Raw genomic sequence first — 72,089 nt, 5'->3', positions numbered from 1 at the left:
AGCACCATTAAGGGGCAGATATCAGCGTTGGCTGTCTTTTTTTATTTTTTTTATTTCTTTATTTATAAACAAGGGAAGGGGTCCACAGGAACCACCATGACATTACAATCATCAGCATAAAAAGAATACAAAGTAAAACAGAAAACAGCAATGCATACACAGCACATTCAAACTAGCTTAGTCCATACATTGCAAATCGTACGACGCATCAACTAGGTGGGGACAGTTGGCGTAAATGGCCCACCTCCCTCCGGGGTGCAGCTGCCGGCACACAGCCAGCAGTGTATTTTCCCCACCCTCCTGTGCGTCACAATCTTAGTTCACAGGGTTAGTCAGGCCGCCATGGTCCCATGGGCCCAGACCCCATACCTTTTTTTTTTTTCCCCTTCATAGAGAATAGTAGCAAATAGAAAAGATAGAGCAAGAGATAGAGAGCGTGATGCCCTCAGCAGAAACAGAGGGAGGCGCCCAGAGGGGCGACCGGTAGGCTGTCTTTTTTCAGCGACTCTTGGCGAATCTTTCTTTGGTGAGTACGTTTGTGCAAGGGGTTCGACATGTGGCCCCTCCGGTTCAGCCACCGTTGCCAACGTGGGATTTGAATCTGGTGCTCTCGGTTCTTCAGAAACCACTGTTTGAAAACATTAGGGAGATTCCCTTATTAACACTCTCTCAGAAGGTAGCCTAGTGGCTATTACTTCCACCAGGAGGGTTTCTGAGTTGGCGGCCTTGTCTTGCAAGTCTCCCTACTTGATCCTCCACAAGGATAAGGCGGTGCTACGCCCGCAGCCTTCTTTTCTTCCTAAGGTTGTTTCGGTCTTATTTCATCTCAATGAGGACATCGTGCTTCCGTCCTTGTGTCCTCGGCCTTCACATCCTAAGGAAGAAAGAGGAAAGGTCTGGTGTCCCCAGTGACACACTTTCATCCCTGTTACATAAAGTCAAAACAAAAAGATTCGCCCTGGGACTTTAAATGAAGTGGGCAACGTTTCCGCCAGTAAAAATAAAAGTAATTGTATAGTATATAATTTATTCAAGTAAAATTGTTTACATGCGTAGAGTAAAAATGTTACATACATAACACCAACAATTGCCAATTGAAACAATACATAGACAGTAAATATTAATACACAAGTATAGTAGTGGACAGAGTACACAGGCATCATACTACCCGACTAGCCTAGTTTCGCAAGATCCAGCTCGCTCTTCAGGGGTGTGTAACACTGTACCTAGGATGAAAAAGTATATGTTTGGCAATCTGGCATAGTATTCGTTGTAAAGGCACAGGGCAGGAGGGGTTGTAAGTCCCCATACTCACTACTGAGCTTGACCATGGCTACAAATATGCGGCCCCAAGACGGCAGCAGCAGGTGCCTCATGGGGGCGGAGTCAAAACGGGGACCCCTCCAGGGGCCAAACGGAGAGCAGGCATGGCATAGATATAGTGATGTATCCATAGAGACCTCATAGTCCATAAAAAGTATAGGCTGTGAACATAAGTATGTTTTGTCAGATATCTAAAGTAATAACGTAGTATCAAGAGGTGAACTGTGAGTGTGTGTGTAGTGATGTGTCGCTAGAAACCTTTGTTAATCCATACAAGAGTATAGGCTATAAATGTTTGTCAGATATCTAAAATAGTAAAGTAAAATTAATGAATATTGGCATAAGGATGTATATGTCTCAGTAAAGGGCCTGGGTCCAGGATGGTGGAGACCTGGAAATTATGAAAAACATAGGATAACAAAAGGGTAATAGCAAGTGATAAGATGAAAGAGAGGGAAGAAGAGAGAAGAAAGGGGTGAACTTAGTGTGGAGGAATCCAAGATATGAAAAAGTAAAACAAACCAAAAAGATAAAAATAATAAATAAGTTCAAGGAATGAGCTATGTGTATGAGATGCAAGTGTGCCTAAATATAATGAAGTGGATATAGCAAGTACCTGAGTATGGTGAATATCCCAAGTATAAAAAGTAAGACAGCAGGCAATCTCCACAGCTGTGTGTGTCCTCAGTGAAGAGTGAAATGAAATGAAATCCAAGCCATGTCTGACCTCCAATTTAACCCCGGAAGGACCCAGAGGGCTCCGTCCCCAACACCATGTGTGGATGGCTGATATGTGAGTGCAGGAGGCACCCAACATCAAGGGGAGGCACACATACATGAATGCACCCCCATGCCATCAGATGGTAAAGTGCGTCCAGCTGCGCTTATGTCTGCGAAAACGCAGACATAAGTATAAATTGTATATACTGTTATTTTTACTGGCGGAAACGTTGCCCACTTAATTTAAAGTCCTTTTGTTTTGTTTTCACATCCTAAGGAGGTTGCTTTGCATTCCTTGGACGTGGTCCGTTCTCTACGGGTGTACCTGACTGCTACAGCTCCGTTTCGGAGGTCGGACTTAATCTTTGTGTCGGTGTCTGGTCTCAAGATGGGCCTGTCGGTCTTGTCGGCCACCATTTCTCAGTGGATTAGACAGATCGTAATCCAGGTTTATGCCTTGAAAGGGCGGGCACCTCCCTTTCCTATCACGGCACATTCGACCATGGCAATTGGTGCCTTCTGGGCTTTCCAACATGAAGTGTCCGTTTCCCAGGTGTGTAAGGCAGTGACCTGGTCGTCCGTTCACACTTTCACTAAATTTTACAAGGTTCATGTGAGTGCATCTGCGGATGCTTCCTTCGGCCGCAAGGTTTTGCAGGCGGCTATTTAAGGTCGCAACTCCTCTGTTGAGGAGCTCTGGTTGTTATGGGTGGAGTTGTTTGTTTGCTGTTCCCACACCTCGTTTTTTTACACTGCTTGGGGACATCCCTAAGGTCAAGATTAGGGATGAGCCGAACGTTCGAAGAGACCGTCCGTTCGCGCAAACATTTAGAACCCCATTGAAGTCTATGGGACTCGAACGTTCGAATTCAAAAGTACTCATTTTAAAGCCCAATATGCAAGTTATTGATGGAAAACGTCTTTGAGAACCCGGGTCTTGCCCCAGGGAACATGTATCAATGGAAAAAAAAGTTTTAAAAACTGTAGTTTTTTCTTGAGCAGCGATTTTAATGATGCTTAAAGTGAAAAAAAAAAAATCCTTTAAATATGGTACCTGCTGGGTGTCTATAGTAGTGGCACGTGTTTAGAAATGTCCCTGCACAACATGAGATTACTCTCAGAAAAAAGTAATTTAATACTGCTTGCGGCTTTAATGTAATGTTTGGTCCCTGCAATATGGATAAAAATCATTGAAAAAAATAGCATGAGTTTCCCCGCCACCACTCCCCCCAGGTCATTACAAGACTCAGTGCCGATCCTGACCTCCCTGGGGCCCTAAGCAAAATGACATGGCACATTAAAAATGAGAATCGGGGGGGGGGGGGGGGCGCTGATTACAGTGACATGTCACATTAAAGAAAGTTGAGAAGCGGGGGTGTTCTGCTGTCGGAAATGACTCAGCCAGCGAGTTTAGAAGCGGGGTGAGGGGGGCGAAAATGACTTCTTACCAGGCGGAGCCTCTAGTAGTTTGGGGGGCCCTTTGCAGCTTTGCGGGGCCCTAAGCGGCTTGCATAGTGAGCCTATAGCGAGGATCGGCCCTGACAAGACCTTTTGGCCCTATATACTTTGAACAGCATTATACAGGCGTTGCAAACAAGATAAGGACTGTAGGTTTCTTAAGTAGAATCAGAACCATGTCATACTTTGCTCCTGCATATTGCACAATTTCCTAAAGAGACCCTCAACAAACTACATGACACTTGTGCCTGATGAGGCCACTGATGTTCTAGTGGTGGTGGCCTGTGAGACTGTCCATACAGGCTTGGCCCCCCAAAGTGCACGTGCTGTGTGGCAACAATATGTCGATTATTTTAGGGGTGGGGCCATTACAATGCCAGATCTTGGCTCAATAAATTATTTTTTGGGGAAAGTAAAATTCTTGAAAAAAGAGGGGTTGCCATCCGGGCCCCCTTTGAAAAAATTCTGTGAAGAACTCCTGTTCTCTGAAGGCCTCCATTATTTCTGCAAGTCAAAATTTAGCAAAAAAAAATCCACTGATCATAAAGTCCAAAAATCAAGTTTCGTATCGTCGTACTGCACGATCGTTTTTCTGACGTTTTCTACCGACTGTGAACGACGTTCTCATTCACGCAATATCCCTTTATACACTGCGCATGTGAGAAGCTCTGCTCGTTGCCACGCCCATGACGATTGTTCTAGTGATTGACACGCCCCTTTTCAGTCGTTCAATTAAAGAGTCAGAAGAAATTATGGAGGGAAGACAGCAAGCTTCAACCAGGCAGGAGAGAGGCCAGGCACACACCAGGAGGAGCAGGAGGTACAAAGCCACCAATATGAGCTTCAAAGAGATGGTAGAGATGGTGGCTGTTCTTAAAAAGGAGGACTACGACGGCAAAAAAGGGCCTTACAAGAACCCCAATAAACTGAAGGCCCAGATAATAGAGAAGGTGCGGAGGACTCTCCATGCAAAATTCGGGGTGCAGAGGTCCAGGGAGCAGCTGCGGAAGCGATGGTCTGATTTGAAAATCAGAGAGCCGGACCAGATGGAGAGAATTAGAAGCGTTCTCAGAAGACGTAAGTAAATTTCATGTGTACTCTGAATATTTGTTTTAATTATTTTGCGTCATTTGGTTTTCTTTCAGGTTGTGTATATAGACAGTCCAAGAATAGATGTTTCAAGGTTCCTGTTTGTGGGCATAATAATTGGTTGTTCATTGTATTTAAGATCTTTTTATGTGAGACCAATTGTTTATTTAATGTAGATGTGTTATTAACTAGATTTAAATAATCCAACTTAAAGCGGGGGTTCACCCTATATAAAAAAAAAAATATATATATTTTTCCTCTAGCATTAAATTCGGCATAGTAGCGCGAGCTACAGTATGCCTATCTGTATTTTTTTATCCCCGTAATCACTGTGCTTTTGTACATTGAAGATTCCGGGGAATGGGCGTTCCTATGGAGAGAGAAGGTGATTGACGGCCGGCCCTGGCACCTCACGCTTCTCCGGAAATAGCCAAAATAGGCTTGGCTCTTCACGGCGCCTGCGCATAGCCTGTGCGCAGGCGCCGTGAAGAGCCGAGACCTACTCCGGCTGTCTTCGGGGAGCGTGACGTGCCAGAGCCGGCCGTCAATCATCCTCCCTCTCCATAGGCACGCCCATTCCCCGCGGGAGTCGGAATCTTCAATGTGCAATAGCACAGTGAGTACGGGGATAGAAAAATACAGATAGGCATACTGTAGCTCGCGCTACTATGCCGAATGTAATGCTAGACTGATGTTAAGGAGGGTGAACCACCACTTTAAGTCATTATACAGTAAAAGGAGAGTATGCTCAGCACAGCAGTTGATTACACATATGGACTCAGTAGCACAATGGTTGGCATGGCCGATCCGCCCTATAGGCTCGCTATGCAAGCCACTTAGGGCCCCGCAAAGCTGCGAAGGGCCCCCTAAATAACTAGAGGCCCCGCCTAGTAAGAAGTCATTTTCGCCCCCTCACCCTGCTTCTCAACTCGCTGACTGCATGGGAGAAGAGGCAAGAAGTCAGCACCCCTTGCTTCTCAATTTAATGTAAGATGTCATTTCCGACAGCACAACACCCCCTCCCCCCACTTCTCAACTTTCTTTAATGTGACATGTCACTGTCGTCAGCGCCCCCCGCTTGTCATTTTTAATGTGCCATGTCATTTTGCTTCGAGCCCCAGGGAGGTCAGGATCGGCACTGAGTGTTGGTCACAAGAACAACCTAGTTAGCATGTCACACAGAGGTGATCCAGTGTATACTTGTTGTTTTTCCATGTAGGAAACTTGTCCAAAGATAGAGAAATGCAGCAGCTTTGGTAATGGATAAAATCCAGTGTTAAGCTTAGAAGGATTGTAAAAGCAGACAATTGTACCACACTTTTTAAAAAGAATGATTGATATTCCTCTTTCAGGCCTCTAATCTTTTTGATTCATCTATCCCTTTTTTTACAATCTCATAGGCCGCAATCAAGCTGCGGAAATGGAGCCGACCAACCCCACACAGTGCCAAGCCCCACCCTCGCCGGATGTACAGGAAGTGCAAAATGCCACCACATCAGGTCAGTGTCATACAGCACAGCTTCAGGTAATACATGTAGGCCTGCATAATTTTAATACATGTTTTTTCACAAATTTCAGGTGTACGAGCTGTTGGTGGCGGCTTAGACACTTACAGTGCCCAGGTGCTAATTGGGGAGATAATGTCCTGCAGGGCACAAATAGAGAACACAAACATCGCCCTGGAGAAGATCATAAGGAACAATAGAAAGGTGGACCAAAGCCTCAAGAATATTATTGATGTTCTGGGGAGGGTTTAAAAAAAAAAGAAAAAAATATATATAAAAATATATAAATACAAAAAAAATAGATGTAGAATAATATTAAAAAAAAAAAAAAATTCATAGGAGCACAACGGAAGGTCACCTATGGAGCACGCCCCCCAAACATAGGTTGACGCTCAAATACCGTTAATACGGTGAGTGTTTACACTCTTATTAGCAGGATAGCTAATATTAGGAAAGGAGAATATCTCCTTTTTTTTTCTCTCTTTTTCTGTCCCTTTTTTTTTGTTTTTTTTCTGTTTTGTTCTTTTCACCCACTTTTACCAATCCCACCCCTCCCCCTCCCCCCCTCGTTAATTGTCTGCCCTCTAGGTTTATGCTCTAAACTGATACGGGGAATATAGGAAGATAGATGGAGAAATTAAATGTGCTTAAATGTACTATCAATAAATGCGAAGGGGTTGAACTAGGTATTGAAGTTGCGTATATACAGGAAACACATTTCAGAGAAGACAAAACTCCGACATTAAAGAATAGGAAATACCCAATAGCATACCATGCGACAAATCAAGAGGCAAAGTCAAGGGGGGTGTCTATTCTGATAGCAGGGAGAATCCAATGGACATATGTAGACTCCATGAGAGACCAGAAAGGGAGATATTTATTCATGAAGGGTAAAATAGGAGGAATAGGGGTAACAGACAGTCAGTCAGTCAGTCAGTCAGTCAGTGTCAGCGGTGGAGTAGGGTGCTTCGGACCTTCCGCTTACGAGCCTGCTCTCACCCAGACCTGGCAGTCAGAAGCTAGGCAGACTCTCCATACCTGCGCTGCACAAGAAACAGCTCCTTGGAACCAGGAACCAGCTCCTTTCTCTCCTCGTGGACTCCTCTTTCCTCCGCAGGTAAGACCCTCTCTCAGGGCCTGACATCCTGGGGAACCACTGACGGCCGTCCTTATCAGGGCAGCCGTCACACAGACCCCACACTGCGGCTCTCTGCCCCATCTTTCGCCCGGCATCGCCGCCCGCACGGCCACCCACGTTTGTGGTGGTCCCAAGTCACCCCCCCTGGGTGTAATCTCGGCGTTTTTCGGCGTTTCTACACGCCCGCGCCAGCCTGCTCCTTTTCGCGGCCGCCGCACCTTAGGAAAGTCTGCGGCTTCAGCCGCGGCCTACCGGCGCGCCGACCGTTCTCCCTGCATTTACTTCCAATAGGGCAGATCGCTCGGGATTTTCGCCCCCGCACCCCTAGAAGTCCCCTCCACCCCCTGTTCAGCAACCTCATTGGTAAAATTACTGTTTTTACCAAGCTGACAGCCCTCCCCAGCCTGGGTCCTGTGCTTTGCCTGGCGGCCATTTTTGGTACACCCCAGCAGCAGTGACACCCAGCATCCCTCCCTTTTCCCCTCCATAGCCTTCAGTCTTTGATCCAGGGTTTGATCCGATCGCCTTCAGGGATCAGGAAGGAATTTTTTTCCCTGCCGCAGCACATTGGCCAGCTTGCCCAGGGTTTTTTTGCCTTCCTCTGGACCAAAAAAATTCCCTCGAGCAAGGATTCTGCGAATCCTCTCTCACCCAACACCCGCACCCCCGCCCACGGTGACTGGCAACAATGGTTAAATTGCGATACTCTGCGGAAACCATTTGGGGTCTGAGACAATTCGCAACAATATTACCTGCCGTCACCACAAAAGCTTTAAAATCAGATCAACTTTTGAGATTCGACCGTCGATCGATCATCAAAAATTTCAACCATTCAACACAGCTCAAGCACATATCATGTGCGTTGCTTAACACTAGATCGGCAGTTAAACACCGATCAGAAATCCATGATTTCTTACTACAAAACGATCTAGACTGCCTCTTTATTACAGAACGTTGGCTGTCAGACGACTGCAACACCATTCTCGGAGAACTGGTACCAGCAAATTATCGCATCTTAACGGAAAACAGAATAGGGCAAAGAGGAGGAGGCCTGGCGGTGATTCATAAGTCTCATATTGCAATCACTAAACCGGTCCTTCAAAATCCTCTACCTTTTATGGAAACCCTTACGCTTCAACTTCAAGCTCACTCCCAGGAGACCGTTCACATTCTCCTCTGCTATAGGCCCCCTGGGCCCAAATCGCAGTTGCTTCCAGCATTAACGGAGTTCATATCCACTTACTCCCTTAACAGCAATCATCTTTTGCTGCTCGGGGATTTCAATCTGTGGGCCAACTCCTCACAGGATCCCATTGCGGATGCCTGCATCGATCACCTGGAAGGATTAGGACTTCAGCAACTTATATGCGGACCCACGCATGCTTCAGGTCACACACTCGACCTAATTTTCAGACAAAATCTGAAAATAAACATTTTGGGTAATGAACCTTTGCCATGGACAGACCACCATGCAATTAGCTTCATAATTCCCAGAATTCCACTAGTTATGAAAGTACCCAAGCCGGTGACAATACACTGGGCTAGATCTCAGAAGAAGCTCCACTCGGAACTCTTCAGATCTACCCTGGGAAACCGAATTGGGGTTATTCCTCCTCAGCTAGCAGCCTCAGATACATTGGATGCCATAAATGCAGCTCTGCTACAGTCAGCCGACTTAGCAGCACCAAAGCGCAAAGTCCGCAGCCGGGCAAAAAAGTCCAGCTGGTTCAATAACCAGCTGTCGCTATTGAAGCAAGAGCGCAGAAGGGCGGAAGCCGCCTGGAAAAGAAGTCCTTCAGAAGACCGCCTCAACTTCTACAAAGCAGTAACAACACGATATCACAAGGAAATTTTCAAAGCGAAAAAACTTCACTTTTCCATGGTGATTAACAGCGCAATGAATCGCCCACGCGAACTCTTCAGGATGGTCACCCAGACCATGAATCCGGGATGTCTTGAAGTCCCCACTTCAGACACCCAAGAGTTCTGCAATGAACTATCGGATTTCTTCATCAACAAAATTGAAAAAATTCGGGTAAGTATTCAGCAAAACAATACTCCACTCAGCCCCCTCTTCAATCAACTACAAAACACAGACAGAAAGCCTCTACAATCAACTAAGTTCTCTCTGGAACCCATCTCCATCGATACCACCAAAAAATTCATTGGTGCGTTGCGGAACAGCACAGCACCCAATGACATCATTCCCACCAAGCTACTGAAGGAATGTGCCGACATCCTGGCGCCTCCAATCACACAGCTTATAAATCAGTCATTTAAGGAAGGCATAGTGCCTTCCCTGCTGAAAGAGGGCACAATCCTGCCGATCTTGAAAAAACCTAATTTGGATCCTATGGACCCAACTCACCGCCGTCCCATAACAGGTCTAAATGCTCTGTCCAAGATAATGGAGAAAGTGGTGGTAAATCAGCTGCAACAGCATCTGGATACCCACAACCTACTTGATCCATTTCAATCCGGGTTCCGTCCCGGTCACGGGACAGAAACGGCCTTACTGAAAATATGGGACGACGCGCTCGAGGCCGCAGACGAAGGAGAATCGTGTCTCCTGGTTCTGCTGGACCTAAGCGCAGCCTTCGACACAGTAGACCATAAATTGCTACTGAGACGACTCATAGAAGTCGCCGGAGTCACAGAAGATGCCTTACCATGGTTCTCCTCTTTTCTCGGAAACCGATCACAAACAGTGAAACTGGGATCTTTCACGTCAGAAAAACGCACGGTGCCATGTGGGGTCCCCCAAGGATCCCCCCTATCACCGGTGCTGTTTAATATCTATCTTCGTCCTCTCTTTGATATTATCAGTAGCCAAGAACTACTCTATCACTCTTATGCAGACGACACGCAGCTGTATTTTCGCATCTGCCACAAAAAGGATCATCATCTCAGATTAGAGAAATGTCTCTCTTCAATAGAAAACTGGATGACTAAGAGTTATCTCAAACTCAATAGCGCTAAAACAGAACTCTTTATGTTCGATGCCAGTCGGAAGAGACAACCGGCAACAAACTGGACACCATCGCCCATTCTGGGACAAATCATCGCCCCTAGCTCCAAAGTCAAAAGTCTAGGAGTCACGTTTGACACCTTCATGACAATGGACGCACAAATAGGGTCAGTAGTCAGCGGGGCGCACCATCTGCTGCGCCTACTACGCAGACTTATTCCATTTATCCCCAAAGAAGACGTAGCAGTCGTGGTGGGAACAATCGTGAATTCCAGACTGGACTATGCAAATGCCCTTTACCTCGGGCTCCCCAAGTACCAAATCGCTCGTCTTCAAGTCGTACAGAATACGGCCGCTAGACTGGTGACTGGGAAAAAATCTTGGGAATCAATCTCACCTTCACTGAGAACCCTTCACTGGTTGCCAGTGAAAGACAGAATTGCATTCAAAGCACTCTGCCTGACACATAAGTGCATCCATGGGAAGGCTCCTAGATATCTATGCGACAAGATAGAACCTCACAATTGCAACCGCATTCTGCGATCCACCGACCAAAATCTGGTCAAGGTTCCTAAAACCAAATACAAGTCCAAAGGAGAAAGAAGGTTTGCTTTCCAGGGCCCCAGGCTTTGGAATGCTTTACCAACCAGCATTCGGTTGGAGCAAAACCACCTGTCTTTCAGAAGACGGATCAAAACCCTGCTTTTCTGAAGGCATGAGACACAAACAACCAGCGCCCAGAAGCGATTCAGTTTGCATGTGCCGCGCTATATACATTTTTCATTCATTCATTCATTCAACATTCGCCACAGTATATGTTCTAAATGAACATCAAGGAACCTTCCTAGACAAAACAATTAAACGCCTATTAGAATTCACAGAAGGACATTTGATTATGGGAGGAGACTTGAATATTCCCTTAGATCCCACAGAGGATACCTCATCGGGAAAGTCATCCACATCTTTCAGTGTGAGAAATCATATTATGCAAGCTCTGTATAAAAGTCAACTGATTGATATATGGAGGCTGCTACACAATAAAGAAAGAGACTACACGTTCTACTCTGCTCCACATAAAATATACTCCCGGATAGATCTTACACTCTGTACAGTCGACTAAAATTGGATCAATTACATGGTCGGACCATGCCCCCGATCTTCCTGGTATATGAGTTAAAAGATTTAAGACAGTCCAGACCAAACCAGTGGAGACTAAATGAAAGCCTGTTGGAAGATAAGGAGGTCCTAAAAGATGTAATTAAAGAATTAAGGTTTTATTTCAATTCTAATGACACACCAGAGTGCGACCCTGGAATTATATGGGAAGCACACAAGGCGGTTATTAGAGGTGTGTTAATTAAACATGGATCTAGGATCAAAAGGAAACATACTGAAAAGTTAAACAGGCTATTAAAGGAGCTAGCCATCTTGGAAGGCAAACATAAGAAAACATGGTCAACAAATGTAGAGAAATAACTAGCTAGTAAAAGAACTGAAATCACAGATCTCCTGTACTATAAAGTAAAAGCGGCAATGCAGAGATGTAAAAAGGCTGAATACGAGTCAGGGAAAAAGTGTGGGAAAAGACTGGCGAGACTACTACGAGAACAGAAGCTGAGTAACTATATTCCACATATTAACTCACCCAAGAAACAGAGGGTTACAAAACCAAATGATATAACGAAGGAGTTCCAGGAATACTATCACTCTCTTTACAATATACAGAGCAAGCCCCCGACTAGAGAACAAATTGATTTGTATCTAACAGAATCTGCAATACCAAGACTATCAGAAGAGGATAGACAGAAATTAGATGACGTTATAACCGAGGAGGAAATTAAAGTAACAGTAAGCATAATGAAAAGGGGGAAAGCCCCGGGACCCAATGGTTTTACAGGTCAATATTATAAAATTCTGTTTCCCTCGATATCAGGATATATGGTTAAACTATTTGTCTTAGCAAACAGGATACAACAACATATCCCAGACTTAATAAACCTGGACCAGGTGGGATTTGTCCCTACCAGGGAAGCACGAGACAATACAATCAAGGCAACCGGGCCAACGGAATTCTGTCTGAGCCCCTCACAATCTCAAATGGGACAAGACAGGGCTGCCCTCTGTCTCCACTTCTATTTGCCCTGTCACTAGAGCCCTTTTTGTGTACGCTACGAGCAAACTCTAATATTTCAGGCATACAAATAGGGAAGAACCACTGTAAAATTACAGCCTATGCAGACGATATGTTGTTCAGTCTTACAAACCCGTTGATTACAATTCCAGAATTAATGAAGGCATTTGAGAGATACGGATCTTTATCGAACCTACGTATCAATTTTAATAAATTGGAAGCGATCGGGGTAAACGTCCCACATATAGCGATAAACTATCTAAAACAAAAATTTAAGTTTAAATGGACTGATAATGCTCTGACATACCTCGGTATACAACTAGCAGGGAAGGTGGAGAAGATCTTTGAGCTGAATTTCCCACCCCTCTTACAGAAAGTAAAGATCTTATTGGATAAGTGGAACCAGGGTTTTCATAGCTGGCTAGGACGCTGCAATATTATTAAGATGAACATACTCCCGAAAATCTTGTATTTATTACAAACATTACCAATACATATTCCATCAAAGTATTTTAACCACTTCCATACCAGGCACTTACGCAGCTTCCCGCCCAAGCCAATTTTCAGCTTTCAGCACTGTCGCACTTTGAATGGCAATTGCGCGGTCATGCTACTCTGTACCCAAACAAAATTGGTGTCCTTTTTTCCCCACAAATAGAGCTTTCTTTTGGTGGTATTTGATCACCTCTGCGATTTTTTTTTTTTTGCGCAACAACTAAAAAAAGGCTGAAAATTTGGAAAAAAATTAAGTTTTTATTTTTTTCTGTTAATTTTTTTGTAAATAAGTTTTCTCTTTCAATTACGGGCACTGATATGGCGGCACTAATGGGCACCGATGAGATGGCACTGATGGACATCGATGAGGTAGTACTGACGGGCACAGATGAGGTGGCACTGATTGGCGGCGCTGGTATGCGACACTGATGGGCACTCATAGGCGGCACTGATGGGCACACATAGGTGGCACTGATGGGCAAACATAGGCGGCACTGATGGGCAAACATAGGCGGCACTGATGGGCAAACATAGGCGGCACTGATGGGCACACATAGGCGGCACTGATGGGCACTCATGGGCGGCACTGGGCACTCATAGGCGGCACAGATGGGCACTCATGGGCGGCACTTATGGGTGGCACTGATAGATACTTATGGGTGGCACAGATGGGCACTGGGCATGGATGGGCACTCTGGGGTGGCACTGATGGACACTGTGGGGTGGCACTGATGGACACTGGGGTGGCACTGATGGACACTGTGGGGCAGCACTGATTTTGCCAGTCAGTGCCCATTTGTGGGCACTGATTGGCATATTTTTTTGAATGCTTTTTATTTATTTTTTTTAAACGTCTTTTTTTTTTTTTTGCAGCCTTTTTTTTTGCCCACCCTGGTGGTCCAGGGTGGGCATCCCTGGTGGTCCAGTGTGGCGATCCGAGGGGGGGCTGCGCTGATAAACAATCAGCGCAAACCCCCCCTGTCAGGAGAGCCGCCGATCGGCTCTCCTCTACTCGCGTCTGTCAGACGCGAGTGAGGAAGAGCCATCAACGGCTCTTCCTGTTTACATCGTGATCAGCCATCATTGGACACGGCTGATCACGTGGTAAAGAGTCTCCGCCGGAGGCTCTTTACCGAGATCGGAGATGCAGGGTGTCAGACTGACACCCCGCATCACCGATCGCCGCGATGCGCGCCCGCGCGGCATGAAATCCTGCATGACGTTGTGGAACGTCCTGTCAGGAATTCATAACCACTTCCCGGACGTAAATCGGCTATAGGCCGGGCGGGAAGTGGTTAAACAGTGTCAGAGAGTGATCTTTAAGTTCATATGGGCACATAAGAACCCCCGGATACATAGGAAACAACTAATGAGCACTAAGCAGCAGGGAGGACTGGGAGTCCCAGATATAAGGAAATATGGGGCATATTCTTATAGATCTGAGGCGGCGGAACGTATGTCCTTTATGTTACGCCGCCGCAAGTTTAAGTGGCAAGTGCCTGATTCCCAAACCACTTACCTGTAAACTTGCGGCGGCGTTGCGTAAAGTCCACCCGCGCAAGCCCTCCTAATTCAAATGATCCTGGTAGGGGGCGTGGATCATTTAAATTAGGCGCGCTCCCGCGCCGATCGTAATGCGCATGCTCCGTCGGGTAAATTACCCGACGTGCATTGCGCTAAATGACGTCTCACGGACGTCATTTGTTTTGACTGTAACGTAAATGGCGTCCAGCGCCATTCACGGACGACTTACGCAAACGACGTTAAATTTTCAAATTTCGACGCGGGATTGACGGCCATACTTAACATTGAGTACGTCACCTAGGGGACATCTTTATCTTTACGCCGCGTATCGCTTACGGAAACGACGTTAAAACACTACGACGGGCAAGCGTACTTTAGAGAATCGGCGTGACTAGTCATTTGCATATTCTACGCTGACCCCCACCTAGCGGTCAGCGTAAATATTGCAGCCTAAGATACAACGGCGCAGGCCGTCGTATCTTAGGCATGTTTAAGTGTATCTCAGTTTGAGAATACACTTAAACATAGGATCGGACTTACGTCGGCGTATCTGCTGATACGCCTGCGTAAATTATTTGAGAATATGGCCCTATTATTACGCAACACATCTGAACAGGCTAATAGACTGGAATAGGCATTCAGATACGAAGCTATGGGTACAAATCGAACAGGCGCAATTCAAAACACCTCTAGAAAGAGCACCGTGGTGGTTTGCCTCACTCCCTAAAGAAATGAATACAAATCCAATAGTGGGTAACACGGTGAGGATCTGTGCAGCAGCACTACCTATGATGGGCATCGAGCCCAGGACCTCCCCACTATACCCAGTGATAGGTAACCCACTCTTACCATCGGGATAAGAAGACGGAGCATTCCGGCAGTTGAGAAAAAGAGAGTGTACACAAGTAGCAAGGTATATCCACATGGGAAGATGGGTAACCATAGCGGAACTGATGGAAATAGGAAATGTATTCCGTTTGAAATTCTGGAATGCACTTCAGATAGTTCACTTCCTGAACACTTTGCCAAATCCAGAGAGCTTTGAAAGACCACTCATGAAATTCGAGAAAATATGTAATGAACAAGGAACATTACTACATAGTCTTTCAATGAGCTATGAGTTATTAGTGCGATCAGGAGGTTGCCCTCTGAGGTGCGTTCAGGAATGGGAAAGGGAACTGGAGAAGTCCTTCAGTTCGGAACAGCGACAATGCATATACAGGCGAACACACGAAACGTCAATATGTGTGAGGAGACAAACTATAAGATCTTCACGAGATGGTATAGGACACCAGAAAAGTTAAGCAAAATTTTTGCAGAGGTATCAGATAAATGCTGGAGGTGCCAGGGAAGCAAAGGAACGATGCTACATATATTCTGGGAGTGCCCAATGCTAAGGAGTTTTTGGGCAGAGATTAAAAGTGCTTTACAGTTTTGCTCAGATTATGAGATCCCGGAAGATCCGGAATTCTATCTTCTGCATTTAAACCAAATACCAGAAAAAGCCTATAGGGAAATGATTATATGCCATCTATTAGATGCCGCTAAGGCCTGTATAACGAAGAGGTGGAAGTCACCAGTTCCACCAACAGCGGAGATGTGGATATGTAAAGTTAGGGAAATAAGCAAATTAGAAGAGTTAGTCCTGACAACACAATATAAAAGGGAAAAATATTTAAGAACTTGGACTCCCTGGAAGTCCTATATGGACCACAGGGGGGAAGGTTAAGGGGGATAAGGCCGAATGGTATAGAAGGAGCCCGGGAACTTGGATTGGGTATATGTGGGATTTAATGAGAAACCACAGGAATATGGAGAAGGGTCGGAGGAGAGGGAAGTAAGGTGGGTTGTTGTTTTTTTTTTTTTCTCCCTTTCTTCTTCTTTCTCTCTCAGGGGTGTTTGGGAAGGGGAGAGATACGTAAGAAGGAGATATATGTTTGATTTTGACAACAAGGTAAAAGGGGATGTATAATAATAAGATGGACTGTGACTGTTTGTAACGGTCACCACCGTTGACGACCTTCCATCCCAGTCACGACAGCTTATCGACACTCCAACCGACAGGACCCGATTCCCATTTCATTTGCCCAGAATCAAGACGAGACACGCAGCTCTGTACTTGTTCCAAATGTAAAGATTCTTTAATGATTTCTCTCAGTCTTTTTATATAGTACAACAGGTCACAGAATTTACAGGAACAATCAAACTGTCCCCCCCCCCCAATCACACACTAAGGCTAATTACTAAACATTCCTCAATTACTAACAACAAAAGCCTTCACCCACTCCGTCTCCGCATACCGCTTGACACCTCTGAGCATCAATAGATTGTAGACAGGGTTATCACACATAAGCAGTCTCTAGTATGCATAATTAGAGTTCTGGGAGCAGACCTGGGATTAACACCTGTCCGTTACAACACCTTTACACAAGGACAATGGAATGTCCTCCAAGCCCTGATGCAATTAGCATGTCACTAGACTAATCATAGAAATGAGTCATAGAATATTGACTGGTTGGGGTCACAATTAACCAACATCTTGTAGTCTCTCAAGATCCTGCAATATGAACTGTCCGTGATGTCAAATATCATGTAATCCATGAATTACGATTCACTTGCCACTCCATGCCCAAAGGGCACAGAGTGGACTCAGACCCAAGAGTTATCAGTGATGCTGACACAGGAGTATCCTCCATCCTCACAAAGTCTTTGGGTGTCACGGGTCATTCCGTTACACTGTTGTTTTGTAATAATGTTCTGTTATGTATTTTTTTTTATATATATGTTTGTTGTACTGATTTGTTTTAAAATAAAAAAAGAATTATAATCTGAAAAAAAAAAAAAAAAAAAATTAGATTAACGCGGGAGTTCACCCAAAAATCAACTTTCTGCAGTTAGATCCAGCATACTGCTGACATCTGCAGTAATATTTTTATTTTTGCACTTTTTTGGCCCTTTTTTTTGGATCACTTTTATTCCTATTACAAAGAATGTAAACATCCCTTGTAATAGGACTAGTGTGTGACAGTTCCTCTTTATGGAGAGAGGCGGGGTCAATAAGATCGGAAAAAAAAACACTGATCTCATCCTTTCAGCCACGATCATGTTCGTTCAGCACAGTGGTGTAGTGGATAGTACTTTTACCTAGCAGCAAAAAGGGTCGCTGGTTCGAATCCCGCCCGTGACACCATCTGCCTGAAGTTTGCATGTTCTCCCTGTGCCTACGTGAGTTTCCTACCACAATCTAAAAACATTCTGTAAATCGGATCCTGTCTAAATAACCTAAATATACTACTGCATATTAGGGCTTATGTGCTGCCCTAGGCCTGACTAAACTTCTGCACCTCCTAATAGAAAAATGACCCACCCCTTCCTGTCATAGCCACACCCTGTTTTTTTTTTTAAATTTTCAGGTGGGGGGACACACACACTAGTTCTGGGGGGGAGGGGGGGCACTGGATTCCCTTAATTTGCATAGTTTTTCTCTCACTTCCTGTTTGGCTATGGGGCAGGAAGTGAAAGCAAATCTCTGCAATTGGACAGGGATGGTAAAAAATAAACTGACAGGGGCTATAATCCTCCCTCCCTCACTCTATCCAAAATGAAAGAAAAAAAGTGTTGATTATAGTTCTACTTTAAGCACAAATTTCGTTGCTAATATGTATGAATGTGTGTTAGGGATCCCCACAACCACCACCCAATGTTAAATAAACAATTTTCTTAATTTGCAAATAAGTATCATCTGCTCATTTTTTTGGGGATGTCTGCACCCCTGATAGGATGAAGACACCTCACAAATGTTGTCACTTTCTACTTCAAATTCATTCACTTCCTGTCACATAGCCAAACAGGAAGTGGGGGTAAAACCTTACTAATATATTTTCTTGGGGACACAGAGATCAATCTAAATAGTTTCCCATTATGTAAATTGCACTCTAGCATTTTGCTGTGTACACCCCAAATTATTAGGGATCTTGGACTTTGGGGTGCATTTACTAAAGGCAAATCCACTTTGCACTACAAGTGGACAAGCAAGGAAGAAAAGAACAAAAAAAAAACTTTTCTTCTACAGGATTGGATGTTAAAACCATCAGTGCTTCCCCTCTGATTTTCAGCGACTACACTTCTACTGCAGAGTGGCTTTGCCTTTACTAAACCCCAAACTAACTAATCATTGGAAGTGTACACAGCAGTGCAATTTGCTTAATGGGGGCACTAGTTAGATTGACCTGTGTCCCCCCCAAGAAAATACATTGGTAGGGTTTTAACCTCACTTCCTGTTCAGCTGTGTGACAGGAAGTAAAGCCAATATTAAGAAAAGGGACACAAAGCCCAACCCAAAAAAACACAAGCAGGGGTTCTAACACTCACTTGGCTTCCCTCAAACACCCACAATTAGAATAGGATTGCCTTGCGCTAGATTAAAGCACAATGCTGCAAGTCAGCACTTCACGCCTGTCCGCCAATACACCCCCCCCCCCCCCCCCAACAGGCCATGTTTGCAAGTTTTCCTTTATCTTGCACATGTGCTTTAAAAGACAGTCTGGACAGCAATTCTTGATAAGATAAATCCACAAAACATGTCCTGTCGGGGGTACCTGACTGAGGCTGAGAACCACTGCAGTAAAAGGAAACAATACTTACCGCGCTGTATTTTTTCTTTCCTGGTGACTAAACATGACAGCAAACATTTCATGCATACACACCAGGAAAAGAGCTTCGAGACAAATTACAACTGATTGTTATAACCAATAAGCCCTAATTCAGCTGCAGCAATCAAAATCTGTAGCATGAAAAAGTAACAAAAAACAAACTTCAAAATTTGAAAGTAATTTTATTGTTCAACAAAACAAGGAAAGCAAAAAAAATAAAATAAGCAAAAATAAATAAATAAATATAAAAAAATAAAAATAAACAGGTTCATTTGAGACAGTAAACAGAATATGGTTTATGCTTTGCAAATAACACAATAGAGCTATAGACACAGGATTGAAACATTAGTCACAACATCTTGAGAAATATTCAGCAAAATAATGCAGTACAAAGACATCAAAGTGAGTGAACACCGTAAAAAAAAAACATACATTGACAAAAAAAACCTTGATCAAAAACATATCTTTTGGCAAAGACATTCTTGCCAGCCCCCACACACACACACAACCTGCCCTCTTTCAGGGCAGCTGACAAATGCTCTATACGCTTTATATAACATAGGCTTGTGTGTGCTAATAATGATGCAATTGAAAACACATGGACAAAGTTCAGTCTCTACATTGGGTGCGCTTGTAAGTGGGTACACCTGTTAAGGATGTCCTTAACCACTTAAGACCCGGACCAAAATGCAGCTAAAGGACCAGGCCGGGTTTTGCGATTCGGCACTGCGTCGTTTTAACTGACAATTGCGCGGTCATGCGACGTGGCTCCCAAACAAAATTGGTGTCCTTTTTTCCCACAAATAGAGCTTTCTTTTGGTGGTATTTGATCACCTTTTTATTTTTTGCGCTATAAACAAAAATAGAGCGACAATTTAAAGAACAAAAAATAATGTTTTTTACTTTTTGCTATAATAAATATTCACAAAAATCTATAAAAAAAATTTTTTTTTCCCTCAGTTTAGGCCGATACGTATTCTTCTACATATTTTTAGTTAAAAAAAATCGCAAAATGCGCAAAAGTTATAGCGTCTACAAAATAGGGGTTAGTTTTATGGCATTTTTATTAATATTTTTTTTACTAGTAATGGCGGTGATCAGCGATTTTTATCGGTACTGCGACATTATGGCGGACACATTTTTGGGACCATTGGTATTTTTATAGCGAGGAGTGCTATAAAAATGCATTGATTACTATAAAAATGCCACTGGCAGGGAAGGGGTTAACACTAGGGGCGAGGAAGGGGTTAATTATGTTCCCTGTGTGGGTTCTAACTGAAGGGGGGGTGGGACTAGGGGAAATGACAGATTGCTATGACGGCCCAGGCGGAAGGCAGCGGAGAAGCCCGAAGGGATGGCGCACCCCCCGGCAGAAAACGGAGAAGCCCGGATGCCTCCCCCCGAATCAAAAAGAGCTTAAAGGGGGTGGGGGGCCCCGGCGGAAGGCAGCGGAGAAGCCTGGGGGGAGGAGCCCCCCCTGCAGAAAACTATGAAGCCCGGGGCCCCGGCGGAAGAGAGAAGACCGGGCCTACACCCCCCCTTGTAAAAGAGCTTAAAGAAGAAAGGGGGGGCCCCGGCAGAAGACCCCTCAGCTGTCTAATAAATTACTACAAAAATCTGTGTGGTGTGTTTTTTACTTTGCATTTTCCCCCCAGGTGAATGGGTAGGGGTACAATGTACCCCATACTCATTCACATAGGGTGGGGGCCCGGCATTTGGGGCCACCTTATTAAAGGGGGACTCCCAGATTCCGATAAGCCCCCGCCCGCATACCCCGACAACCAATGGCAAGGGTTGTCGGGAAGAGGCCCTTGTCCCTATGGACATGGGCACAAGAGTGCTTTGAGGTGGGTGGGCAGTGCCCCCCTGACCCAAAGCACACAATCCCCCATGTTGAGGGCATGCGGTCTGGTAAGGCTCAGGAGGGGGGGTCGCTCGCTTGTCCCCACCCCCATTCCTGTCCGGCCAGACTGCGTGCTTGAATAAGGGTTTGGTCTGGATCTTGGGGGAACCCCACGCTGTTTTTTCATCGTAGGTTTCCCCCTTATGATCCAGCCCAAACCGAAGGGTCTGATGTGCCACTGCAGGGGAACCCACAAAGTTTTTTTTTGTTTGAAATTTGGCCTGGAGTTCCCCTTCATGGTCAGCGCAAGCTGAAAACAGTTCGGCCATTCACGTGCGCCGACTCAATCCGTGCAAATACAGCTACGCTGCTTGGAATTTACCAAGATTTTCCCGGCGTAATGAGACGACGTACGTGAAAGGACGAAATTGCCGAGCACGCATTCGCAGTATGCGAATAAACCTTCCGAGGGTTTAGGCGTACTTGCGGCGTACGGCGATCGTTTCACAAAAATCACTTTCACTTTCAATTTGGTCCGTAAAACATAAACAAACACATGTCACTACACTTCCCCATATCACCCCACACCCCCCCCCCCTAATAACCTCCCGCCCACACAGCTTCTATTTACATTTCTAAATGCTGTGCGCCAGGTCTATAGAGGCGCACCATGCGCCCTCTCCTGGGCGCACTAGGCATTATAGTAACTAAAGAAATACACTGCTCTATTTCTTTAGTAAATTACAAAAAGGCTGGTACTCCTGCCTTTGCTCCATTAATCATGGAGCAAAGGCTTGGTAAATCAGCCCCCTAGTGTATTTCAGTCCGAATTTTTGGCTAAATTCTTACCTGAAATGGACCAGAAGATGAACAGGACTCCTGTGCAATTTGCCCTGAAACCACATTTTCCAGCTCCTTAGAGAGATGGTCACAATCTTTTCTCTGCATCCAATTCGCAATAGTGTGAACCAAGCCTTAAAGGGGTTGTAAAGGTAAAAAAAAAAAAAATCCCCAGATAGCTTCCTTTACCTTAGTGCAGTCCTCCTTCACTTACCTTATCCTTCGATTTTTCTTTTAAATGTCCTTATTTCTTCTGAGAAATCCTCACTTCCTGTTCTTCTGTCTGTAACTCCACACAGTAATGCGACACTTTCTCCCTGGTGTGGAGAAAGCCTCTTGAGGGGGGGAGAGGGCGAGCAGGAGTGTCAGGACGCCCACTAACACACAGCTCCTTTCTCTATCTGCAAGTGACCCTCCTGCTCGCCCCCTCAAGAGGCTTTCTCCACACCAGGGAGAAAGCCTTGCATTACTGTGTGGAGTTACAAACAGAAGAACAGGAAGTGAGGATTTCTCAGAAGAAATAAAGACATTTAACCACTTCCTTACTGGGCACTTAAACCCCTTCCTGACCAGAGGACTTTTTGCGATTCGGCACTGCGTCGCTTTAACTGACAATTGCGCGGTCGTGCGACGTGGCTCCCAAACAAAATTAACGTCCTTTTTTCCCCACAAATAGAGCTTTCTTTTGGTGGTATTTGATCACCTCTGCGGTTTTTATTTTTTGCGCTATAAACAAAAATAGAGCGACAATTTTGAAAAAAAAAACATTTTTTTACTTGTTGCTATAATAAATAGCTCAATTTTTTTTTTACATTTTTTTTTTATCCTCAGTCTAGGCCGATACGTATTCTACATATTTTTAGTAAAAAAAAAAAAAAAAAAAAAAAAATCGCAATAAGCGACTGGTTTGCGCAAAAGTTATAGCGCCTACAAAATAAGGTACAGAATTATTATTATTTTTTTTTTTTTTTACTAGTAATGGCGGCGATCTGCGATTTTTATTGGGACTGCGACGTTATGGCGGACACTTTTGACACATTTTTGGCGCCATTCACATTTATACTGCAATCAGTGCTATAAATATGCACTAATTACTGTATAAATGTGACTGGCAGGGAAGGGGTTAACACTAGGGGGTGAGGAAGGGGTTAAATGTGTACCCTAATTAGTGTTCTAACTGTGGGGGAAGGGGGGTGACTGGGGGGGTGACCGATCTGTGTCTCTATGTACAAGAGACACAGATCCGTCTCCTCTCTCCCCTGACAGCACCGCTGTCTGCGAGAGCCGGGAATGAGAGATGATCTCATATGTAAACATATGAGATCATCTCTCATTGGCCGCACAGATCGCCTAGGAAACGGCCGCTCCGATTGGCCGTTCACGGCGATCTGTGACTGGCTGTGTCCAAGGGACACGGCCAGCACAGCAGTTCCCCGCTGCGCGCTCGGGAGCGCGCGCGGGGAACGTGCAAAGGGGAGGCCGTAAAAAGACGGCCTGTTAGAGTTTGGGAGCAGCGCTGAGGCCGTACAAAGTCGTACGGCCGTCAGCTAGTGGTTAAAGGCAAAATCGAAGCATGAGGTAAGTGCAGTCCTAAGTGAAGGAGGACTGCACTAAGGTAAAGGAAGCTATTTAGGGAAAAAAATGTACCTTTACAACCCCTTTAAAGGTGGATGTAAACACCATTCATGAAATTTGAGCTGGACACATATCTGCAGTCTTTTCTTACCTCTCTCCAGGCAAGTTTTACACTATTGCAAATTAGATGTGGAATCTCTGCATCCAATTCGCAATAGCAGGAGATTGTGACCAGTTCTCTATGGAGCCAGTTCACATATCTCAGATGCGGCTTCGGTGCGTATTACACAGGAGCCCTGTGCAACTTTTTCAGGTCCGAATTCACCCCAAAATTTCGGACTAAAATCGTACCTGAAACGGTGAACCAGGACCCCTGCTGGGAGCCGCATCGGCATTAGGTGTGAACCGAGCCTCAAAGCACCAAGTCCAGTGGCTTTCTCTTGCTCCGTTCTTCTGTTATCAGCATGATAACTTGTGATAAGTTCTCTGTCAACTGTTATAAAAACCAGACTGAATTTTGTGTCAGGGAGGGTGCTATAAATAGATTAGCAGAGAGCTGATCTATTCACAGCACATCTCTGAAAGTAACTGCTTATGTGGAAAGGGGGTCTGTACATTTTTTCTAATCATCTGTCTCCAAGTGTATGCAAAGAATCCACACCCACGGAAAGAGAAAATTCTAAAAGGTTGTGCACATTGTACACAGTATATAAAGATGAAGACAGCAGATATACAGTATAACTTTGGTTTGCGAGCATAATTCGTTCCAGAAACATGCTTGTAATCCAAAGCACTTGTATATCAAAGCATTTTTTTACAAGGCATAACAGAGAAGAGAGGCACCTCTAAGTGTAGCAATAAGTTGCTAAATGTTGTGCCTTCATTAAATGTAACCATATTGCTACACTTAGGCCCCTTTCACACCTGCGGACCGTGTGTCCGCTTTTTCATCCATCCGTGTGCGGATGAAAAAGGGACATACATTGATCCCTATGAGATCGCTGGTGTCAGCAGATGAACATCCGCTAACACCCGATCTCGTTCGCCTCCACATTCCTCCGATTCTGCAGACGGAGGAAAACCCTATTTTTCCTTCCGTCTGCGGATCGGATGAACATAGACAGATGGTCTGTGTTCATCCGATCCTCCCATAGGGGAGAGTGGAGAAAAGACAGGGCTGTCCCTGCACAGTGTGCGTGGACCGCCCTGTCATCCGCCGGCTCAGCGGGGATCAACGGAGCGATCCCCGCTAAACAAGTGCAGGTTCACTGTGCGGATCATCACTGATCCGCCCCGTGTGAAAGGGCCCATAGAGGCTCCTCTCTTCTTTTTTATACTCAGTTGTGACATGACGCTACTCTTATAGCAAGACATCGCTTGTATATCAAGGCAAAATGTATTAACCATTTTGCGTGTCTTGCAAAACGCTCTCAAACCAAGGTTTTATTGTACATGTAAAACTTATGTAGGGAGATTTGTTTAATCTGTGTATCATCTGAGGCTGTTCACTTCGCTGGGTATATGTGAGGGTTTACATCCACGTTAAAGTATAAGTGAACTTTTTTTTGGTGGATATGGTGAAAAAAAGTCAGGATTTATTGTTGTGTGTGCCCCAATATGGAGATCCTCCCTCTCTATTTGTCCTGTTTATCGTTATCTTTGAAAGTGAAATCCCAAATTTTGGGTTGTCCCCAGAACAATAATAAGTGGGAAATCTTCCAATGGAGACACTCGTTCTGGTGACCCTGGTAACAACCAGGGGTTCCTTTACTATGGAGGGATTTTCTCTCACTTCCTGCTTTAGCTTTGGGACAGGAAGTGAAGGGAAATCTCCCCAAAGAGACACATATGGTAGGGGAAAAAAACTGGGTTATAATCCCCCCATATTCTACCCACAATGAAAAAGGTTTGCTTTTGGTTCTACTGTAACTGATACTGTTGAAGATATTTGTTTTCACAATTTCATCCTCATACTCAGCATAAAATATGCCACTTACTACTTAAAACAGAACACATATAAAAAACATTATTATTAATAATCGCCGTGTCTGGTACAAATATCTACCTGATAATATTTATTTTGAATATGACTATTGTCAGGAATAATCCCAGTCCCTAACAGCACCATACTGCTCAATCATCTGCGCACGCGTGTAACATTTGTTCCCCGCGCCTGCCAACCAAACTTGAGCTATACCCCACAACGCGTGACGTTCTTGAGATACAGCTCCTCCCGCCAATAGTAATCGAGAACAAAAGTTCGCAGGGTCGTTTGGACGAATCGTAGAGATCCGATGCGGCGGTGGGCGTTTCCCTCGGAAGCTGTGTGAGGAACAAGGCAGTAGTAGGCGGCGCCGGGCAGCTAGCAAGTTGTGCCGAGCTAGCAATTCGCGTCAGGGGCAGTGGCGTCAGAGATGCAGTTTGTTTAGCTCAGGATGGAGGAGCCATGGGGGTGAAGTAGGTGTCCGGGGTGCACAGAAGGCGGCCTTTTCCTTCAGGCCGGAGAATCGATACGCCGAGCGCAGCTACGGAACTAGGATTTAATCAAGGAGGAGAAGCCTCCAAGAGGACGGGCGGAGGGAGGAAAGAGCCCGAGTGGAGGAGAATGGAGGAGAAAAAAGAAGAGGGTGAGGCCGAGATTCAGGAGCACGGACCCGAACATTGGTTCAGTAAATGGGAGCGCCAGTGTCTGGCTGAGGCCGAACAGGAGGAGCCCATAGAGGAGGAGGCCGAGCAGAGTCAGCAGAAGCTCTGGCATCTCTTCCAGAATTCCGCCACGGCCGTGGCTCAGCTTTACAAAGGTCAGAACCGGGTGGGGTGCGGGGAGGGAACACCGGGGCCAAAAAAAAAACAAAATGGCGGAAGACCGTACCGAAGTAGCTGCATTTAGCCCCGCCCTCTGACCCTCAATTTGTATAGGCCGGGAGATGTAACCCATAGCAACCTGTGAGGAGTGTCATTGGCCTTCTTGTGTTTATTGCGCTCCACCTATGTGTGTGTGTGTGCTCGGGGCGTGTTCAGCGCTCCCTATCTGCCCCGGGGGTGTCATTGACAGCATCGCCCACCAGGGACGCCCTTCCGTCATGACAGCTGTGTTTGCTCCCGATGATGCCCCTAGACGGCCGGAAGGAGCCAGCGACAGTCCGATCCGCGGCGGAAGGACGGGGGATTAGGGCTGTTCAGCCGAAAACAAAATGGCGCTGCAGCCTTTTATTGTGACTAATTGGCAGCCGGTTATTTGCGGGATTGGAACGTTGGGTCTGATCAAAATGGCGAAGTCGGCGAATATGGCCGATGGTGCCGGCAGAGGAGTCCGGACTTGTGTTTGTATTCACACCAGTGCCTTGTGTCTTCTTTACAGATCGCGTCTGTCAGCAACAAGGAATGTCACTGTGGGCTCCTTTCCAGAACGCTGCTACAGCTGTCACCAATCTGTACAAAGGTAGGACGAGGCCGGAGCAGACTCGGCGCTGGCTGTGTGCACATCGTGTTCTGTCTCAAGCAGGATTTCATGTAGTGTGCGATTTTCTCATCTCTAGCCTTATAACATGAACTGAAAGCTAGAACATGGAAATCCACATCTTTGTAGTAATTGGTTTAGGTAATAATCCATTTTTTTTTTTTTTTAGTGTGATTGAACTTGAGGCATGCATGTCTTTTCATCCTTTGCTGCATATCAGTGTTGCTGATCTCCTGCAGCCTCTTCACATCTACACTGGGGTGGGTTTATAGAAAGTGAGGTTAGTGGACAATGCCTTTTTTTTTTTTAATTCACCTGTAGTCCCCATTGGGAGAATGTTACAGGGTGATAAACAAGTGGGAGCCAGGGACAGAGCTTTGTCACCTTGATCTGTTGTGAACCTCTTCTTTTTTTTTTTTTTTTTTTTTTGTGGAGGGATTCTAGTGGATTTATTTACATAAAACTGTAAATGTAAAAAAAGTTTGAAAATTACATTTGAAGTTAAAGTAATTGTAAAGGTTCTGTTTTTTTTTTTTTTTTTTTTGTTAGGCCACTTTCCGCCCGGCTTATAGCAGAATAGATTATATGACGTCCACAAGGATAACAATCCCACCCCCCTCCCCATGTTTCGGCGATCAGTGGTGCTGCGTGTCAGTCTGACACAACGATCTTGGTAAAGAGCCCCCGAAGGCTCTTTACCACGTGATCAGCCGTGTCCAATCACGGCTTATTACTATGTTAACGGGAAGAGCCGTTGATCGGCTTTTCCTCTTTAGCGTCTGACAGACGATCGGCTGGTCTCCTGATGGGGACATCTGTGCTGATTGTCGTTCAGTGTCACCAATAAGTACCCATCAGTGGAGCCTTTCAATGGCGCCTGTCAGTGCCACCCATGAGTGCCCATCAGTGCTGCATATTAGTGCCGCCTTATCAGTGAAGGAGAAAATATACTTGCTTATTTACAAAATTTTAGAACGAAAACAAAACCCCCCCTAAATTTTCAAGTGCCTGGTATTGAAGTGGTTTTGCACAGAGCAGCCCAGATACTCCTCTTTTGGGGTCCCATGCTGGTGCTCCTGTCTCCTCAACCCGCCACCCTGAGTGCCCTTCTAGAATGGCACTTTCTATGGGCTCGCTCTGTCTGTGGCAATTGCCACAGACAGCAGTGCTCAGCCCAGCCCCCGCTCTCTCAACATAGGCTTTGATTAACAGGAGCGGGAGCCAGTGGCTCTGTGTTCTCAATCTGCCCTATGAGAAGGGACAGAACTGGGAGAGCTGATGGATCAAGATCAGACTCAAGTAAGTATAAAGGGGATGGGTCCTCTGCAACAGAAGGTTTTTCTACCTCACGGCATAGAATGCATTAACCACTTGGTTTCCAGCCCATAGTCAAAATACGTCCTGTGTTTAAAGATGGATATCTCAGTAACGGCAGCAGCTGCTGCCACAACTGAGGTATCCATCTTTAGTGCCGACGGTCCTGTACACGATAACGGCGGTCTCCGTGGCGGATTCGCCGCGAGATCGCCGTTATCGATGGCGGGAGAGGGCCCCCCCCCTCCCAACGCTGTCTTGCGCCCTCCGCCGCTTACCGGAGCCGTCGGTAGCGGCGGAGGAGATCGGGACCGTTCGGCAGCTGAGCGGGGTTACGAGTGAAGGAAAAATCTCCTTCACCCGTCCCTATAGCTTTGCTGGGCTGAAGTGACGTCAAAACGTCAGTCCCGCCCAGCGTCTTAAAGCAACATTTTTTTTTTTTTCGTCATTTGAAAAAATGACATTTCCAAATTTTTTTTTTTTTTTTTCTTGCATTTTAGTCTAAATATGAGATCTGAGGTCTTTTTGACCCCAGATCTCATATTTAAGAGGACCTGTCATGCTTTTTTCTATTACAAGGGATGTTTACATTCCTTATAATAGGAATAAAAGTGATCAAAATATTTTTTTTTTTTTCAGTGTAAAAAGTAATAAAAATAAATAAGAAAACAAACAAATTTTTTTTTAAAGCGACCCGTCCCGACGAGCTCGCGCGCAGAAGCGAACGCTTACGCGAGTAGCGCCCGCATATGAAAACGGTGTTCAAATCACACAAGTGAGGTATCGCCGCGATCGTTAGAGCGAGAGAAATAATTATAGCCCTAGAGCAGGGATATGCAATTAGCGGACCTCCAGCTGTTGCAGAACTACAAGTCCCATGAGGCATAGCAAGACTCTGACAGCCACCAGCATTACACCCAGAGGCATGATGGGACTTGTAGTTTTGCAACAGCTGGAGGCATATCCCTGCCCTAGAGCTACTCTGTAGCTCAAAAAATGCAACATGTAGAATTTTTATAAACGTCGCCTATCAAGATTTTTAAGGGTGAAAGTTTGACGCCATGCCACGAGCGGGCGCAATTTTTAAGCATGACATGTTGGGTATCATTTTACTCGGCGTAACATTATCTTTCACAATATATAAAAAAATTGGGAAAAATTTATTGTCTTATTTTTTAATTCAAAAAAGTGTTTTTTTCCAAAAAAAGTGCGCTTGTAAGACCGCTGCGCAAATACGGTGTGACAAAAAGTATTGCAATGACTGCCATTTTATTCTCTAGGGTGTTAGAAAAAAATATATATATAATGTTTGGGGGTTTTAAGTAATATTCTAGCAAAAAAAAACTGTTTTAGTCTCGTAAACACTGAATCTGAAAAACAGGCTCAGTAACGAAGTGGTTAAAGTAAAAAAAATCTACTTTTTTTTTAAAGCCGGCATAACAGCTCCCCTTTAATTGCTGGTAAGAAGGGGGGGGAAATGCTAACTGACCACATGAGCTTCTCTCTTCTGTTTACTTCCTGCAGTCTTTCTTTGGGTGTCCACATCACTGCCTGCTTGATGTGGATGCCTCCTTATTGGTGGAGACAACACTTTCAGCAGCCAGATCCTCTTAAGGGCAGGAGAACCCAGGAGGTCAGTGAGAGGATTTGTGATTAACCACTTGCTGACCGTGCTATAGACAAAAGACGTCTTCAGCGCGGTCGAGTTATTCTGGGAGGATGTCTATGGACCTCCTCCCAGAATCCTGCTCCCGCGCGCCCCCCTATTTTTTTTTATTTCAGGCTTCCCAGCCTAGAGGTGAGATGTGGGGTCTTATTGACCCCATACCTCACTGTAAAGAGAGACCTGTCATGCTATATTCTTATTACAAGGGATGTTTACATTCCTCATAATTGGCATAAAAGTGATACTTTCGTTATTTTTGGGGGAAAATAAATAAAGTAAAATTAACTATATATATATATATATATATATATATATATATATATATATATATATATATATATATATATACACAATTTTTTTTTAAAGTGCCCCTGTGCTCGCATGCAGAAGCGAACGCATACGTAATTCCCGCCAACATATGAAAAAGGTGTTCAAGCTACACGTGTGAGGTATCGCTGCGAACGTTAGAACAAGAGCAATAATTTTGGCCCTAGACCTCCTCTGTAACTCAAAACATGTAACCAATAAAAATAATAAGCGTCGCCTATGGGGATTTTTAAGTAGCAATGTCTGGTGCCATTCCACAAGCGTGTGCAATTTTGAAGGGTGACATGTTGGGTATCTATTTACTCAGCGTAACTTCATCTTTCACATTATGCGAAAACATTGGGCTAACTTTACCGTTTTTGATTAAATACCACCAAAAAAAAGCTCTATTTGTGTGAAAAAAAGGACAAACATTTCATATGGGTACAATGTTGTATGACTGAGTAATTGTCATTCAAAATGTGAGAGCCCCGAAAGCTGAAAATTGGTCTGGTTAGGAAGGGGGTTTAAGTGCCCAGTGGTCAAGAGGTTAAAAAGATAATAGGGGGGGGAATTCCTGGTCCCCAGGGCAGGATATTGGCTTTGTTCATAGAGGACACTGATTTTGTTATGCTACAGGATTGCTTAGGGAGAGGAGTTTGGAAGCAAGACTGTTAAAAAAAAAAAAAAAAAAAAATGCAATCAATGCACTATTTAAACATATTTTTCCTGGAGTTGGGCTTTAATTGACAGCAACCTTTTCAGGTTAAAAACATGCGTATACAAGGCCTTGCAATAGCAGAACATTCATATTCTTTGCCCTGGTGGTCCAGGTCCTCTACGGATCCACTTTCCAATGCTGCAGGCTTCATATGACCCCCCCACTGTACATTGTGGTTCCCTCTTCCAACCCCTATGTGACTATTGTGTCTTTGTGACATAGGGGTCTGAGGATGCACATGGTGGGGGGCTACTGATACTTCTGGAAGTGTATTGGGCCTCTTTTAGATGTGGTTTTGAGGGGCGGGGGGTTGAGACACATTTTTAACAGCCCCCCACTCCACATAAGTTGCAAATTGCATGGGACGGGTTTGTTTACATGTCGGGGTGCTTCACTTTAAGCCTATGGCAAAATATCAACACATTGCGATTGGCAGGTGGCAAGCTCTCTGAACAGAGCAGCGCTGCACACGCCCCACAACCATGTGCAAAGCATGGGATTAGGGCACAGTTGTAAGCTATTGCAGGGACCTTGACGGGGGAACTTTAACTTGTAATGCCAACGGCCACCACCAACACTTTAAACAGCTGTTCTAATGTGTAATCTTTCACTATTTTCACTGCCATCTCCTTCCCTCTAATTAGAACCCCCCAAACATTATATATATTTTTTATTGTAACACCCTAGAGAATAAAATGGCGATCGTTGCAATACTTTGTCACGCCGTATTTGCGCAGCGGTCTTACAAGCGCACTTTTTTAAGGGGGAAAAAAAATATTTTTAATTAAATAAGACAAAAGTAAAGTTATTCCAATTTTTTTTTTTTTTTATATTGTGAAACATATGGTTACGCCAAGTAAATTGATACCCAACATGTCACGCTTCAAAATTGCGTCCGCTCATGGAATGCTGACAAACTTTTACCCTTTAAAAATCTCCTTAGGCGATGTTTAAAAAATTCTACAGGTTGCATGTTTTGAGTTACAGAGGAGGTCTAGAGCTAGAATTATTGCTCTCGCTCTAACGATCGCGGCTATACCTCACATGTGTGGTTTGAATTCCGTTTACATATGCCGGCGCTACTCACGTACATGTTCACTTCTGCGCGCAAGCTCGTCGGGACAGGGCACGTTTTCTGGCTCCTAACTTTTTTAGCTGGCTCCTAGATTACCAAGCAAATTTGTCAAACCCTGCGTCATAGGATGTACCATGCAGCTGTATATCACTGTTAATTCTTAGCTTGATAAAAAAAAAAAGTTGGTATCGGGATGATGCAGCTCCTGCACATAGGGTAATGTTGGCGGCCTGCCCTGAGGACGGCATCTCATATGTTGGTGATTACACTGAACTAGATGTAAACCAATCTTATCAGTGTGTCAAAACTTGTATAGTCTTACAGCTTTAAGCTGGCCATAGATGGATTGAAATTTAGCCTGTTCAGCAGGGACCAGCCAAACTTGTATTAATCAATGGTAGTTCTCATTTGAGAGCCTGATATCTAAGGACTGACTGCTCAGTGAACTAGCTTGTTGGAAAACTTTGCTTTGATTAGCATTGCAGCACAGATTGGTATATTCTGACAGGGGAGTTCCCTGCTGTCAGAATACAGAAGTGCAGTCGTGATGGTTCCCTCATCCATCACGAATATGTTGATGGGGGGGGGGGGGGGGGGGGGGGGGGTCTGTTCAGTGGTTTTTTTTTTTTGATCAGCTGGCTGGGTGATCAAAATACTGACTTATCTATTGCCTGCTTTATACTTTACATTTTGTTCAGTATGTTCTTTGTGATTTAAAAAATATCAGTTTTTCATAATGACATAGTAATGCCCCTTTTTGTAATATTTTCATTATTTTTTTTTACTTTCCTGATTGCAAACTTCTGTAAAATGTACAGCAAGTTACACAGCTCGGTGTGCACACTTGCCACCCCCTTGCTCTGGAATTAAATTCTTGCAGATAGTGGGGGGTCATGTTCTTCCTGGGCAGCCAATAAAAATAGCCAAAGATGCCAAACCTGGGAGAAAACTGGTTAAAGCGGGAGTTCACCCAATTCGTTTTTTTTCCCCCTTAGCTTCATGCTCGTTTTGTCTAGGGGAATCGGCTATTTGTTTTAAAATATGACCTGTACTTACCGTTTTCGAGATGCATCTTCTCCGTCGGCTTCCGTGTATGGGTCTTCGGGAGCGGGCGTTCCTTCTTGATTGACAGTCTTCCGAGAGGCTTCCGACGGTCGCATCCATCGCGTCACTCGTAGCCGAAAGAAGCCGAGCGTCGGTGCGGCTCTATACTGCGCCTGCACACCGACGTTCGGCTTCTTTCGGAAAATCGTGACGCGATGGATGCGACCGTCAGAAGACTGTCAATCAAGAAGGAACGCCCATACCCGGAAGCGACAGAGGATGCATCTCGTAAACGGTAAGTACAGGTCATGTTTTAAAACAAATAGCCGATTCCCCTAGAAAAAACGAGCATGAAGCTAAGGGGAAAATGTGTTCTCCATGGGTGAACCTCCGCTTTAAGATACTGGCATCTGGGAGGGGACTTTTAGTTGTTTCATTGCCACAGGGAAGATGACTTTAGTTCTGCTTTGGTAAAGCTATGACATGCTTCGTACTGTAGTAAATGGAAGAGAAGCAGGGGGAATTAAATGGATTTAGTGGATAGATCTTTGATGGCAGAAACGTCCTGCTGTCAGACCACCCTTCTCTGTTGGTTGACTGGATGGACTTGTCTCTTTTTTCAACCAGGTTAACTATGTAACCATATAGTTGCACACTCACTATGAATTATGCGTTTGTACTTGTCTTTGCATTGTCTGAAATGAAATGCCAATGTAATGGTTTAACTTTACTGAAGTCCTCTTTCCAGTAGCATGGCCTGGCACTATGCTTATATCCTGCTTTGCTGTGGATAAGCCTTTACTATTTGATGGCAGAAAAAGACTTGTTCAGTAAAGTGGAAGAGGAAATGGTTATGATACTGGCCAGCAGAATAAATGCCTCTAGCAGCAGGCAGAAAGTCCCCCCCCCCTCCGGTGTCACATTTGGCACCTTTCGGGGGAGGGGGAGCAGATACCGTGTAATCCAGGTATTTGCTCCCACTTCTGGGCATAGGTTGCCGCAATCTACGCCATGTCCGGCGCCTCCTTGATCCCCCCCCCTGCTGTCTTCTGGGAGGTGCACAGGTCCCAGTAGACAACAGGGACCAGTGGGATCAGGCAGCATGACTTGCGCACCAGGGAACCAGGCTGTGAAGCCGCAAGGTTTCACTTCCTGATTCCCTTACCGAAGATGGCAGCACCTCCAACCGAGGGACAAGATTGGCTTTGGGTGCCGCCATCGCGGGCACCCTGGACAAGGTAAGTGTCCATATTTTAAAAGTCAGCAGCTGAAGTATTTGTAGATGCTAACTTGTAAAAAAAAAAAAAAAAATGTCCGAACCCCGCTTTAGGGTTAATATTACAGCTAAAGCTGGATTTATTTTATCTTTTTATTTTTGCATAAAATAGTTCTGCTTTTAAATATTGTTAGTAGTGATGAAACTCAAATTTTGTTATCTCTCAGTTTTGGGTGAGGGTGTCCAATTCAAATGTACAGTGTCTTGAAAAAGTATTTGCGATAGAACACAAATGTGGCACAGGACGTGGAGGGGAAAATGGGTGTTTTTTTTTTTTTTTTTTTTAAATATCTGAAAAGTGTGGCGTGCATTTGTATTCAGCCAGTCAATACTTTGTAGAACCACCTTTTAGGTGCAATCACAGCTGCAGGTCTTTTTGGGGATGTCTCTCAACTTTGCACATCTATAGTGACATTTTTGCCCATTCTTTGCAAAAAATAACTCAAGCTCTGTGAATTTGGATGGAGAGCGCCTGTGAACAGCAATGTTGGTCTTGCCACAGATTCTCAATTGAATTTAGGTCTGGACCTTGACTGTGTCATTCTAACATATGAATATACTTTGATCTGAAACATTCCATTGTAGCTCTGGCTGAATGTTAAGGCTCGTTGTCCTGCTGGATGGTGAACCTTCGTCTCAAATCTTTTGCAGACTCGCAGGTTTTCTTCTAAGATTGCCCTGTAATTGGTATTCATTTTGATGCTTTTCTTCAGCAGGGACAGGTCAACAAAACATAATTCTGCCACTACATATTTGAAACGTGTGGCGTGAATTTGTATTCAGCCCCCTTTTCTCTGATATCCCTAACTAAAATCTACTGGAACCAATTGCTTTCAGATGCCACCTAATTGGTAAACCGAGTCCACCTGTGTGTAATTTAATCTCAGTATAAATAAAGCTGTTCTGTGAAGTCAATTCATCATCTGAAAATGCCAACAGTATGGCACAACTGCAAACCTACCAAGACATGTGTGTCCACCTAAACTGACAGGCTGGGTAAGGAGAGCATTCATTGGAGAAGTAACCAAGAGGTTCCTGGAGGAGCTGCAGAGATCCACACTTCAGGTGGGAGAATCTGTCCACAGGACAACTATTAGTTTGTGCTCTCCAAAAATCTGGGCTTTAAGAAAGCGTGTCAAGAAGAAAGCCATTGTTGAAAGAAAGCCGTAAGAAGTCCCATTTTACATGAAGCCATGTGGGGGACACAGAAAACGTGAGGAACAAGGTGCTCTGGTCAGATGAAACCAAAATTTGACTTTTTGACCTTTGGCTCTCCATCCAATCTGACGGAGCTTGATGGGGGCTGAATGCAAATGCATGGTACACATTTCAGATAAATGGTTTTCAATTTTTTTTTTTTTTACAAATGATCATTTTCCTAAGACTGCCTTGTGTTGGTCTATCGCATAAAATCCCAATGAAATACATTTGAATTTTTTTGTTGTAACCTGACAAAATGTAGAACATTTCAAGGGGTATGAATTATTTTTCAAGTCACAAAGTTCAATTTGGTCGCATCTGACAGAGCACCTTCCACATGTTTTCTGTGTGTCTCACCCCCCCCCCCCCCCATGGCTTCTTGCGGGACTTTTTAGGGTCTTGTAACAATGGCTTTCTTCTTGCCACTCTTCCATAAAGGCCAGATTTGTGGAGAGCACGACTAATAGTTTTCCTGTGGACAGATTCTCCCACCTGAGCTGTGGATCTCTGCAGTGCCTCCAGAGTTGCCATGGGTGCTTCTTGGCTGCTTCTCTGAATGCTTTCCTTGCCCGGCCTGTCAGTTTAGGTGGATGGCCATGTCTTGATAGGTTTTCAGTTGTGCCATACTCCTTTCCATTTTCGGGTTAAGTGGATTGAACAGTGCTCTGTGAGATGTTCAAAGTTTGGGATATTTTTTTTTATAACCTAACCCTGTTGGTGTGCTCGTTGTCCTTCGTGATGCTGTTTGTTCATCAAGGTTTTCTAACAAACCTCTGGGGGCTTCACAGAACAGCTGTATTTATTGAGATTGAATTACACACAGGTGGACACTATTTACTAACTAGGTGATTTCTGAAGACAATTGATTCCACTAGATTTTATAGTTGGAGGTATCGGAGTAAAGGGGGCTTATCGTAATGGAAATGCACGCTACACTTCACAATTTATTTGCCACTTTGTGTCTGTATATCACAAAGTTTTTGGTTATAACATAACCAAATGAACATTTTCAAGGGGTCTGAATTTTTTTTCAAGGCACTGTATATTGTGAGATAAGAAAATTGTGGTTACTCTTACCCTACAAGACATCGAATTTATAATTCTATACCGGGGGGTCCAAACTTTTTTAAAGAGGGCCTGATTTGATGAAGTGAACATGTGTGAGGGCCGGACATTCTTTGAACCATTAAAAGTTGGTCTAAGTGTGTTCAGCCGAGCACTAATATACACTGTCCAACAAAAGCGCCAACAGATTACATACAGGAGAGGAGAATCTCCTGTTTACACAGCAGCCTTTTTAATACAATGTCCCGCCTCCTATGATAGACAGAAGAGTTGTCCAATGGCAGCCCAGGAGACAGGACTTTCTATTACAGATGCCGCCCCATAAACAGGAGACTCTCCAGTATGTAATCTGACGGCACTCATCGTCCCCTCTGAGGCAGCGCAGATAAATACAGTATACATTTTACGTGGCCCGGGGGGGCCACAAAAGATATATATCCAAATTACCAGGGGGGGCCACATTAAACCGGAATGGGGCCGCAGTTGGCCCGCGGGCCGGACTTTGGACATGCCTGTTCTATACTGAATGAAAATAAGACTTTGCCTTTTGATTTTGGATTCAACAGAATATTTTAAATGGTGAACCAAGTGAAGATGTCATGGACAAAAATTGAGACCCATAACCAAATATTTAGTTGCACAACCTTTTAAAGGCATTCAGTGCAGATAAGCAATTTCTATAGTGCTCAATGAGGCTTCTTGCATAGTTCTAGTTGGTAAGGTTGAGTAACCCAGACACCAGTTCAGTTCAACTTGAGATTGTGTTTTGTAGAGAAGCACATCTAAAAGGTGTGCGTGTTTTGTTGGTGTGTGTTTTTTTTTTTATCCAAATGCTCCACTAACTAAGATCACCAACTGTGGAAGGGGGTTCCTCATCCTAAGTCACCAAAGATTTGTATATTGTAGTCTCTTAAGCGTCTCTTCTCTAGAGAGAATAAGTTTCATTGTTTTGTTAGTTGTTCCTCATAATTGAAGTCCTCCAGCCCCCTTGCATACCAAGAAAAGAGGATGTTTGCTGCTCAGACTATGAAGGAATGCTGATTCTGTGCCGGCCGGGGAAGGAGCTTGTCAGTTCCAGACATGGTGTAGACAAACCATGTCCCAAAAGCCGCAAACCATGATCCCCCATGATTAAGCTCTGTGAAGGGGGGGGTGCGTGGTCTGGCAGTGGTCCAAGCTGAGACTACCATTCACTCTATTACAGAAGGTCTGATTTGATGTGTGGCTTCCAGGACACTTGGTTTGCCTCCTCCGGCCCCCTTATTGGCTTTGTTGCTCTTTCCTGGATTCTCTTCAATTCAATGATGCTAAAATGAGATTGTCATTTATTGGCAAGTTTAACCAAATTGGTCCCTGGGCAGAGCCCTGGGGCACACCCCTCGAAACTTCAGACCATTCATAGAAATTGCCATTTATCACCAATCTCTGGACACACTAATGCAACCAGCTTTCTATCCAGGTACATGTTGTCATGCCATCAATCCCAAAAGATCTGTTTGTAAATTAACCATCAGGCAAACGGAGACAGTGAAGAGAAGGGCAACTAAACTGATGAGAGGCATGGAGGAGCTCAGCTATGAGGAAAGATTGTAGGAACTGAATCTATTCCCTCTTGAGAAGAGGCGATTAAAGGGGGATATGATCAAAATATCCCATGGTCATGTTAGAGGGCTCTTTACGAAAAAGCGGCAAGGATGTGGAATTCCCTTCCACAGGCAGTGGTTTCAGTGGGGGGCATCGATCATTTCAAAAAACTATTAGCACCTGAACGACTGCAACACACAGGGATATACAATGTAAACTACTGACTTATAATCACACACATAGGTTGGACTTGTGTCTTTTTTTTTTTTTTTTCAACCTCCCCTACTATGTAATAGGTCAGGGCTCGACAAATCCCGGTCGCCATGGCGACTAGAAATAGCGTCCTGGCGACTTGGCTTGGAAGGTGGGCAAAAAAAAATATATAATTTTTTTAAATTGTAAGCTGGCGCCATCTGGTGGTGAGCCGTTGGCATTACAAGTTAAAAGCATTACAAGTTAAAAGCATTACAAGTTAAAAGCATTACAATTACAAGTTAAACAGCATTACAAGTTAAACAGCAATTCTAATGTAATTTTTCACTATGTTCACTGCCATCATCTTCCCTCTAATTAGAACCCCCAAACATTATATATATTTTTTATCCTAACACCCTAGAGAATAAAATGGCGATCATTGCAATACTTTGTCACGCCGTATTTGCGCAGCGGTCTTACAAGCGCACTTTTTTAAATTAAAAAATAAGACTACAGTAAAGTTATCCCCATTTTTTTTTTTTATATTATGAAAGATAATGTTACGCCGAGTAAATTCATACCCAACATGTCACGCTTCAAAATTGCGTCCGCTCGTGGAATGCCGACAAACTTTTACCCTTTAAAATCTTCATAGGCGACGTTCAAAAAAAATCTACAGGTTGCATGTTTTGAGTTACAGGAGGTATAGGGCTAGAATTATTGCTCTCGCTCTACCAATCGTGGCGATACCTCACATGTGTGGTTTGAACACCGTTTACATATGCGGTGCGCTGCTCACGTATGTGTTCGCTTCTGCACGCAAGCTCGTCGGGACGGGGTGCGTTTTCTGGCTCCTAACTTTTTTAGCTGGCTCCAAGATTCCAAGCAAATTTGTCAAACCCTGTAATAGGTACACATACATAAGTGGTCCATATAGTGAACTTAGTGTTGAGTTAATCACTTTAAGGTCATCAGAGGACAAAGGTGCACTCTTTGCGGCTAGAGGGAAAAAGATTTCATCTCCAAATACAGAAAGGTTTCTTCACAGTAAAAACTGTCAAAATGTGGAATAGACTCCCTGTAGAGATGGTTCGGGTCAGCTCATTAGATTGCTTTAAAAATGGTTTGGATTCTTTCCTAAATGTACATAATATAACTGGGTACTGCCATTTATAGGTAAAGTTGATCCAGGGAAAATCTCAATCAGGAAGGCATTTTCCCTGCTGTAGCCAGTTGGATCATGCTTTGCTGGGGTTTTTCACCTTTCTTTGGATCTACTGTGGGTGAAGAATTGTATATGTGGGATTGTATACACATTTTCTAACTGACTAATTATGTAACCATTTATGGGGTACTGTAGCAAAATGCACTTAATCCACCGGCCTTCTGTATCCAAATTTTATAGCTCACCTCATAGAATGTCAAAAGGTTGGACGGGCAAGAATGTTTTTTCATAAATCCATTTTGGTTTCTATTGATACTATTATCAGCAAAGTCCTGGATATGGCCATTTGTTCTTTCCAATAGTTTAAATACTATTGATATTATACTGACTGGTGTGTTGTTTCCAGGTATATATTATATCTCGGCCATCTGCGCACCGCCGCCCCCCCCCCCCCCCCCTTTTTTTTTTTTTTTTAATGTGGTACTGCTATTGTTTTTTCACCAGGCAGTTGATACCATTCCAGTTGGTAAGCTTGCTTTAACCTCCCTGGCGGTATGATTCTGTCTGGAATTTTGTACCAAAAGCGGTACAATTTTTTGCATGAAAATTTGGCGTTTTATATTGTAGGCCTGTAATTCTTAGGAATAACTCACTTAAATCTGTCCAAACAAGAGTCTAGTAGACATCCCGGGTATGATAAGGTTTGAAACACAAAATCATAAATTATAATATAACAAATGATAATGTAATAATAAAAATTATTCAATAATGTAATCCAATCAAAAACATTAGAAATAACTGTCTGGCTATAACACAGCTAGTGATTCACATTAAGTTTTTCTAGCCCCCCCCCCCTTTTTTTTATTTTTATTACTGGTTTCTGTCAGCTACCTGGGTACATTCAGTATACTGATGTTGGCATTACTGTCTTCTTTATTATATCCCCTCCTTTTCCTTTGTATAAATGGAGAAGAACATGTTTAATAACGCTGCTTTTTTTCCCCCCTGTCACTTGTGACCGTCCTCACTTGGTCATCCTTTATGGGGACAAAATGTTCTATCCGCTCCTTTTTACTGGTAATATATTTAAAAAACACTTTTGGAATTTTTCCTTTTTTTTTTTTTTCCCTCTCTTTAGCAGTGTGTATCTCCTGCACCTGACCACGGGTAGTTTGGCACATTCTTCCTGATTAAACTGCTCAAGCTGTCTCAGGATTAAAGGGTGCTTTTTTCCACACTGCATGTTTTCAACTCTTTTCATAGATGTTCAATAGGATTCGGATCAGAGCTCATAGAATGCACCTTCACAATCGTTCAATGTTTTTGTTCTTCGCCATTCTTGGGTGCTTTTAGCTGTATGTTTTAGGTTATTAACCCCTTGCCGACCAGCGCACAACGATATACGTTGGCACAATGGCACGGCTGGGCAAATAAGATGGGACCCACGGACTTTATCTCCGCGTGGGTACCCGCGATCGTCTTACAGAGAGGAAGGACGGGGAAATGGTGATGTAAACAAGCATTTTATTTTCCTATTCTTTCCAGTGACAAGACACTGATCACCGCTTCCTGTAATCGGGAGCGGTGATCAGTGTTGTGTCACATGTAGCCACGCCCCCCACAGTTGGAACACATCCCTAGGACACACTTGACCCTTTCAGCGCCCTACTGGTTAACCCCTTCACTGTCAGTGTCAGTTTTACAGTAATCGGTGCATTTTTATAGCAATGGTCCCAAAATGGCGTCAATCCATAATGTCGCAGTCTTGATAAAAATTGCTGATCGCTGCCATTACTTTTAAAAAATAAAAATACCATAAAACTATCCCCTATTTTGTAGACGATATAACTTTTGGGCAAACCAATCAAACGCGATTAGAGATAGAGATATGAATGTAGAAGAATACGTATCGGGCTAAACAGACATTTTTTTTTTTTCAAAATTGTCGCTCTATTTTTGTTTATCGCGCAAAAAATTAAAACCGCAGAGGTGATCAGATACCACCAAAAGAAAGCTCTATTTGTGGGTGGGAGAAAAAGGACATACATTTTGTTTGGAAGCCACGTTGCACGACCGCACAGTTGTCAGTTAAATCGATTAATTGGGCCCAGTCTGGACACTTTCACTTATGGGTGTACTTGCTTTTGTTGCCAGTGGTTTAGACATTAATGGCTGTGTTGAGTTATTTTGAGGGGGACAGCAAATTTACACTGTTATACAAGCTGCACACTCACTACTTTGTAGCAAAATGTGATTTCTTCAGTGTTGTCACATGAAAAGATATAAAATACAAAATGTATTGGCCTATAACACACACCTTAATTTTAAAAGGGAATTTTCAGGAAAGAAATATATATTTTTTAAATAAAGAACTTTGAAGCAAAATTAGGATCAATTCCCATCTGCAGCCTCCCAATTGCCATGAATGCAGCCTGATCAATGCCTATCTCAGGGAGGGGGTGGGATGAGCGCCGTCAGATTACATACAGCGAGAATCTCCTGTTTACTTGGCGGCCTCTTTAATACAAAGACAGGAAGTCCCGTCTCCTAGGCCAGTATTCTATTACAGAGGCCACTGAGTAAACGGGAGCTTCCCGCTGTATGTAATCTGACGACGCTCTGAGAAATCCTCACTTCCTGTTCTTCTGTAACTCCACACAGTAATGCAAGGCTTTCTCCCTGGTTTGGAGAAAGCCTCTTGAGGGGGCGAGCAGGAGTGTCAGGACGTCCACCAACACACAGCTCCTTTCTCTATCTGCAACGTAGAGTGTCCTGACTCTCCTGTAGTCCAAGGTGAGGGGGCGAGCACGACACTCCACACCAGGGAGAAAGCCTCACATTATGGTGTGGAGTTTCAGACCGAACAGGAAGTGAGGATTTCTCAGAAGAAATAAGGACATTTAAAAGCAAAATTGAAGGATGAGGTAAGCGAAGGAGGACTGCACTAAGGTAAAGGAAGCTATTTAGGAAAGAAAATGGTACCTTTACAACCCCTTTAGTTTGAACTGTCATTATGATCCAATTTATTTTTTCTAGAGGTACCAACAAATCTGGCCCAGGTCATTTGAGAATATATTTGCAGATAAAGCAATTTATCTTTTTACACTTTCTTTGCTTTACTCTGACATACTATAAGGCTTACAGGTATATATCAGCCCAACTGCTTTTCACTTTTCAGGAGGAATGAAGTCTTGTTTCAATGAGCTGTAAGGGTATAATCTACAGTATATATATTGTATGACATGTGCTACTAAATGATTTTACATTTTACCTTGCAGAAAGTGTGGATGCCCATCAGCGGACTTTGGACTTAGGAATTCAGACTGGATGCCAGCGACGCAATAAAGAAGTTTTAGCCTGGGTAAAGAAACGCCGGCGAACTATTCGTCGAGAGGATTTGATTAGCTTTTTGTGTGGCAAAATTCCACCTCCACGTAACTCTCGTGCACCACCGAGACTGACTGTTGTTTCTCCTAACCGAGCTACACCATCTGAAACTGGCTCATCTGTAGAGACTGATTTGCAGCCCTTCCGAGAAGCAATAGCGCTCCATGGTAAGTGTTAGTTTTGAACTGAATATCATTAAAGCACTACAGTTGTGATTTGTATAGTAGCTGCACAAAATAGAACAAATGACAGATTTAACGTGACTCTGGTTTAAAAAAACTATTCTATTCACGTATAAACTGATGGTACCTTCTGTTGCTCTGTCAATCCAAATTTTTCAACTTCTTTAAATTTTTTGCTACCTGTGATCTGACTCTGTTATAGGGTGGCTTTGATTATTCTCCATTGTTTAGTGTGCTTTTTAAGATGAAATGTATAGGTGTAAGTTTTTAAAGTGTTTTCTATTGGTGTCATACAACAGCTTCTTAACTGCCATTCAGGCATGGAAGAGCAAGATGCAGTGTTTTAATTTTAACTTTCAGTACGACAAAATTACAAAGGGTTCATAGTTACATAGTTGGGTTGAAAAAAGACACAAGTCCATCCAGTTCAACCACAAAAAAAATAAACAAACAAAATAAAAAATGTACAATCCCATACACCCAACTCCATACCCACAGTTGATCCAGAGGAAGGCAAAAAAACCAGCAGAGCATGATACTATTTGCTACAGCAGGGGAAAAAAATCCTTCCTGATCCCCCGAGAGACAATCGGATTTACCCTGGATCAACTTTACCTACAAATCTTAGTACTCAGTTATATTCTGTACATTTAGGAAAGCATCCAGGCCTTTCTTGACGCAATCTACTGAGCTGGCCAGAACCACGTCTGGAGGAAGTCTATTCCACATTTTCACAGCTCTTACTCTGAAGAAACCTTTCCATATTTGAAGCTGAAATCTCTTTTCCTCTAGATGTAAAGAGTGCCCCCTTGTCGTCAGTGTTGACCGTAAAGTGAATAACTCAACAACAAGTTCACTATATGGACCCATTATATATTTGTACATGTGGATCATATCCCCCCTTATTCTCCTCTTCATAGCCTGCTCTGAGGAAGAATGTCTGTTCCGCGAAGCATATCCAACATTTGTCTCTGTATGGCACTTCCACATCTTGATTTTGACGTCAGCACTTGGATTCCATTATATGCAACATCTTACTTTTTGCGAGTGTCTTTGCATGTTTAGATTTTTAATGTACTAGGACAGTGATGGCGAACCTTGGCACCCCAGATGTTTTGGAACTACATTTCACATGATGCTCGACTACACTGCAGAGTGCATGAGCATCATGGGAAATGTAGTTCCAAAACATCTGGGGTGCCAAGGTTTGAGAGAGATCATCAGATTTCCCCAATTGGAAGAGGGCAGTATTCCTGAATACCCACAATCAAAGCCAGGGATCATACATTTATTTTTTCCTCCCATGCAGTTTTTTCATTGCAAAACACTTTAGCGTTGGTGTGTCAATCTTTTTCTTTGTAAAAAAAGTAAAGGCACACTCTGAGTTAGTGATTGTAAAGGTTATTTGTTTTTTAAATAAACATTTTATATTTGCCTGCTCTTTACAGGGGTTTTGCACAGAGCAGCTCGATCTTCTTTTTTGGTCCCCTGTCCTGGCCCACCCCCCCTTTTCTAAGTGCCCCCAATAGCAAGCCCTTTGCTATGGGGACACTTGAGTTGGCTTGTTTCCATGAATGGGCATTATTAGGGGTGCAACGGATCAAAAAACTCACGGATCGGATCGATCCTCGGATCAGGAGTGACGGATCGGATCATTTTCGGATCAGCAAAAAAAAAAAAAGACAAATCTTGTTACACCCACCAGAGTTTTAGATTTCACAGTTCTCAACACAAAACTGAGCTTATGTGCTTAAATACAGTGTTTGGAAATCCGACAGACTGTTTATTGCTAATATGACAGAACACCTCTGATTTTCACATTTAAACAGTCCGTCAGATTTACAAATACTGTATTTAAGCGTATAAGCTCTGTTTTGTGTTGAAATAACTGCATCTCGCAATACTTATATGTGCAGCCAAGTGGAAGTCGCAGCCCCATGTACGAAAGTGGTGTCACCAGTTCCCTACTGTGACCTGAACTATCCCAATCATTAGATCCCTTTAGTGTCATTGATCGGCGGGCTGAGTGTCTAGTGAAAATCCCCCCTACGTGCTCAGTCCATACAGATCCCCCCGATCGCCTTTTCTCTCTTCTCTGGCAAGCAGCAGGACGCCCGGTACGGCGGCGGCAGCGGCTCCCCGTGTGGATACCTCAAGGTGCAGCATGGAGCTCATCGCTGGGCTGTTAGGAGTCAATGACATATTGAGCTCAAGTGCCCACAAACTTCCGAGGAGCAGCCTGTATCCACCGCGCCGGTGGACCTCGATGGCCGCCGCTTCGATAGCTAGGCCGAAGCCGCGGCCTTTCCTATGGACCGGGAGGCCCGTGGATCGCCGTGTGTCCCGACCCGAAGGTACTGATCCGTACGGATCAGTTGCACCCCTAGTGACAATACTTGATGTTTTCCCACTGTCATATGGCATTCTTGTGCCACAGTGCCTACACACCGTCACGGTTTTATCCACTAACCTCTTTCCTTCATCATTATATTTGACATGGAAGACAAAATGCTCCCATACAGGGGATTTAAATGACGCGGGGCATTCAAGCTCCTCCGTTCGCCATGACCACGCTGTGTGTGTGTGGACTGAACATGCGCAAATTATTATTATTATTATTTTTTTTTTTTTGAAAACAATCCTCGGATCACGTGTGTGCGGTTCGGATCAATCTTTTTCGGTCCGGCTCACGGATCAATGAGGATCCGTTGCACCCCTAGGCATTATCCATTCACACACCGTGCAGCAAAGCTTTGCGCTCGCTCTCTTCTCATTGGCTCACTGGCTGTGATTGACAGCTGCAAGGGCCAGGGAGGGGAGAGAAACTCGGGAGAGCTGCTTCTCTCATGCACATCTCTGGATTTAGATGGGACTCGGGTAACCGTAAGACCTGCACCCAGAAGGCATTTTTACCTTAATGCATAGATCTAATGCATTAAAGTAAAAAAAACCTGCCTTTAGAAGCACTTTTAAGTCAAAGGAGGTAAATGACATCTCCTGAGCTTCTCTATTTACTTCTGACAGTGTTATTTCGCTTTCCTTTCCAGGAGCCTGACACTGATGCTTTTAAGGTCTAAGCATTTTTAACATTTGAGGCCGGTGCAGCTGCTATGCTTGCGCCCCCCCCCCCCCTATTCCTGCCCAATTACAGAAGCCTTTGTATTATGTGAACTCATTCACACAGTGCAAAGGCTTCCCTGAATGGGCAGCAAAGGAAGGGGTGGGCACAGCTGCTCTGTGTGCCTCTCTCCTGTGTATGCTCTGGTATAGCCCTAAACCTGTCGGATGTAAATAATTGAGATAAGTTCTGGAGATGTCATGCACCTCGGACTTAACTCCTAGTGTGCCTGCACTTTTTACTTAACCATTTAAGGACCGGACCAATATGCTGCTACATGACCCAAGGGGTTTTTACAATTCGGCACTGCGTCGCTTTAACAGACAATTGCGCGGTCGTGCGACGTGGCTCCCAAACAAAATTGGCGTCCTTTCCCCCCCACAAATAGAGCTTTCTTTTGATGGTATTTGATCACCTCTGCGGTTTTTATTTTTTGCGCTATAAACAAAAATAGAGCGACAATTTTGAAAAAAAATTCCAATTTCTTTTACTTTTTGCTATAATAAATATCCCCCCCAAAAAAAAAAATATATATATATATATATATATATATATATATATATATATATATATATATATATATATATATATATATATATATATATATATATATATATATATATAATTCCTCAGTTTAGGCCGATACGTATTCTTCTACCTATTTTTGGTAAAAAAAAATCGCAATAAGCGTTTATCGATTGGTTTGTGCAAAATTTATAGCGTTTACAAAATAGGGGATAGTTTTATTGCTTTTTTTTTTTTCGTGACGGACAAGTGGCGGACACTTCGGACAATTTGGACACATTTTTGGGACCATTGTAATTTTCCCAGCAAAAAATGCATTTAAATTGCATTGTTTATTGTGAAAATGACAGTTGTAGTTTGGGAGTTAAACACAGGGGGCGCTGTAGGATTTAGTGTCCACCTAGTGTGTGTTTACAACTGTAGGGGGGTGTGGCTGTAGGACTGACGTCATCGATCGAGTCTCCCTATAAAAGGGATGACTCGATCGATGCAGCCGCCACAGTGAAGCACGGAGAAGCCGTGTTTACATACGGCTCTCCCCGTTTTTCAGCTCCGGGGAGCGATCGCGACGTAGCAGCTATAAACGAATAGCCGCGCCGTCGTCCCGGATCGCTCCCCGAGGGAATCCGACCGACGCATGTAGCGCGCGGGGGGGGGTCCCGATTGGACCCGCGGAAAGGCAGGGACGTACAGGTACGCCAATGTGCCTGTACGTGCCATTCTGCCGACGTATATCTACATGCGGCGGTCGGGAAGCGGTTAAGGTAGATCTGTCATGAGAGCATTATGTAAGCTACCCATGCTTGCATCTTATTTTGAGAATTCCAGTTCCCTGGCTGTTCTAATTGCTCGGCTTCAATGCTTTGTTTATGCCAGGTCAGTGAATGATAAAGATGAGGCATTCTCTGACCCTCATTTATAACCTACATGTTCTGTGTCTGTGCCCTTAAAAGTATTAGCCAGACAGCCAAGAAGCTAGAATTTTCAGGAGGCCAGCAGTGATGGCAACATATATCTATCATGATGAGTGTGTCTTAAAGCGGGGGTTCACCCTATAAACCCCAAAAAAAAAATTTTTTTTTCCTCTACCATAAAATCAGGCATTGTAGCGCGAGCTACAGTATGCCTGTCCCGATTTTTTTTTATCCCCGTACTCACCTTGTACTCGTACATCGAAGATACCGACTCCCCTCGGGGAATGGGCGTGCCTATGGAGATGGAGGATGATTGACGGCCGGCTCTGGCGCGTCACGCTTCTCCGGAAATAGCCGAAATAGGCTTGGCTCTTCACGGCGCCTGCGCATAGCCTGTGCGCAGGCGCCGTGAAGAGCCGAGACCTACTCCGGCTGTCTTCGGGGAGAGTGACGTGCCAGGGCCGGCCGTCAATCATCCTCCCTCTCCATAGGCACGCCCATTCCCCGCGGGAGCCGAAATCTTTAATGTACGAGTACACAGTGAGTACGGGGGTAAAAAAATCGGGACAGGCATACTGTAGCTCGCGCTACAATGCCTGTCTCGATGGAAAAATCATGTCAGTGAGGGTGAACTACCGCTTTAACTTGGGGCCGCCTAGCTGTGTTTCTATGGATAGCAGTCTTTGCTATGCCTCTATGGAAGTCGGTAATGTACTGCATCTCACAGCCTGTATCTCCAAGGATGAAAATTGTTGTCTTGTTTAGAGTGAAATGTGTTTAATTTAAAACCATTGTAGGCAAATGTAAACGTTTTAAATGTTGAATCTGGCAGGCAAACATGTAATGTATTTTTTTTTTCTTCTTTATTTGCAGGACTGAGTGGTGCAATGGCTAGTATTAGTGTCCGCTCAAGTACTCCAGGCTCACCAACTCATGTTAGCGGCAGTTCTACCAGTAGTCGCAGGAGAAATGGACTCCTTGATGTTGATTTGAACACTTTCATATCAGAGGAAATGGCACTCCACTTAGATAGTGGCAACCGCAAACGTACCTCAGCCCAATGTGGCGATGTCATTACAGACTCGCCAACTCACAAACGCAACCGACTTATGTAAATCTGCAGAAGACTCTACCACCATGCTGCTTTGAAGCCACTTTTAATCCTCCTCATACTGTTTAAAAGGAAACATGAGGCCCATCTTCCCTTTTCACTGTTAAAGACCCTTGAATTATTAAATAATTGCTGTTAAGCAAGCTCCTGCTATTGTAATTGTGGTTTTCTTTAATCTATACACCCAGCACAGGACGTCTGGTTTGTGTAATATTTGGAAAGATTATCAGAACGTGAACATCAGTTCATTCAGTGCAAAGTGACCTTACTTGTCTCTAAAAGGGAAAATGTAAATTGTTGGATTTTCTTTCTCTTTCTCTTTTTTTTTTTTTTTTTTTTTTTTTAAATATAACTCTCCAACTGGTCTGAGTATTTTTGCTTCAACAGTATTTCAATTTTGGATTTGCCTAACTCTGCTGTGCAAGTCAATCAGTTCCATTCCTTTTCAGGCATCTAGTTACAATTATACTGCATTTTTTATTCTTGCATATTATGGTGATCATGTCATGAGGTGCTATGGTTATGCTAATAATAATTAACAGTTGCTCAGTGCTAGGCACTTCACTGGTTTAATTTTTGTTTTAGTGCTGTCCTTTACCAATATTAAATCTTCTCCCAGATTACTCCTAATAGGCTTTTAATATTGTCAATTTAAACACATTTATGCTCATTCTTATATGCTGGTTGTATCATTGTGGGGTAAATGTAAACTGTATAAATCACCCTAAAGTTGACACCCCCATACATTGTTTTAAACATGTTTTTTTAACCTTGGTTTATCTGTGTTCAGTAAGATTGATTTACAGGTTAGTTCTGTCTATAGGTTGCATATTTTCTAATTATGATTGAAAATGCTTTTCTTTCCATCATTGCCTTTTCAAATGGTAAAAACAAACAAAAAAAAAATCAGCTTAGGATTGTGTACATTGTACTAATTTTTTAAATCTACCTAAAATGTATAACTCAATTAGAGCGTACTTGCAAATTCAACTAATTACTGTCTTCCTGTAACATTTGTGGGCTCTGGCAGGGAAGCCTACTTTTTTGTTTTTTTGGTCGCACGTCTTCTGTTGTACTTTCCATTTATTTCTAAGGGTATTCTCACAGGGGGGCATGTGAACGCCTTGTTCTGTATAAAGTCTGGCAATAAATGGCAAAGCTTTAGGTAGCAGAGGTGTAGAGTGAGGGGAGATCTCTCTACCAGGGTCCCCAAATGTTGAAAGAAGATCCTAAAGCATCTGTTTCGATAAGACCTGTTTGAATGGTACAATATTGATCTTGTGCTACACAATTGGCCTCTTGTCTAAATTTCTATCTGAATTGTTTTAAATGCATGTTGTAGCAGCTGCCCATGACTGCTAAATTTATTTTAAATCTTTATTTTTTTCTGTCTAAAAATATTTGATAGTTGTAAGTTATTTCCATAGGGGTTTTTTTTTTTTTTTTTAAGGGAAATCCACTCTGCACTACTGGTGCACTTGGAATTGCAGTCACTTCACTATAAATCTGATGGGAAGCTCTGCTGATTTTGCATGTCCACGTCAGATCTCCAGCGACTGCACTTGTAGTGCAAAGTGGATTTGATGGGTGTAATTTTTTTCCCAGCTGGCTCAATTGACTGACAAGTCACCCCAGAGTATGGTATAAATTGCTGAGCTTGTCTGTTCACTTTCCACTGCTTCTGCTTTACAGTGCTTGAACTTGATTGGCTATTCATGCACAAAGGACTGTATTGTAAGGTGGCAGTCCCCATATTTGGAAAGGCGCTATATAGAAACTAAAATTGGTGTGGTCTGTTTTTTTTTTTTTTTTTTTTTTTTTTTTTTGATGCATCAAGTCTTTTTCTGTAAAGTAAGCATTTATAGGCTTCATTTATGATAATGGTGCCCTCTGTCGGGTGATACCTGTTCAGAAGACATTTGACAGGCAGTGAGGAAGTTGTTATATCGCCTTCTCACTGCCTTTTTTTTTTTTTTTTTCTGCCCTCAATGTAAAGTGTAAACGAGGCTTTACTTTGTCCTCCTATGAGCAAGGCACAGGTTCACTTTAAAATTTCCCTTCATGTACAAGTTAACTTATTCAGATAATATATACCTAATAAAAATGATAAAGCTTTACAGAAATATGTCCTTTGCTTACAGCAAAGTGAACACTATTTGCTTTTTGCTGAAAGACTGATGTGGTCCTTTGCATAGTACAAATGATTCTATAAATAAACCAGTAAAAAGGGCTACTTGGAATTATTCCTTTACTTATAATTTGGTTTAGTGTGAACATATTGTTCTTTGGTGACTGAGAAGTATTCAGCCTTGTGGTATAGCTTGTTGAATGGAACTTTGATCTCCATACTTTTTATGTGGGACTGTCCTATACAAAACCTTATAACCCATCCATAAAATCAATTGGCCTTAACTTGTCATTTTTCGACTTAAAGGGTCAGTAAAGGAAAACAATTTATTAGCTAAATAGCTTCCTTTACCTTAGTGCAGTGCTGTTTTCATGCCCTCATTGTTCGTTTTAGCACAGATGTTGTTGTATGGCATTTCTGGTCTCCCTACTTTCTGGTTGTCTGTGTAAGAAAAGCATGGCAGAGTGAGGGGATTCCTGGTGTGTGGACAAACGTGCTCGCCCCCCTCCTGGAGACTACAACTGTGCATGTGAACACTGTGCACGTTTCCCAAACAGCATGGAGGTGTGAATTACTGGGTGTGTCTGTAACACCCCATGACCTCCTCTCTTCCAATGAGTTTCATTTTAGGAAACCACTGCCCTGCTTGGACCCCACCCCCTTGCTAAGTGTAAAACTTCCATATCGAACACACTACACTGTGAGTTTACTGCAAGCAGCACCTGAACGGAGAAAACTTTGCAGACAAGCTCAAAAATAATGTAAAATCTTAAAGTCAGTGTAATATACGGTAAGGGGAAGAAGACTGGGAGATGCATGTATGGCTTTATGTGTGTTTAGAAGCTTTGAATAATCATTTTTGGGAGGTATAGTGGGCGGTTTATGCAAAAACTGTGAGAGCTCTCATGCCCGATTTTTTTTTTTTTTTTTTTTTTTTTTTTTTTTTTTTTTTTTTTTTATAAACTGCAAAGGATACTGGGAAATGTAGTTTTAAGCACTATGGTCACATGAACAGTGCAGAGAAGCAGGAAGTGAAGAGCAGAGAAACGAAAGTAGAAACCAAGGTAAAATATATGATTGAATTGCTTTTCAATCGTTTTTAAAAGGAATCATTTAACTATTCTGTCTCTCTACCATGTAAACAGTCATTTTTGCACAATTTTTTTTCCTTTAGTGATCCTTTAATTTGTTTGTCACCAGAGTGATAGTGTGTCAAGAGAAATTCATTTTTATGGCAGTAAAGGCACTCCTGCGAATGTTGGTGAAATGGCTTAGTGGTCGGGTCTCAAGTTGGCTAAACACACACTGGAGTGCCTTATTTGTGTACTGTGACATTTTCAAAAGCTATTTGCACATGTTCAGTGGTTAAAAAAAGAAAAAAAAATGCGTGCATGTCTAATGCTGCTTAAAAAAAAATGTTCATGATTAATTGGTGGCATTCAACAGTCTGTTAGTCATTTGCTTTTAAGTTTATCCTTCGAGAAACTAAACGAAAAATATATATATATATAATTTTCTATCTTGCGGCTGTATGTAACCAGGCGATCGAAATGAGAAATTTCTCAATAATTGCGGTCTGAGCAGATATATAAATGCGACCTTTACTCTGCTCTTATAGATTATGTAAGGAATATTGTACTAATTGGGACTTGCAGAACCTAAAGTGGAACAATGGGCTATATATTGGGGGGGGCGGCGGCTTGTTCTTCTTTTAGACCATGGGTCTTCAAACTACGGCCCTCCAGTTGTTCAGGAACTACAATTCCCATCATGCCTAGTCATGTCTGTGAAGGTCAGTGTGTTACAATGCCTCATGGGATGTGTAGTTCTATAACAGCTGGAGGGCCGTAGTTTGAGGATCCCTGTTTTAGACCTTCAACACTGTCTAGGTCCCTATGTGGAACATTCCCTGGTCACTTCTTATCCTGTAGCGGTGGCCATTGGCAAAGAAGGGATTTAACATTTTTTTATTGCGGTCTTTAATTTACCCTCCCTTCCCAGCAAGATGGGTGATAATCTCCCTGATGCAGTCATGACAATAAAAACTTGGCAGAGATTCAAACTGCTCCCCAGTCTTCCCATATTGTTAAAAAATAAAAAAAAATCTGGTGTTCCACTTTAAGTTGCTCAGTTATAAATAATCCAGGCAGTTCTGTAAGCAGGAGGCTCTAATGAATAATGTCTTAGTTGGTGAGTTGTAACAGTCCTTTGACAATTTTAAAATTATAAAGTGCAGCTGTCAAACCTGGAAAATAACATCTCTCCTGTGTCTGTGACAATCGTTCCATTTGGTATTGCACATATCTGTTGCTTCAAGAGTCTATAATATGGAAGGTGCTTGATTAATACAAGTCTGCAGTTTTACTAGCCTGCCATTAAGGGAGACTTGGAAATATAGTTTGTGCGTGTCAAGAACAAGGGGATGTAAAAAACTGAAATTATGGGAAGTAACGTTCTTCTCCTATAACTTTGTTGTTGGGTGAATACCAGATATTAAAGCTGCCATTTTTTATATTGGAAATGAGGTTTGCTTGTTTAAATTATTGGATTACTTGGTAAATTCAAATAACTTCACCGCAGCTTGTCACAAAAAGTTACAATAAAACATAACATTAACAACATTTTGTGTTTTTTTTTTTTTGGCTGTACTTCTCCGGTAGATCACAGGAGTGCAGTTCTCTGCGCATCTGTCACCCGGTTTTAGCCAACAGTGGGCCAAAAGCCCGCTGTTGGCTGATTTCACAGAGAGCAGCTCTCTGCATACAGTCTTTGATCGGTTGTCAGTCTTGGAGCCGGCAGGGAACAGATGCAGCATCCACCTAGGCAAGTATGATTCTTCAAGTAGGGGGAACCCCCCCCCCCCCAAAGCCCAACATGGTATTTCCCATGCAGTGGGTCTGTGCGCCCCACCCCCCATACAATCCAGTGGGAGACTGTTCCTGTCTGGTGCATGCTCGGGGCGTGCTGATATCGGTTAATTTTCAGGACTGCTGGAGTGTGTGTGTGTGTGGGTGCCAAACTGGTCTTCTGCTGGGAGGAGCAGTGGATCAGGTAAGTATATCTCTCCCCTATAATAAAGTGAACAGTTAACCCATACAGTGCGGGCACAGCCCCTGCATGGTAAAAAAAACATCTGAGTTCAGCTTTTTTACATGGAGTTTTAAAAAAATGAAAATAACCTGACCAGCCTAGCATTTTACAATTGTGGACAATTCTTTTGGTGTCCTATTGGGGGGACTCACTTTTTTTTTGACATCACAATTTTTTTTTTTTTATCTTATACAGGGTTTATAGTGGAAAAAAGAAATGTTCCTGGACTGCCGCACTCTAATAGGCGATTTATTGAAACAAAATAAACCAAGGATAAAATCCAAATCTCTATGACATCCAAAAGTTCATGCAACACTGCAATCAATGGTAGAAAGTGGACATAGGGGACAAAAAAAAGCTTACATGTTTCACATCATGGATAGATGCTTAGTTCAGGAACATTTATTTTTTCCACGGATCAGCGCAGTGTCTGCATCTGTCAGTACTACAGGGAGGGAGCACAGCATAGGTTGCAGGGCTTGGAGCGGTATTTTCCACTGGATTTATAGTGCCAAGAGTTTGCACATTGCGTTAAAGAAAAATGAAGGCAGATCGTACAGTTAAAGGTTGTTGGCCCCCAGCATTTCATATTCCTGATAGGTGGCTTCTCTACCATATCATGTGTATGAGAAAGTATCCTGTTCTTGTATTGCTTATGTGAAATCTTTGGTGTTCCTGTCAGCTGAAGTTACATACAGTTCATACATAATACTGCCCTTAGGTGTCCAAACTATTTAAGGACCCCCACGTACATATACTGTGGCAGGGCAGCCCTTGCTTTCTTCCATCCGCTCTGGGGTGCATCCCGCTGGAGCCACGTTCCTGCTGTGATTGGACACAGCGGGTCTGGTGGCTGCAATCGTTTGCTGGAGAGACAGAACGGCGGTCTGCCTCTGTAAACAAGGCAGACTGTTGTTGAGAGAGAGAGAGATCTGTGATTCCTGCTAATCGGGAACACAGATGTGTGTTCCTCAATCAGTCCATCCCCCATGCAGTAAGAAAGCACAGCCAGGGGACACATTTCACCCTTTGATTGCTCCATGATGTTAACCCCTTCCCTGCCAATGTCATACAGTGTATGCATTTATTATTTCGTTCATGGACGGACACAGCAGCATTGACCTTAGGGTTCTATATCCTTCCCTTCAGGAGAGACTAGGCACAAAAAAAAACAGCACTTCAAGTGTTAAAACACTTCTCTCAGTACAGCACCTTCCAGGGGGTGGGTCCCCCGGGTACATCCCACTCTCTTGCATCATGCAGCCTCAGTTTTATTCTGCCTAGCGTTAGGAGAAGACATGGCCCTTCTGGAGCCCATGTGCTCTGGAGATTTTTTGCGATATTTTGTTTGTTTTTATTTGTATTTTTCCTGCATTTTTGGATCCTTGGATCTACAATCAACTGCCGACTGGGTGACAGGTCCCCCCTTGTTCGGCCATCGAGCGTGTGCCTGCCTTTAGCTAGGCCGTCCACGACATGCCCCATTGCTCCAGGGGTGGCTGGTGAGCGATATGCTACAGGGCGCACATATGACCGGTCTCTATGGCTGAGTCAGTGTGCCGGGCCGACAGCCATGCCGCAAGCGCATGTTGGTTCTGTCTGGAATGCCTCCAGCCGGTGTTCGCAGGATGGGTAAGTAGTATCCCCTTGCCTTGGCAGGGTGGTGCGGCTGTTGAATTCCTGGGGAGGTCGATTGAGGGTTCGTCCTACTTTCCTCTCTCCCTTCCTCTCCCTCTTTCCCCGTTCTGGGGGGGCTGTGCTTCTGTGAGGTGCTATTTTTATTACATTTATGGTGCTGTGTGTGCTGGACTGTTCTGCTGTGTGTTAATGGGCTTTTAAAACACAAGTATGGCTGCCATTTTACCGGGGTGGCCGTTCTATGTATCGGCGGCCATTTCCTTGTAGCCCACATGCTGTTTTTCTGCATGTTGGCCACCATCTTGGAAACGTTTTTGGCCTCTAGTGCCTGAAATGACAGCGCAAAAGCACGCGGAATACTTCCTGAGGGACGGCACAGCATGGACAGTGCTCTAAGCTCTTCAGCAGCACTGCACTCTGGTCGGGGTGGTGAGTCTCCTGGGGGGTCCCCTGCTCACTGTTGCGGCCGGGAGGCTGGCCTGTGGGTCCTGCCTTGCAGTACTAGAGCGGCATATATAGGTGGGTCAGCATGGGGTCTGAACCGGAGGCTTCTACCCCAACCATGCCAGAGTTAACCCTTAGTGCCCCTGTTCCTGCGACCTCAGTGGATGCTATGGCGGCAGTCCTTGAGGCGTTTGTTGCCAGGATTGAAGCGGCAAGTGGCCAGAAGGGGGGTAAAAAGCACCCCCTCCCTGCGCCTGCTTCTGGGGATGTCTCTGACACGGAATCGTGCCCTGCTATTGCATCTGGCCCTGGTTCCGTTATGTCAGATGATGCAGGCTTAGACTACACGGACAGTGAGGATGACTCTGCTTCAGGGTCAGCGCATGATGAGGAATTTGTTGGAGCTCTTATCACTGCGGTGCGGGATACTCAGAAACTTGAGGATTTGGCAGGGGCATCAGACACGCCGGTCCCTTTTGGGTTCCGCAAGCCACCCCGCACCGCAAAAGTGTTTCCTTGTGTTCCATATCTGGACAAATTGTTGTACAAAGAATGGGATCGGCCGCAGAAAGTTTTTGCTGTTCCAAAATACTTAGCGGTCTGTTATCCTTTTGAGGAGAACTTTTTTTTAAAAAAAGTGGGTCTCTGTCCTTCAGTGGACCCCCCTGTGTCCAGGCTGAACAAGCCTACCACGTTACCTGTGGAAGGGACTCCCGCTTTTAAGGATCCCGCAGATAGTAGAGTGGAGGCTGTGGCCCGCTCCATGTTCACAGTAGTGGGGTCGGCGGTGAGACTGGTTTTGGCCGGGGCTCTGGTGTCGCAGACACTTACCGAACGGGCAAAGTCCTTGTTGCAGGAGCTGGAGGCGCAGAATGCTTCTGAGCTCTGTGTGGACCTGGCCGAACAGTTGGTACAGGGCCTAAAGTTTGTCGGTGAGTCGGCCCTGGATACGCTCCCCTTGCTCTCCAGGGCCTCCGCGGTGGTATTACGCCGCCTCGTGTGGCTGAAGTGTTGGTCTGTGGACCAGTTTTCTAAAAAGGCTTTGGTGGACTTACCCTTTAAGGGTGAACGGCTTTTTGGGGCGTCCCTGGATGACATTATAAAGGATGCCACAGGTGGTAAGAGCACCCTGCTCCCCCAATCTGGGAAGGGAAAGGAGCCTCGCCGTAAGCAAGGACCCTCTTTTACTGCCCCCAAGCGTTTTTTTTTTGTGCGGCAGGAAAACGGTTTCAGGGAGCTAAAGCGCCCGCTGAAGGGTAAAAGCGCCCCTGGTACCGCAAGCCTGCTTCTGCATGAAGGTCTGCCCCCGCTGCGAATTATTGGCTCGGTGGAGGTCTCTTCTGTCCGACCGTTGGGTTTGCGAAGTAGTTTCCTCGGGGTACAAGATAATTTCTCTCTTGCCCACCACACACCATTGCCCACCCACCATTTTCCCTCCAACCTCCGGCTTCCTCCGGGTCGCTGGAGGGAGCTGTCCAGGATTTGCTGGTCAGGGGGGTGATTGTGCCTGTTCCCTGAACGGTTTCAGGGGTTTTACTCCAATCTATTTGTACTCCCCAAGAAGGAAGGGGTCCGTCCAATCCTGGACCTCAAGGCCCTCAATTGTTTTGTCAAAGTGCAAAAATTCCGGATGGAGTCGATTCGCTCAGTTGTAGCAGTGCTCCATCAGGGGGATTTCCTAGCATCCTTGGATATCAAGGATGCGTACCTGCATATCCCCATATGCGCAAAACACCAGAGATTTCTGCGTTTTGCGATCGGAGAGGACCACTTTCAATTTGTGGCCCTCCCGTTCGGCCTGGCCTCGGCACCACGGATTTTCACTAAGGTGCTCGCTCCGATTCTGGCCCTGCTGAGGTAGCGCGGGATCGCTATCGTAGGATACCTGGACGACCTTCTGAGAGCTTCTTCAAGCTCAGAATTGGAAGAGGACGTGTCTTATCACCTGTCAAACCCTCCGAGAATTCGGTTGGCTATTGAACACCCAGAAGTCAGTACTGGTACCGTCTTAGTAGCTGGAATACCTGGGGTTAGTCCTGGACTCCTCAGAGGCGAGAGTTTTCCTCCCAACGGAAAAACTACAGACATTGCATTCTGCGGTGCAGTGGCTGACGACCCAGAAATGGGCGTTGCTTTGTTTTTGCATGAGAGTGCTGATGGTGGCCTCTTTCGAGGCAGTGCTGTATGCCCAATTTCACTTTCGAGCATTGCAAAAAGAGATTCTGTCACGTTGGGACAAGCTCCCTTCGTCCCTGGATTACCAGATTCGGGTGAGTCGCCTGGTCAGGTCCTCCCTTGTATGGTGGCTGACATCTCCGGCACTTTGGGCTGGAAAATCATTTCTGCCGTGCCATTGGACAGTGATCACGACGAATACCAGCCTCTCCGGCTGGGGGGTGTCCAGTCAGCCCAGGGGCGCTGGACTCAGGAGGAGTCCCGGCTACCAATCGATGTACTGGAGCTCTGAGCGATCAAGTTGTGTCTCTCCAAGTGGTCTCTGGGTCTGCAGGACCAACCGGTCAGGATCCAGTCCAACAACACCACAGCCGTGGCGTATGTCAATCATCAGGGGGGCACGCGGAGCTCGGCTGCAGCGACGGAAGTCGCGCACATCCTCCGGTGGGCCGAAAGGTACGTTCTGGCTCTGTCGGCCATGTTCATTCCGGGGGTGCTGAACTGGCAAGCCGACTACCTAAGTCGCCAAACACTAGACGAAGGAGAATGGTCGCTACACACGGAGGTGTTTCAGAGTCTGTGCCAAAGATGGGGAATTCCAGACGTAGACCTTCTGGCGTCCCGTCTCAATCGGAAGGTGTCACGGTTCGTGGCCAGGTCAAGGGATCAATGGGCGAATGTGTCAGACGCGTTGGTGGCACCATGGGGTCACTATCGCCTAATCTACGCCTTCCCTCCTCTGATGCTTCTTCCTCGCCTGCTGCGCAGAGTGGAAGCCGCGCCGTTCCTGGTACGTCTACCCCTGAGAGATCTTCTGTCGCAGGGTCCGATCTTGCACCCTGCTTTACAGTCGCTGGCTTTAACGGCGTGGCTGTTGAGAGCCAGGTGCTGAAGGATCGAGGCCTGTCGGGCTTGGTGATTTCTACTATGTTATGAGCACGGAAGTCTACTTCACGAAAGATTTACCATTGTACGTGGAAGGCCTACATCGCTATGTGTGAAGAGATGAAATGGCACCCCCATACATATGTGATGTCTCGGATTCTGCTGTTCTTACAGGGTGGAGTGGATCAGGCTCTCGCCTTAAGTACGGTCAAGAGTCAGATTTCGGCTCTAGCTGTCTACTTTCAGCGACCCTTGGCGGCGCACTCCCTGGTGCGTACGTTTGTGCAGGGGGTTCGGCATGTGGCCCCTCCTGTGCGCCCTCCACTGCCTCCATGAATTTAGTCCTTTCGGTGCTTCAAGAAGCTCTGTTTGAGGACATTCGGAAGATTCCTTTGTTGACTCTGTCCCAGAAGGTGTTTTTTCTGGTGGCAATTACCTTGGTCAGACGAGTATCTGAACTGGCGGCCTTGTCCTGCAAGGCTCCTTACTTGGTCATCTATAAGGATAAGGTGGTACTGCGGCCGCAGCCAAAGGTTGTTTCGGCTTTTCACATTAATGCGGACATTGTTTTGCCATCCTTATGTCCTCGGCCGAAAAACCCTAAGGAGGCCACTTTACATTCCTTGGAAGTGGTTCGGGCCCTACGGGTGTACTTGTCTGCTACGGCTCCGTTTCAGAAGTCAGACTCGCTGTTTGTGTCGGTGACTGGTCCTAAGAAGGGTCTGGCGGTCTCGTCGGCCACCATTTCTAGGTGGATTAGACAGGTCGTGCTCCAGGCCTATGCCCTAAAGGGGCGGGCGCCTCCCTTTCAGGTTACGGCGCATTCGACCAGGGCGATTGGTGCCTCTTGGGCTTTCCGCCATCAGGCGTCTGTTTTACAGGTGTGTAAGGCAGCGACCTGGTCGTCAATCCACACCTTTTAAAAGTTTTACAAGGTGGATGTGTGTGCATCTTCGGATGCCTCCTTTGACCGCAAGGTTTTACAGGCGGCAGTTTAAGGTTGAAGTTCCTCCGTTGAGGAACTCTGGTTTGTTTGGGATGAAGCTTGGTTTTCTGTGTTTTTCCCACACCTCGAAATTTTTTGACACTGCTTGGGGACGTCCCTAAGGTCAATGCTGCTGTGTCGGAAGAGAACGGAAGAGAAATGAGGATTTTTGTACTCACCGTAAAATCCATTTCTCTGAGTTCATGGACGGACACAGCACCCACCCCTCCTTTGTTTGTACTGCTTGTTTACGAACTGAGGCTGCATGATGCAAGAGAGTGGGATGTACCCGGGGGACCTGCCCCCTGGGAGGTGCTGTACTGAGAGAAGTGTTTTAACACTTGAAGTGCTGTTTTTTTCTGCCTAGTCTCTCCTGAAGGGAAGGATATATAACCATAAGGTCAATGCTGCTGTGTCCGTCCATGAATTCAGAGAAATGGATGGGATTGGAGTACAAAAATCCAATATTTTTTTTTTTTTTTTTTTTTTTTTTTAAGCACTGTTCACTGTATTGGTGTCACTGGTCCCCCAAAAAGTGTCACTTGGTGTCAGATTTGCCTGCCGCAATCCTAAAAATTGCTGCCATTACTAGTAAAAACAAAAAAGTACAATAATCTATCCCATAGTTTGTAGATGCTGCTATAACTTTTGTGCAAACCAATAAATCTACACTTATTGGTATTTTTGGTAATATGAAGAAAGTTAAAAATATTTTTTTTTAAATACGTGGAGGTGATAAAATATCTCCAAAAGAAGGCTGTGTGTGTGTGTGTGTGTGTGTGTGTGTGTGTGTGTGGGGGGGGGTAGGAGGGGATTTACAATTTTATTTGAGTACAGCATCAACATGCAATTGTCAGTTAAAGTAAAGGGGGTTAAACGTTCTGGGGCTGAAGTGGTTAAAGTGACAGGAAACTTGGAGAACAGCTTTAAGATACTCACATTTCCTCTAGACAACCTGCTATCTATTCTTTACCCAGCATTGATGCACTGTCCCATTAAGAATGCAAAATGTTCTAGTACAGAACCTGTAACTAATAAGCCAGCCCAATTCTCCAAGAACTCAAACTCCTTTTACGGTGTTGGTCATTTAACTCCCTAAGTTCTTGCAGTCTCTGTTATAGCACATACACGTAGTAGCATTTCTAAATATTTGACCTTGGGGGCTTCTTGTGAGTTTGTTTCAATTTCCTCAAATTTATTTTTGAGGACCTTCCATATCACCCAATCTTCATTACTGGTACTAATGTGTACCATAACTGAGCACCCATGAAACGGTTGTAATAGAATGCTCTGTGTTGATTTTGCTGCCCCCGCCCCCTTTTTCTTCTAAAATAATTTGTTTTGGCTACTGAATATATACTAGTATAAAAAAGCCGCGCCACTCTAATAAATTCAAAAACAATGTCAGTCAATGAATGAAAATTGGTGAAATCCCCATGTAGGCAATAACATCAGATGGAGCCTTTGGTTTGCTTGATGAATGACACTAGGTTCTTAAATTTAGTCAAACTTCGAACACCCAGGTGACATGCATGCATTTGGTGCAAATCCTCCACCGTAAGAATAAGCTGCTTACCAAACGGCAAGCCTTTATTGCAATTGGCTATAGCCCAGCCACGGCCTTTCAATCCTCTGGATACTCAGGGTGGAACACTTATGTTAAGCAGCGAGATCGAAGCCTCAGCAATAGGATGGAAAGGAGTTGCAGTTCACTCTCAATAACCCCCTCAATAGACAGCAGCAATCAAGCGGTCCAGACACATACACCGGAAGATAAAGAAGGGGCACAATAGCGTGATACCGCAGGATAAAATATATTTAATAAAAGTAGTGTACTTACATCAGTACGAGTAAAAACAGCGTGTGACAACAAACAGTAAAGCCGGCCGGCTTGAGGAGCCCTCCTCCTTGGCGTGGTGACGTCACTGACGCAGCCTCCCAGACGCGTTTCGTCACTAATGGACGTTTTCAATGGGGGTAGGGCTAGCAACAGTGAGACACCTTCATATAGCAGCCACTCAATGTAAACGGCGATCCATGGGAACAGACCCCGCCATCTTTATTGAGGGAAAATTTGCCCATACTGCCGCGCTTGACGTGCGCGGCTCGAGCAGAGAATATTAGTCTTTTTTGTCCATACCCAATTGCCGCAGAGTGAACTCCCACTCGCCACAAAAACGGTAATAAAAAGAAAAAATTAATTTAATTAAAAAGAAAAAAATTTTAAATTTAAAACTTATAGAACCTCCGTGGAGGCTCGTTAGAATTAGCGCACAGTCAAACCAAGGAAGCACAAAGTTTATATCCGGCACAGGATAATTCAACTCGGTGCTCACCGTGGCCATCTTGTGGGCAAATTTGAAACCACTTATTAGATTGAACCTAGTGGTAATATAAACCTAGGGAGAACACAGGCCTGCATATCTATACAAGGTAGTGATTTTTAAGGGGTATTATCCTAAATAATATAAATTAAAAAACACATTCCTGTGCGTACAAGATCAAGGGCACTTCAAGTGACAAAGTGAATTGTGAATTTTATTGTGCTGAATGATTATTAAGTCAAATAAATAATAATAGTCCAAACGGTTTACTATACCAATTTTTAAATATTTATATAAATTTAGTTAGTATATTTAAATAAATTTAATGTTCAAAAAATTATACTTATTAAGTCCCAACACAGTCGGGAATATATTAACGTGAAAAAACACGGTACGTGCTACCCCACACCCTCAAGGGTAAACATACCTCGAAAAGGGTGGGGGGGGGGGAAAGAAGGGGAAAAGAACACAAGTAGAAAAAATGTGTTCCAACGTCAGCTGCTGCCTATAGACTCTGTGGTGGAAGCGCGGTTTTTTGTTTTTCCATATTTCGTTCTGATATTATTACCGCTGCTACACGTATTGATCTGGTATACAGACTATACTCAAGATGGACATTTTTGAATTTCGTGCCAAAAAATTGCTGAACACGGAAGGTGTTTTTGAGTCCTATAAAGAGGATGAGGGGGATTTAAGTGGCGCATTCACAAGGCTCAAAAATGTTCTTGTCTCTGAAAACCACACTAAATGGGATATTGCCTACTTAGAATCATATATGAAGTTGGGCATGGTACCTAGGAGCCTTAGATGGGAGGTACCCCCCCAGAAAGGTGAACTTGACCTGGATGGATGGTTCAAGTATTTTAACACCGCCGGTATTTCCTTTCTGAAATTTTTGGTTGATAAGAAAACTACCAAATTGGAGAGATTAGATGAGGAAATCAAGGCCTTAAAGATTAAACTAGACCCCTCCAAGGAAAGTGAAGAATACAAGGATAAATCTTTGAGTCTTCTTAATTATTTAGAAAAGGAAGATAGAGACCAGAGAAACAAAAAGAGAAAGAAATTTAACAGGGACTTGGAGGATTATCAGAACAGTTTGGTCTTCAATTGGCAAAAAAAATTGCTTGAAGAAATAAACAAACAGAATCCGATCGAGATGGAAGTCTCGAATCCAGTCTCTGGGGAACAACCTACCATTTCTTTGGGGCCTAAGAAAAACTTCCAGTACATAAAGGCCAATCCTGGGAGGGCGTCCCCTAGGAGAGGTCAAGGACAGTCTAAAGGCCCAACATTTAAAAATCAGAGTCGCCCACAGGGCTCATTCAGACCTTTTTCAGGGTCACAGTATACTGGGGGTCCCCAACAGGGCCCTTCGGGCTATACATTCCCTCAGAATCAGGCTCCTCCCATTCCTGGGAGTTACTACCAAACCATGGCCCCTAGGCCGTCAGGGCCAGGTAATCGTGGTAGGGGTTGGGTGGTAGGGGGCCCTAGGGGTAGAGGTTACACCTCTGATAACAGTAATAACTGGCGTCAGGGTCCCTTGGGTGAGTCCGAGTATCCCTCCCCTGCTTACTTTCAGCCTGAATCTGGACTTGGTTGGGATTACAATGTACCGGTCGCAAATGCATTCTTTCCATTAAGTGATAGAGACGGCCCTGAACGGCACTTGGCCCCTGATGCATCTAATTACAATGGGCCTGCAGAGGGTATGTGGTTTGCACCGCCCCCCTCACAGTACCATGACGCTCCCACTCTGTCTGGTGCATCGGTGGCCCCTAGTGGATCCTATAATTGGGGTTTTCACAGGCCAGGCCAGGGCACAAAAAGGTTAGTAGAAAGAGGAGAGGAAACAGAGGGGGGAGGAAACACAGGGTCCAAACGCCCCAAAACGTAGTTGGGAGGGGTATCTTCAATTTAAGTACCAAAACCCTGACAGACTCCGAAAAGTCTTTACTTGATAAGGGGTTAAAGTTTGCACCCCCACAGAGCCTAAACAGGTTTGGTACCTACATGGATATACATAAATTCGTTAGGAAAATTCATATAAAAAGATACATGGCCGGAATCACTCCGTATGATCGACACCCAACCAATGGCTTTGTTCATTCGGGCCTATCCAACTCTTCTTTGTTTAACCCTCCCGGTGGAATGGCACCATCCCTAAGAACTTTTAGGGATGTCCTATTAAGAGACCTGGAGGGTATGGAAATTAAGAAGGCCAAACTCAGTAAAGTTTTACAAGAGGGTTTAGATTCTCTTTGTAAAAATAAGGATTTAGTTATCCGACCAGCGGATAAGGGGGGGGGTATCGTTGTCTTGGACAAGGTGGATTATCTAAAAGAGATGCACAATATTGTTGACGACACCGATACCTACTCTGTTCTCCCTAATGACCCTAAACTCAAATTTAAAAGGGAACTGGAAATTTTAGTGGAGAGGGGATTGTTTGAAGGTATACTGACCATCAAGGAGAAACTTTTTCTCATTCCTAAAGCCCCTCGGACTCCCACTATATATTATCTCCCGAAACTACATAAGGATCCAGTCTGCCCCCCGGGACGTCCCATAGTGAGTGGGATTGATTCCATCACGTCCCGGGTGGGCAGATACATCGATTTTTATTTACAGCCTATAGTAAAAAAGGTGCCTTCCTATGTTAAGGATTCAAGGCACATTATGAACATACTAACCAGTTTTACAGCAGCCTCTGGGATGTGGATGGTCACTATCGACGTAAAGTCGTTGTATACCATCATACCCCATGCCTTGGGTATGGAGGCAGTCCTACATTTTCTTTCTAAAGAATCCGGGCTTTGTACTAAACAGGTGGAGTTCATTATGGCCTTGCTAAAGTTCGCTGCCGGATCAAACTATTTCTGGTTTGATAATGTGTTCTATAAACAGGACACTGGGGTGGCCATGGGGGCTAAGTATGCCCCAAGCCTGGCCAATCTATTTATGGCCAGGTGGGAGGAGGATGTCATCTATTCACGAAATGTACCTCATGTTGCCCTATGGGCACGGTACATTGATGACATCCTCCTCCTGTGGACTGGTGAGTATGAGGACCTCGTTGGTTTTATTAATGACCTCAATTCCAACAACAGAGGGATCGAGCTAAAATACGAGGCCAGCCAAACCAGTGTCCATTATTTGGATTTGACTATAAGTGTTAGCGATGGTTCCTTTGCCACTTCCACTTATTTTAAAGACACTGCCTGCAATGCTTTCATCCCTATCGATAGCTGCCATCATGCCCCTTGGCTCAAGGGAGTCCCTAAGAGTCAATATCTTAGACTCAGGAGGAACTGCTCGAACCGCCAAGAGTTTTTAAATCAGGCTGGGGTCCTCACAGAGCGTTTCCTAGAAAAGGGTTACAATGAGAACACTTTAAAAGATACCCTTGACCAAATCACAGCTATGGATAGGGATGAACTTTTGCATGAAAGGGAACATGTTGAAGGAAATCAATTCCTTGAGGGTGTGCCTTTTATCACCTCTTATTCCATCCAGCACCGGTCCATTTCACATCTGATTCAGAAACATTGGCACATTGCCAGGAGTGACCCGGTGCTAAGAGAAATTTTGCCAACCAAACCGAAGGTGATTTTTAAGGGAGTTCAGTCCCTTAGGAATAAGATTTCTGTCAATGTTATTGACCCTCCCCTTAGGAGCATTGGCTTCTTTGACCAACTTAGGGGCTATTATAAATGTAATAGGTGTCGGGTGTGTGCCCTTAGTAGCAACCAGCGGAGATGTGTCACCACCTTTATTTCTACAGTCACCCAGAAGGAGTTTAAGATTGTGCCATGTGTTACCTGCGCCTCCACTGGGGTGGTGTATTTGGTTCAATGCCCTTGTGGGCTACAATACATAGGCCGTACTAAGAGATCCTTTCAAATAAGGGTTAATGAACACATCACGAAGATTTTAGCAGGTTTTAGGAACCACTCTGTGTCTAATCATTACAGACTTAAACATCATAAGGACCCCTCCAATACCCTTTTTCTCGGAATTGATAAATTCAAGGCGCACTGGAGGGGTAGTAATTTGGTTAGGGAGATTTCCCAAATGGAAATGGGGTGGATCCATCGTTTGAAATCATACAGTCCCCATGGCCTCAACATTGAAACAGATATAAATGCTTTTATTAATAATGCCTGATGTGAACCTTTGTAAAGGGCTCTATGGGAACAGACACTGGTTTTTGCATTTTTATTTGCAATTTTATTCTTATATTTATTTTTATATTTATTCACTTTATTTTTATTGTATTTCTACACATAAAAATTTGTTTTGATTTCAGCTGTTTAGCTATATATACATAATGATATAATTCCATTTTCAAAAAATAAATTTTCATGCATTTTCTCACTTATGTGAAAATGCTATTTTTAGTATAAAGTTTTTTTCTTTCTCACAATGAACACATTTTTTCTACTTGTGTTCTTTTCCCCTTCTTTCCCCCCCCCCCCACCCTTTTCGAGGTATGTTTACCCTTGAGGGTGTGGGGTAGCACGTACCGTGTTTTTTCACGTTAATATATTCCCGACTGTGTTGGGACTTAATAAGTATAATTTTTTGAACATTAAATTTATTTAAATATACTAACTAAATTTATATAAATATTTAAAAATTGGTATAGTAAACCGTTTGGACTATTATTATTTATTTGACTTAATAATCATTCAGCACAATAAAATTCACAATTCACTTTGTCACTTGAAGTGCCCTTGATCTTGTACGCACAGGAATGTGTTTTTTAATTTATATTATTTAGGATAATACCCCTTAAAAATCACTACCTTGTATAGATATGCAGGCCTGTGTTCTCCCTAGGTTTATATTACCACTAGGTTCAATCTAATAAGTGGTTTCAAATTTGCCCACAAGATGGCCACGGTGAGCACCGAGTTGAATTATCCTGTGCCGGATATAAACTTTGTGCTTCCTTGGTTTGACTGTGCGCTAATTCTAACGAGCCTCCACGGAGGTTCTATAAGTTTTAAATTTAAAATTTTTTTCTTTTTAATTAAATTAATTTTTTCTTTTTATTACCGTTTTTGTGGCGAGTGGGAGTTCACTCTGCGGCAATTGGGTATCGACAAAAAAGACTAACATTCTCTGCTCGAGCCGCGCACGTCAAGCGCGGCAGTATGGGCAAATTTTCCCTCAATAAAGATGGCGGGGTCTGTTCCCATGGATCGCCGTTTACATTGAGTGGCTGCTATATGAAGGTGTCTCACTGTTGCTAGCCCTACCCCCATTGAAAACGTCCATTAGTGACGAAACGCGTCTGGGAGGCTGCGTCAGTGACGTCACCACGCCAAGGAGGAGGGCTCCTCAAGCCGGCCGGCTTTACTGTTTGTTGTCACACGCTGTTTTTACTCGTACTGATGTAAGTACACTACTTTTATTAAATATATTTTATCCTGCGGTATCACGCTATTGTGCCCCTTCTTTATCTTCCGGTGTATGTGTCTGGACCGCTTGATTGCTGCTGTCTATTGAGGGGGTTATTGAGAGTGAACTGCAACTCCTTTCCATCCTATTGCTGAGGCTTCGATCTCGCTGCTTAACATAAGTGTTCCACCCTGAGTATCCAGAGGATTGAAAGGCCGTGGCTGGGCTATAGCCAATTGCAATAAAGGCTTGCCGTTTGGTAAGCAGCTTATTCTTACGGTGGAGGATTTGCACCAAATGCATGCATGTCACCTGGGTGTTCGAAGTTTGACTAAATTTAAGAACCTAGTGTCATTCATCAAGCAAACCAAAGGCTCCATCTGATGTTATTGCCTACATGGGGATTTCACCAATTTTCATTCATTGACTGACATTGTTTTTGAATTTATTAGAGTGGCGCGGCTTTTTTATACTATATATTGCTTTGTTTTTCCAACGTCAGCTGCTGCCTATAGACTCTGTGGTGGAAGCGCGGTTTTTTGTTTTTCCACTGAATATATACTGTTGCAGTACTGCTGCTCCCTATCTTAAATATCAGAAAATATTTTTAATATCCTGAAGGAAGTCCCTGTAATTCTTCTATTTTTAAATTGGTAGTAAACCACAAGGGCATAAAAACCTGCAAGACAATGTCATACTAGCACATTATGAAATGCCTTAGAGCGAAGCCTTCCGCTTAGAGGGCTGACATGTTCCACTGGCCTTTCTTCCGGGTTTTCGGGGCTCTGGCGATGTGAGTGGTCAGAGCTGTGTTGCCATCATGCGTTTGGGGGCCCTTGGTTCCGGCAAGAAGCTCTGAAGATCCGGCACGGTACCCAGACCCTCAGAGCGCATGCACCGCTGATGTCGGTGGCTGCATGAAGGGTGAATATCTCCTAAACCGTCAACATTTTGTTCACTAATTTTACCTACAGGCAAGCTTTATTATAGGTTTACCTGTAGGCAAAAATAACAAACCAGGGGTTACAACTGCTTTCAGGGCTCATGTACACTACAGCTTCTAAACCCGAGTTTAGGAGCTTTTACACTGGGGCGGGAGGCGCAGTGGCGGTATAGCGGCGCTATACCGTCGGATTTGCCGCGGGATTCGGCCGCTAGTGGTGTGGTATCAACCCCCGCTAGCGGCCGATAAAGGGTATTGCCGCGGTTTCCCATTGTTTTAAATGGGAAGGAGCGGTATACATGCCACTCCTCTCACCGTTCCAAAGATGCTGCTGGCAGGAGATTTTTTTCTCTCCCGCCAGCACATCACCTCAGTGTGAAAGCCCTCTGGCTTTCACATTGAGTAGGCAGTGCAGGAGATTTTCAGGCGGTATAGCAGCGCTAGTTTTAGCGCTATACCGCCTGAAAAACTCCTCAGTGTGAAAGCCGTCTTAGTGTCCATGTACACACAGGCTTTTCCAAGAGAAGAGTGTGGAAGCTGTTGCGGTTAGGGGATGTTTAACCTCCCTCTCCTGAAAGCATAAGAATATTGCTCAGAATAGCAAAGTTTTGACCGGCCTACTGCAAAATCGTGCTGTGGATTCCTACGGCCGGCATTCAACCTAGTCAGTGTGTACATGAGCCATTCTACCCAAGCTTCCTGCCTCTGGATCCTGAACTTTCCCCCTACACCCAATAGCCCCAGCCAGTACCTGCTTAGTGAGTAACAACCTCTGCTCCAAGTTCGTAATACTTTTCTGTACTCAAAGTTCATTTCGATCCAGAATTAGGACAAGGGCAAACTAATCTAGTGCAGAAGTATTTACCCTCAAATGACTTCCAGGAATACATCCATTGCACATAATATACACAAGATAGTAAATGTGGAGCACCAAATAAATAACATGTTATAACCACCTGCTCTGTGCAATGGTATTGCACTGAGTGACCCTGAACAGTCTCTGCTGGTGTTTCCTGCTGGCCCTCTTGGCTCCTCTTCTGTGCCTGCCTCCTATAGCAAGAGCTTGTTATGGGGCAGATGTGTGGGCTTGTTCCCAAGCTGGACTATGTATGTCTCTAGAAACACACAGGGTGTTATTTATGAAATATAATAGTCCAAAATGCAGCGCTTAAAATAAAAAAGTGATCAAAATATGCGATAGTCCAATATATATATATATATATATATATATATATGGAATTTACACAGCTATAGATGCTATAGCCTATTTTTATGGACTATACTGTAATGGCAATGAGCTGTGACTGTGAGAGGGTGGTGGGAAGGCTGGCGCTAACATACATTATGGGAGGGTCACCAACTGACAATGACATTGCTAGTGACACTAAAGCGCCTTTCACACGGGCGGCTGTTTTGCCGCAGATAAAAGCATGTTAATGTTTTGCTGGAATTCAAGACTCCAGGCACAGCGGTCAGCTGCATCTGTACAGTGCTTTTACCTGTGGTTGCGTTTAGCCGCGGCACGATATTGAACGGGGATCTGACTTGGATCTCTGCCAATACCAAGCACTGTGTCCAGGCCCGGACTGGCCATAGCGCAAACCGGGCATATGCCCGGTGGGCCGCGGCGGGCCGTTTGCAGGCCGAGAGGGAACGCCCAGTTTACCTAATAGCAGAGATCCCCCAGAGAGAGATGAGCTGGGCATATCACAGCCAGCTTTGACATTTCTCCCCTCCCCCTGCTGCCCACAGGACCAGTTAGAGGAGAGGAGCTGCTTCTACTCTTCCCCCTCCTCTCCTCCTGTATCTGTCCCAAACAGAAGGTAAAGATGGAGTCTGATATCCATCCATCCAGTCATTCCCTCCTGCCTCTGAGTGAGTCCTGTACACTGATGTAGGGGTGCCCTTCATTACCTTCTCTCTCTTCAGCTTTCTTTCTTTCTCTCTCCCTACTATCTATCTATCTTTATCTATCTATCTATCTTCCTTCCTTCCCTTCTTTATCTATCTATCTATCTATCTATCTTTATCTATATTTCTTTCTTTATCTATCTTCCTTCCCTTCTATATCTATCTATCTATCTATCTATCTATCTATCTATCTATCTATCTATCTATCTATCTATCTATCTATCTTTATCTTTCTATCTATATCTATCTTTCTTTGTATCTATGTTTCTTTATTTCTCTCTCTCTCTGTCTATCTATATTTCTTTATCTCACCCCACATCCCATCACTAACCCCGCCCCCCCCCCCCCCGGGCTGCTCAGTCTAAAATGCCGGGCCTATTTTTTTGTCCCAGTCCGGGCCTGACTGTGTCTGGTATGAATCTTGAGGGGGAACTCCACAGCAAATTTCAAATAAAAAAACGGTATGGGTTCCCCCTACAGGAGCATACCAGGCCCTTGAGTCTACTATGGATTTTAAGGGGAACACTGTACGCTGAAAAAACGGCATGGGGTTCCCCCAAATTGCATACCAGACCCGTACTTGAGTGCCTCCCCCCTCCTTAACCATGCCAGGCTGCATGCCCTAAACATGGCGGGGTAGGTGCTTTGGGGCAGGGGGGACGCCCTGTGGCCCCCCCACCCCAAAGCACCTGGCCCCATGTTGATGAGGACAGGGCCTCTTCCCGACAACCCTGGCTGTTGGTTGTCGGGGTATGCGGGAGGGGAGCTTATCGGAATCTGGGAGCCCCCTTTAATGCTGCTCGGATACAGGTCTGGTATGGAATTTGGGGGAACCCCACGCCGTTTTTTCAGCGTATGGTGTTCCCCTTAAAATCCATAGCAGACTCAAGGGCCTGGTATGCTCCTGTAGGGGGAACCCATGCCGTTTTTTTATTTGAAATTTGGCTTGGAGTTCCCCCTCAAGATTCATACCAAACGCAGCTGGCACAGTGCACTGCGATTATCTGCGGTTATGTGCTGATAGCTGCGGGATTTCGCAGCTGGATGCATTGAGATCTATTTTTTCTATCCGCACAAAACCGTGGGTAACAAAACCGCAGGTAACCATAGTGTGTGAATGATGTCATAGCAAAGCATTGTGTGCTTCTAGCTGTGGTAAAATCCGAAGCTAAAAACCGTTCTATCCGGCCGTGTGAAAGGGGCCTAATACAGTGATCATTGATAACACTGTACTAATGACACTAGCTGGGAAGGGCTTAACGGTGTGCTTAACAATGTGTGCTGCTTTTACTTTCTGATCTGGCAGGGAGATGAAACAGCCAGATGCTGTTCCTATGCATACAGTTCTGTGATTGGACACATCTGATCAACTAATTTCAGCAAAAAATTATTGGCTGAAATCTTGCCAAACTCATGCTATATTAAGAGCACATGTGCATGCTCCGAACCCAAAAGACAGGCTTCGACGTACAGGTACGCTGCCCGGCCTTCCTGTGCCGCTCGCCTGTAGTAAAACTGCTGTGGATGAGCAGCAAGTAGTTAATCTGCTATTTTGTGCAGTGTTTTTTATTCACATACTAGTGCTACA

At 44.3% G+C, this 72,089-nt stretch overlaps 1 protein-coding gene across 1 annotated transcript; it reads left to right on the top strand.

Annotated features, from left to right (window-relative positions):
- Positions 1 to 25,587: 25,587 nt before the first annotated feature.
- Positions 25,588 to 49,484, top strand: C6H16orf72 (chromosome 6 C16orf72 homolog). The gene is made up of 4 exons (XM_040356965.1): positions 25,588 to 26,062; positions 26,623 to 26,703; positions 42,611 to 42,886; positions 48,332 to 49,484. The coding sequence occupies exons 1-4, from the start codon at positions 25,867 to 25,869 to the stop codon at positions 48,571 to 48,573; spliced, it is 795 nt and encodes a 264-aa protein (XP_040212899.1). The 5' UTR covers positions 25,588 to 25,866; the 3' UTR covers positions 48,574 to 49,484.
- Positions 49,485 to 72,089: the final 22,605 nt, after the last annotated feature.

Source organism: Rana temporaria, chromosome 6, assembly GCF_905171775.1.
Source record: "Rana temporaria chromosome 6, aRanTem1.1, whole genome shotgun sequence".
Taxonomy (NCBI): Eukaryota; Metazoa; Chordata; class Amphibia; order Anura; family Ranidae; genus Rana; species Rana temporaria.
The sequence above is the reverse complement of the archived record's forward strand: the minus strand, read 5'-3'. Positions and strand labels throughout refer to the sequence as shown.

Bases quoted from the DNA above. Each gene is read 5' to 3' on its own strand.
- C6H16orf72 (XM_040356965.1), top strand. From the start codon at position 25,867: ATGGAGGAGAAAAAAGAAGAGGGTGAGGCCGAGATTCAGGAGCACGGA. The intron at 26,063-26,622 runs GTCAGAACCGGG...TCTTCTTTACAG, and splicing joins CGTGGCTCAGCTTTACAAAG to ATCGCGTCTGTCAGCAACAA. The intron at 42,887-48,331 runs GTAAGTGTTAGT...CTTTATTTGCAG, and splicing joins AGAAGCAATAGCGCTCCATG to GACTGAGTGGTGCAATGGCT.